This window comes from Lygodium microphyllum, chromosome 11, assembly GCF_053477565.2.
Source record: "Lygodium microphyllum isolate KBCC chromosome 11, Lygodium_microphyllum_v1.1.10, whole genome shotgun sequence".
NCBI classification, from domain to species: Eukaryota; Viridiplantae; Streptophyta; class Polypodiopsida; order Schizaeales; family Lygodiaceae; genus Lygodium; species Lygodium microphyllum.
In genome coordinates this window covers 33023888-33095976 of record NC_141145.1, presented here as the reverse complement: position 1 = coordinate 33095976, position 72089 = coordinate 33023888, and the positions used below count along the sequence as shown (strand labels likewise).

The following is a 72089-nucleotide window of genomic DNA, read 5'->3' as shown; positions in this document are numbered from 1 at the left end:
AAAGCATCAAGAGAAGAAGTTGCAAGTATGTAGTCATCATTAGAATCAATCTGTACGATATTAATCTCTTCAATCTTGACACGACTTACTAGGGATAATGATGCGATCATCATTCTCCTCATGCACTAAATTTATCCTTTCCCTTTTCTTTGCCATTGTCATCATGAATTTTATGGCATTGTAGTCGAATATAACCCTTCTTCCCACAATAGTGACAAGTCAACGTATACTTACAGGCATGGGACTTATTGCAAGAGTGTCTAGATGACTAAGAATGGGACTTCTAAGAATCTCTCCCGTAGCGGTCATTATCACTCCTACCATTATTGCCTCTGATTTTCAAAGCATGAGAGGTGTGGGAAGCATCGACATTCTTTCTATTAACCTCTTCATTCAAGAGTGCACCCTCCACATCTTGCAATTTCAGCCCATGAGTAAGTATATTTGTGCACATAACAGTATGAAATGTATCCCATGACTCGAGCAATGTAACTAGCAAGAACAAGGGAAGAAGATTATCATTAGTGATAATTCCATATAAAGATAAGTGTCCAAAAATAGAATGAAATGCATTCAAGTGGGTGGATATGGAAGTTCCCGTCTTCATACAAAGGTTCATGAGTTGATTCAACCCAATACATCTAAGAGGCAAGGCTCTACTTGTCATAGACATTATGAATCTTATCCCATAACTCCCATGCACTCTGCTCGAAAGAGATGACATTATAGTAGACCTACTTAGAGAGTGACAAAATGATTATAGATTTACATAACTCATCTAATTCAACACAATCCTCCACATTAAAGAATTTGGGCTTTACATTCTCATGTCTCAATGGCTTAATCTATAATTTCTACATTAGAACCTGCCAGATTTATGCCTTTCAGTAATTGTAATTTATGCCATCCAACTTATCAATGTTAAAAATAGCATTGTCATTTGACCCACCAGCCATAGTGCAAGAGATAAAAGAACAATCCAAGATAAATGAGCTACTGCAATGATAGCAAAACATCCCCAAAATCACAATTTGAGCAAGCAAAACTGCTAGAAGGATGAGTTGTCCACTAATTGCAATCAAGTAAGTGTCAAATCCAAGTGGTTGCCCTCACATAGAATACATAAAACTGAAATGACAAATTATTGTAATAAACTATAGCAATATGCCAACAACTAGGTATGAGCACCAACAGAGAAAGACCAGGAACAACCAGCACTAAAGGCTATCACAACTACAGTGTGACAATAACCATACATGTGGTAGGCATGAACATTTTGCACATAGGAGATCTCAAGGTAAAGAGAGGAGAGCTATCAAATACATAACCCACTAAGCAAAGCTCAATACATAACCCAAAGTATATAAATATCACTGACAACACACTATCAGACATAAGTGTTAGGTCCAAAGTGATCAAATCAACCCAGTGTAGAGTAACTACATCTAACACATATCAAGAGAGCATACACATGAAGTAAGTGTCCAATTATCTTAGTGAAACTAAGATCAAGCTCAATTGCATAAATCCAAAGCTCTATGTAACATCCAAAGTAGCATAGGTAACTTCCACAAGAACAAAATTGAATGTGAAATGAGCAAATCAAATACGTGACATCCAAGTATCCAAGATACATAAAGCATAAGTTGAGAGCATAAAACCTGATAGATTCTTTAAGCTCATAACTGTGTAAGCCATTGAAGTAGCCAAGCCATGTAACACAACCAAGATCAATGTAACAAAGCCCAAATCTTAGCTCAAAGACATGCTACTGTATATTGGGATGTATATATAATAATCGAAGTAGCGGCACATCCACTGAGTATCTTGTAAGCATCAATCAGCATTGGGCATAAGATTTTTACTAATAAATATTACAACCCTATTATTATGGCACTAAAATGATAGTAAAATCTAAGCTGTTTCAAGCTCAAATCAGTCCCAAAAGCATAACTATATCATTCAAGCACCAAAATAGCATCCTCGAAGTATCAAACATGCATTATGGAATTTATGTTTGTTTTCCAAACCAATACTATTTTGTTTTGTGTGAAACAAAGAACAAAAACTACACAAAATCAACTTTTTGAGTACTCAGATCTGTAGCTCTCATTGCACTCTTCATTTCTAGCTATAGAATGCCTAAATCCAATACTGTATGCAAAAGTTTGGCCAAAATATGACAGTCCTATTAAGTTACCATAGTTGTTCCATGACTTCTACAACATGCTCTATATCCACTCAAAATGGATAAAACAATTGCTCCTCATCTCAATAAGCACTCAAAAAGGCTTAGCTAAGCCTTGGGAAGCTCCTCAACAAGCATGAAGCAAGGTAAAACAAGCCGGAAGAAGGACACACTAAATGCATACCTCAAGAAGAAGAAACAATGGCTACCATGAAACCTTGAGTTGAAGCTTTGAATCTAAGCTAAAGCAGACACCGCATGTGGAAACTCTAGTAGTCATAATGTGTGACAGGCCTTGCATTATTCAAATGTCACTAAAAGAATAAAGAATGAAGTGACAGTGGTGAGCATATGCCACCTACACTATACGTGTGTGTGGGTATTGTCAATGTAATGAATACACAGACAGTTAGGTACAGGGGCCTTTACCCCCAACATTCCCTTCCTATATTCTTGCAATGGTACCTTCAGTGTTGCAAGAGCTTCCACACTAGGTCTCTAACAAAAAAAAAAAGATTCAAAGCAAGAGCTTCCACCCCAAGCCTCTAACAAAAAAATTCAAAAAAATAGCTTCCAAGGAACAAGTCCTAGGTTTGCAACAATGCATATATTCCTAATTTGGATATAATTCACATTATATATAAGTTTTCAAACCGATATATGTCTTGCAATCCAAGTTTACATTTATGTTGGATGTGTGTATTATACTTCCGATGCCCACATTTCATAGTTGTTAGCATGATTTATTTGAGCATCACTTCTACTATCTCTTCACCCATGATTGCTTGAATAGAAATGTCCAAACCTAGACTTTAAGGCACACTAGGACCAAATCTCACATTGTCATATTGCCCACTCAAGACTATAAGGTCTACATGTCATTGTAATTGTCTTTAGCTCACTTTTTTTGTGCAACTTGAATCTCAATCTCAATCCACACACTCATTTATTCAATGCAATGGCAATTGTAAGGCTTACAACAAAGAAGGTTCTCAAGGTACCAACTAAGAGAGATGCACCAAGCACTAGCAATCAACAACATCAAGACCCACATCAAGGGGAGAAGGCATAGGAAACTCAGAAGTGACACCCACCAATCAAAGTAGGCCCTGGAAGAGAGCAACCAAGCCATGATCAAAGGGTGCAAACCAAAGAGACCCAACAACCAAAGGAGAAACCCAAAAATCTAGATGCTCCAAGGTCAAAATATCAAAGGAGATAGAGAAAACTCATGGATCTTCTATTATGGAATCAAATGCTCCAAGTTCAAGCATGTTCACATCAAAGGTCAAGTCCCAAGGAGATAGCAACTTTGACAAGGAAAAACAAGGGGCATTTGCCCATGCATTGTCTCACTCTACAAAAGTAAGAGCACAAATGTCTGTGAGGGGGATGGTAAAGTAGTAAGAAAATACATTGAGGGAAATTAGAAAGGCCCAAAAATCCTTTGAATCTTGGTTTCCAAGGCTCCATTTCTAAGGCTTATCAAAGATACTTGTGGCACGTATGGTCTCGATCTCAAATGGCAAAGTAGTACAATGGCTTGCCTACAAGACTTTGTAGAAGTCTTCTTGGTGGATTTCCTTGAGGATAGCTATGTATGTGATGCCCATGTACACAAAATAACTATGATGGACATCGACATGTACACTACAAAACTTATAAGGTACAAGTTGTTTGACGAGATGTTAGTCCCCACACATACACGAGATAGAAAAACCTATGAGATAGTGAATATTCTCTCAAGATGAAGGTCAAGGGAATCCAAGGGGTCCAAGGATTATGTGCACATTGAAGAGCTTATTAAGAACAAATCCAAAATAAACATAGAGAAGACAAAAGTGAACGAGCCTAAGGGGAAAGAAAAGGTAAATGATGGAGAAAGTGAAAATTATATGAAAGTGTAACATCTTGTTCCCCCCCCCCTTCACCACATGTGACAAGGGGCTTAGGGGGGAGAATTTAATAAAAATAACAAATAAACCTTGTAACCTTACCTTTTTGCCTATCATCTTGTCAATTGGTCATTGTCAAAATCCCCATCATTGCCACCACATCAAACCCACCACCATGCACACTGTTACACTAGTGCTCCACCACATGTCAACTACACTTCAACACACAGATCAGATCAACCTCCTCCACCCCTCCTGCCATGCAATCACACAATCAACTAGTTGTGACAAAATGAGGGAGAAGCCTCAATAATGATGAATAGAGTGAGGGCACCCTCGCCCCCCAAAGGCTATCAAATCCATGAGCATTATGACCATTGGAATTGGTTTTCAAAGGCTGAGATGTTTTGTGTGTGTGTGCGTGTGTGCGTGCATGCGTGTGTGTGTGTGTGTGGAGAGACATACATACATACATACATACATACATACATACATACATACATACATACATATATATATATATAGAGAGAGAGAGAGAGAGAGAGGGAATTTGAAGGGAGAAAGGAGATTGTGAAGGCTTCCAAGCTCCCATCAAAGGAGCCTTCCCCCTTTCCCTCAGCAAAGGTTCAATGTCTTTTCCTTCTTCCCATACTTGACAAAGAAAGCTCTTGAAGCCACATCATATCCATCATCTCGACTTCCATCCATGATTCTCTTCAAGACCACCAAAGCTGAGGAACCATTGCACGAAGTTGAGCAGCGTCACCAAGAGAAGAAGCATAAGAACTACAAGTGTGGGCACAAGTTATGTAGTATTAAGTGTTCGCAACACATCAACTCCGCCAACAAGTTCTTCTGTTGCATACAAATCCTTGTAAAAAGAAATGTTTTGATGCTCATTTCATGAGATGGTCTTCTTGGAAGCCCCTTCTTGGAAGCCCCTATTAGTAGTTAAGACCAAGAACTTGGTGGATTCTACTTTGGATTCATCCTTATGGATGGGAAAGAGATTGTATCAAGGAAAAACTTGAAAATGAATTTAAAAATGTTCAACAAGGATCACTTTACTTGCCTAAATTTTGTGATTTAAATTGTATGAATGAATCCAATGTCTAAAGATAATCAAAGAAGTTACTTTTATATGTTCACATAATTGTGGTAAGTAATTAGAAGACTAAAGAATTCTCAAAAAGGAAAGTGGAAGCACAGAATCTGCAACAAGGTCTCTAGTTTCGATTAGCCGAGAGCTTTCTCCAATGTTATATTAATTAGAAAATCTAATAGAACTCTAAATTTTTGTCATTGACCCAATTAGGAAATCTAGGAGAACCTTGACTTCATGTCATTTAAGGGGGACTAAAGTGAGACTATGTCTTAGGTTGACGTGGTGCATGCCCCCTCATTTCTCACTTTCTTTGAACCAAGTTTGACACAAGTCCACTTCAATTCAAGTGGATTTGTGCAAAGGAGACACTCAAATACTAATGTTAGAAGACTGTTAAGTGATATTAGCCTATCTAGGGACCCGAATTCAAGTTGATCCTTGTAGGAATGGCTAGAACCTTCCCTAACAAGGTAGAATCAATCGAGTTTAGGTGTCAAAATCCGTGATATTCCAATGAGTTTTGGATGGTATCGCTCAAAAATATCTCTTAATGGGACACCAAAAATCAAACCATTATAGGCTCTTCGATCAAGTACATCTGTTAACCCTCAAACGAACAAAGTGGAAAATCTGAAAAATCTAAAGCAGAAGACAAAGGCCAATGCAAAAGTAAATGGAAGACAAAGGCGCACCAAGAAAAATATGAAAACACAAGAAGTGCAGAAAATTCCTAAATAAAGGAAAAAGGCACACAAGAAAAAGCGCAAGTCAATACTTTTGTAAAAGAACGCAAGCGCATCATGATTTAATTTAAAGAGCGTCGGGCTCTCACCCGTGCAATTTGTAAATGTAGATGGGCAGTGGAAAGGTAGCTAGGAAGATAGGAGGACAATGGGAAAAAGGGCCTAGGCCATGGCTAGCCACATAAAAAAGGGGATAAGGGGATGACCGCCCAAAAGGGATTTAAGGTTTTGTATATAAAGTTGAAAAATGAATGAGAAGCTCATTATTCTATGTGGCAAAAAGTGTCTCTCCTCTTCTCCTTCTTCTTCTTATTCTTGCTAGCTTGAGCTTGTGCTTGAGAGAGGGAGTGTGAGAGTGTGAGGGAGTGAGTGTGTGAGGGTGAGGGTAACGGACCGGGGAGGAGAAGCTCTCCATCTTCTCTTCTCTTCTCTTGATCGTGGCAATGGAGATTGGAGCGTGGAGCTTAAGGATGGAGCTTTCTTGAAGCTTGCACTTGGATCGTGGAGCTACCGAAGTGCGTGGGAGAGGAGGTAACTCAATCGGCATGGAGGTAAGCTCACTACACTCATGAATAGGTATTGCTTCGGCTATGTAAGAGGTAGCCATTAGTTTTTCTAACTAGTCATGTGCCTTAGATGTTCTTAGAACCCTAGGAACTACATAATGAAAAAAATGTATGAAAATTTATATCTTGACCCCACAACACACCAGGAGGGATTTCGACACTACCAAAATCCATCCTTGCATGCTATGGGATTTGGATCATATTTTGCACACTTTCTAATGCTTTTTTTTATTGTTTCTCCTTCCTATAAGCAAAGTAAAATGACTCCAAATGAGAGTTACAAGTCTTGAGTCCCACCTAATGTAACTTTTATATTTTTTATGGTGTCTTTTCCATGGAGATGTGAGATTGTAAGTATAGTTTTATCTATGGTTTTGAATTTTTTGCAAAATTTTGACAAAGATAGAATTTTTAAGATTTAACATATTTTCAAACTGAGTTTATGCTAATAATGAGGAGAAGTTCTCCTCATTGAAAAGAGACAATGAAATTTTTTCTACAGTCTTCAAGTCCCTCACAAGCCCAAACACTTCTTCTTGTGGATGGAGGGTTATTTGCAAATTTTATAGATTCCTTCAAGCAAAGTTTGTTCTTGAAGACAAGAGAATTACACATGAGTGATTCACATGTTTAAAGCATATTTTTAACATTCTTGCTATAATCTTTACAATTTATATGCTACAAAGATGAGTATGTATGGATAGTAAGGGCTCAAGCAATCAAAGTTCTTCTTGACAAGCATGTTGAGCTTCCTCTAGGCCCTCAGTCTCCCCAAGGATTCAAAGAGTTGCTACAACTAAGAAGCTAGCTATAACTAAGAATCCTATTGCAACTAAGAAGCCACCTCCAACCAAGAAGCCACATGCATCTAAGATGACTAGTGCAGCTAAGAAGCATTATGTATGCAAGAAACTTATTGCAAGAAAGAAGCATTCTAAAAGCAAGAAGACAAGTTCATGCAGGATAGCTCCAAAAGGTATGGGAAAGAGGACCACTGATGAAAGGGGGTGTGAAAATCAAGAAAAAACAAATAGAAAACAATAGTCAGATGAAAAATATAGCTCAAAAGGTCCACAAGACAAGGGTACAAAACTCTACATGAGAAAGCCCACAAGAGAATCCCAAGGAAGAGACCAATGAAGACTCCTCAAAAAGACTAAGAAAACACCTCGCATAGGCCTTAGAGGATACATCATAGCAAGCCCTAGATAAGACACCACAACAAGCCCAAAATAAGACTCCATATAGCAAGCTGAATGGACCCCACAATAGAAGGTGCCATGAGAGACCCCACAAAAGGAGAGTGAGCCCCATTCTTACCCTAGAATGACTCCCATGAGGACAACAAGGAAGAAGGTAGAGATTGGGGGATCATCTCCTAGGACACCAAGGAACATCCCAACTAGGAATGTTTGAGGGAAAATTTGTAAAAAGGCCCTTATATATGTACATCACCTTACGTTTCTAACAAATATCTGAACAAGCTCAATGATCTTTGGTAATTTATTCATTTGTTCTCTTACTTCCTTGTCAATTCTTAGTTTTCAGAATCATATATCTATCTTTTAGAGTATGAGTCTAATGATGCACAATGGAATTTATCTCATTCCACACAAGAATCTTTAATTAATTGAAGCAATAAAAAACCACATGGAAAAAATCTCACAAAAAATGGTAAGTTTAAGCCTTTGAGAATCTTTTAATGCCCTCTTAGGGTATCTCATTAAATGTATAAGCCTTTTCTCGCCTTCTTACAATCAATTCGCCATTAATCTTGAATTGGGATCTCATATACATGGTTGCAAAGACTTTTGAGAGCTTCTCTTATATCTACCAATGTCCATTTTTAATCTATTGATGAACACTTTGAATCCTCATCCTCCAAGTAGATAGTCATACTAAAGTGATCTTGTTGTTTCCCTCAAAGTCCAAAGGTACCCAAGCACCCTTAAGTTTCTTCCATCTTTTGTACTAGAAAGCAAGATGTAATGTTTGCCTTGAAATATTGTATGACAAGAAAATGAGATCCTCTAAATGTTTCTAGAGAAATATCATCGTTGTTACTTTCTCCATTGACTTCCAATATGCTCCAAAGGTTTTAACTAATATGCTCATTACTAGAGGAGATTTTCCTACCCAACCACATTGTTTTTATTCTTTACAAACTTGTGCCTTAAAAGTTGATCCAAAAACACAAATTGGAATGCACCAAGATAAAGTGATTCTCCTTTATATTCTCCCAATCTTCATAGAGCTTTGAATATCTTTGATAGCATTTAACTTGAAGTTCTAGATGGTTGCATCATTAAGTTTATCCCAATTTGTTGGTCCATTGACATCATCAAGCTTATCCCAAAATGTCATTCCATTGAGGTCAAGTGAAGGAGATTTTTCCAATCTTCCAAATACATGTGTGATTATTAAATTAACGTAAGTTGCAAGTAAAAAGTATAAATTATTTTCAATGAAGAAGGGTGGGGGATAATAGGGTAGATAAGGCTGTCGATTTCAACATGCATGACATTGAATATACTCGTGAGTGACTCTAATGGTTACCGTATCATGCTTATTGATAAAAACACATCTACACAAAGTACTCAAACTTAGTCTACAAGGTTGGTGGAAATACAACTAGAATAAATAGACACATAAAAAGTTAATGTTGCTTGGAAGATAAATTTTATATTCTTACAGTGAGGTGAAAAGTGTTGCTACATGGAAGGCACCAATGAAAGCTCCTTTGTAATATACACATGTTGAATGTTTACATATCATTTTTTATCCTGTAACTTAAATCCTAGAAATCCTCCCTCCTAGTGCAAGCTCACATTTTGTCTTTTCCATTTGTTGACCTTGTGACGACCTTTACAAGATGGAAGTACTATAATCCAATCATGGAGCTTGTAGGTTGATGGATACCACATATCATCCCCTCTTGTATCATACGATATGCACGCCTATATAGAGTTTGATGCCCACCTAGAAGAAACCATGGAAGAAGTTTGAGGTCTTAACAAGAAATGAGATTGAGAGTAAAGATAATGCAAAAAGAAGTTTAAAGGAGATGAGGTACCAAAATAGAGTAAAGGTAATGCAAAAAGAAGTTTAAAGGAGATGAGGTACCAAAATAATGAGAACTATGAAAAGAATACATACAAAATGGGCACAAACTACAAAAACTTTTAAATTATCCCTTACTGAAAGTATCTTAGTTTTTTATTTTTGAGACAACTTTAAAGGACCCCACTTTTCAAAACATCACATCAAGGCGACAAAAGTAAGAAAGAGGAGTCGAAAAAATGACATTATCAAGGACAAGTCCTTTAGTTGGAATTGCCTTGTGATGAGGATCAAATTGAAGGCCCATTTTCATCTTTTTACTAGTATTAACAAAAGATTGGCCAAATTAGTAGAGGATCAAATGTTACATTGAACCACACATGGCAATGTTCCATTTTCCTATTTATTAATCTAGTCACACTAACTAAAAAGGTCGGTTTTTCCTCAAATTTGGCACCCTAATGCAATCATCTCATCTAGACCAATATTTATTATTTCAAACTTGATAAATGAAAGGTGAGAAGATCGAAGTTTGCTTGGAAGTGAGCTATGGTGGAGAGTAAGAGCAATAAGAGAGAGAGAGAGACACAAATGAGAACTCCAACAGTCACAATGTGTGACCGGGCCTTACTTTATTCAAATTGTCACTAAAAGAATAAAGAATAAAGGGACGGTGACGGGCACCCACCACCTGCAATGTGTAGTGGTACGTACTGTCAGTGTAGTAATACACGGGTGGCTAGGCAGAGGCGCCTTTACCCCCAACAACCTCCCACTTAAAGGTGAATCTACCCCAGTGAGGAGTGAAAAGAAAAAGAAAAGACAGTACAATGTACACATGTACAATAGGATGAGGAAAAAACGCCATCTCATCCAATGCCTATCAATCTCCTGAGGAAGGCAAAGCGCTCAGTAGTGAGGCTTTTCGTGAGAAAATCTGTAGGATTTTTGTCAATGGAGATCTTAACAAGGTCAACAAACTTGTCCTCCATGACCCCACATATGAAGTGATACCTCACCTCAATGTATCTTTTCTTCGCATGGAAGACCGAATTCTTGGCTAGCTGAATAGCACTCATAGAATCTGAATGCAACGTAGGTATAGTATTAGTCCCAAGGTCATGAACCAAACGGCCCAACCATATGGTCTCCTTGCAAGCCTCAATGGCCGCAACATACTCGGCCTTACTGGGAGAGAGAGTCATACACTTCTGAACCCTGGACATCCAAGAAACAGCACCTCTAGCATAGGTAAAGACATAGCCGAAAGTGGACTTCCTACTATCTGCATGTCTTGCATAATCGGAGTCTGTGTAGCCCACAACTCATGTATCGACTGCCATAGCAAATACACATATCTGTTATGCCCTTCAGGTATCTCATGATACCCTTTACGACATCCCAATGCTTTTTGCCAGGTGTAGCCATATAGCATACCACAACACCAACTACAAAGGCAATATGTGGATGAGTGGCTATCATGGCATACATCAAACTGCCCACGGTTGATGCATAAGGGATCTTGGCTATCTCGGCCCTCTGCTCATCTGTCTGAGGACAATCGGCCTGTGAAACCTTCACATAAGAAGGTAATGGACAGCTAATAGGCTTTATGTCCTACATGCAGAAATGCTCAAGGACTTCATGAATGTACTCCCTCTGTGATAAGTAGAGGTGTCCCTAATGCCTATCCCGCTTAATGCGCATACCAAGAATGTGAGAGGCATGTCCCAAATCCTTCATCTCAAAGCTATTCTTTAGCTGAGATTTAAGAGCATCCATCTCATCATGAGCTTTCCCCTACTATCAGCATATCATCCACATAAAGTATCAAAATAAGCAAGGAGCCATCACAGGCTTTCTTCGTGTAAAGACACGGATCCATAGCACTCCTCCTGTAGCCCTGTGACTACATAAAGGCATCAAACTTATGATACCACTCCCTAGGTTCCTGCTTCAAGCCATAAAGACTTTTCTTCAACTTGCACACTAGGTGCTCTCTACCAGGTTCTGTAAAGCCCTTAGGTTGCTCCATGTATATCTCATCATGCAAATCCCCATGCAAGAATGCAGTCTTGACATCAATCCAAATCAAGCTGTGCGATTAAGGCCAAAACCAAGCGTAGGGTGGTCATCTTGACCACAAGAGAAAAGACTTCATCAAGGTCGACTCCATGCTCCTATTTAAAACCCTTAGCGGCAAGTCTTGTCTTTTGAGCTGGCTTGGGGTTTCCAAGGGTACTTTTCAGCTTGTATACCCATTTGCATGGCAAAGTTTTCTTGCCCTGAGGCAAGGTAACCAAATCCCAAGTCATATTCTTGTGCAAGGAGTCTATCTCAAACTGCATACCCTCTCCTAGGAGTGATTGTCACCCTTGCGTATAACCTCATCATAGGTGAGAGGTTCTCCTACATCTATAACTAAGACATAATGCATTAAGGGCTCAAATCTATCAGGGGAACATCTATCTCTAGTAGACCATCTCACTACAATAGACTCTATTGCCTGTCTAACACCCTGGCCATGTGTACCAACTGCTGCGGCAGGCTAACCATCTAGCTGTCTGCAGGCTGTACTACAGCGCGGGGCTCCTTCTAGAATATAACCCTGCGTATCTCTATCACCTTCTCAGGCTGCCTATGCATCTTGTCTTCATGGAAGACTACATCATGGTTGCAGATTACTTTCCGTGCTTGCGGATCCCAAAGGCAGTAACCCATCTCGCCTGCATCCCCATAGCCAAGGAAAATGCATTTGACACTCTTAGTATCCAACTTAGTACGCTTGTCTTTGGGCACATGGCAGAATGCCTCACATCCAAAGACACGTAGATGCACATAAGACGGTGGTTTCCCAGTCCATACCTCCTCTGTAACCTAGAAATCCAAACCAGTAGAAGGTAATCTATTTATGACATGCACAACTGTATTGACTGCCTTAGCCCAAAAGCTCTGTGGTAAGCCTGCATGGCTAAGCATACTGCGTACACACTCTTGGATGGTTCTATTCATCCGCTCAGCCAAACCATTCTGGGGTGGGGTATAGGGGGCGGTCAACTAATGCTTTATACCCCTCTCGTCACATAATTGCTCAAAATCACGTGACACATATTCTCCCCCATTATCAGTCCTAAGGCATTTCAGCCTATGCCCAATCTAGTTCTCAACCAATACAAGCCATCTCTGAAACATAGCCAAGACTTCGGACTTAAGCTTAATGGGGTAAGCCCAGACTTTACGTGAAAAATCGTCAATGAACGTCACAAAATACTTTGCACCACCCATAGACTGACAGGGCATGGGTCCATAGACATCTGAATGTGCCAATGCCAGGGGCTCACTCATGCGTGTCTTACCAAACTTCTTATGTGTATTCCTAGTTTGTTTGCCATAAAGACAATGCTCACATGAATCAAAACATGCGTAGTCAAGGGGCGGTAAGTACTACAAACCAGAAAGCATTTTCATTCCCTTCAAGGACATATGGCCCAAATGGGCATGCCAAAGAGATACATGTGGGATGGAACCCACTGACAAAAAATGGTCAACAGAGGACCCATCAACTACAAGAGGATAGAGGCTGCCAGCTTTGGCACCTCTAGCAACCACAAGTCTACCACGGGTGATCTTCCAGGCAGAATCCCCAAATGAAACATGAAACCTAGCATCATCAAGCTGCCCTACAGACATAAGACTGCATGTAAGCGCAGGTACATGATGTACATCATGTAACAAAAAGTACTGCTAGTAGAGAACTGTAGTTATACATCCCCAATGCTAACAATAGCAAGTGACCTGTCATCACCCAAGCGAACTGAACCAAAGATAGTACGGTAGGAGTGAAACCTCTCACGGCATGGTGTAATATGAAATGAAGCACCAAAATCCAAAAGCCAGCACTGCGCATACATAGAGTGAACATCGGTCAATGATGTAGCATCACAAGAACTAGCTACAAGTATGTACTCCCCATTGGAGTCATCAGTCTTCTACATGACATTTATCTCCTCGATTTTCACACTAGATTTTGCAAGCATAATGCTGCGATCAAGGGACTTTTCCTATACTTTGTCTTTCCCCTTCTCTTTGCACTTCTCATTGCACAACTCATGACACTGTGGGCATATATGACCCTTCTTGCCACAATGATGACATGTCACATTAGCATTTCTCCCACAAGACTTGCTGCGCGACTTACCACGTGACTTAGACCTAGACTTTTGCGAGTCTCTGCGACGGCCATTCCCACGATCATTCTTTCCATTACCATCTCTGCCTCTAACAGTCAAAGCATGTGACACACGAGAGTCCAAGTTCTTACGGTTGATCTCTTCCTACAGAAGAGCACTCTCTACATCAAGCAAGTTCAAAATAGTAGCAGGAGTACATAAGGCAGTGCGGAATACATCCCATGACTCACTTAGAGTCCCAACCAAAAATAATGGAGTAACCTCATCATTAAAGGCAATACCCTGCGAAGTCAAGTTCTTGAGAATAGCATGGAACTAGATCAAATGAGCAGGCATTGTCATATTCTCCTTCATGCGCAGGTCCATAAGCTACTTCAGCCAATACATCTAACTTGCTGAACTTTTCTTGTCGTAGAGGTTCTTAGTTTTATCCCAAAGCTGCCAAGTACTCTGTGCTTCCTCAACCACATTGTAATGCACCTGTTCAGTGAGAGACAAGATGAGGGTGCACTTGCATAACTCATCAAGCTCATCCCATTTGTCTCATTAGTCATAGTTTCAAGCTGCTCAACATGCATCCTTAGTGGCTTTATCTGCGATTTTTGCACCAATACATGCCAAACTTGGCTCTTCCAATAGGCATAATTCATACCATCAAGCTTAGTGATGTTGAAGATAGCACTGTCAATAGAAGAACAACCCATAATGCAATCCAAATAGTGCAGACAGTTCAAAACTGCTTGTTATTTTCTACTGTAAACAGCCAAAATACCACCAAAACCAAGGCAAAATGACCACGAACTGATAGCTGATGATGTTGCCCACCAAGTACCATCAAAAGTACATAAAATCGGGATGATTCACCATGAAAACTCCACATTAGTCCATACATCACTGCTTGTTGTAATAAATTATAGCCAGGTACAATAAGAGCAAATTGTAGGAAAAATCAATGCACCAAGTCAACCACGGACTATCAAAGCATAACCAGCATCAAACGGGCATAAATCAGCATATGACAATCATACGGACATTGAGCAAACACCCAAGCATGTCAAACGTATCCATTAGTAAGCCAGCACACCCCATGTGTAATAGGGCAAAGTGTACACAACACTAGCAAGATCTGACACAAAGAGATGTATGCTCAGGGAGTGCGAAGCCCAAATCAGCCCAAGTACATGATACAGACCACGGCATATCAACCATGCAACATCCAACTGAAGAAGATCCTAGTCTCGGAAGACTCAAAGCTCAATAGCATAAACCACCTGCTCAATGTCTGTCAAACATCCAATGATGCTCCCACTTGCACAAAAGTTGTATGGATTGAGCCAAGAAGCTCAAGAAAGACATATGAGACCACCAGTGATGAAAGATCCAAGACCAGACATCAATAAGACATCATGCATATAGGCTTTATAGCCTCCAAGTAGAGCATCCATAGACATCAACTGTATCCCAAATACAACTCTGGCAAGCCAAGAAATATCCCAATTAAGTTCCGGGAAGCCAGATGCAAGCCAAGACAAGGCACTGGTAGCAATCGGCTCCAAACAATGTAACTAGCATGTAGTAGTGGCATAGGCCAAGCATGTCAAGATCGGTCAGACATAGGTAATATACACGACATATGTACATCCAAGAGGGAGCATCAAATGCATTCCAAAGCAGAGCTCAAGTGCAAATAAAGACCCAGAACCAAAGACAAGCTCGATGTCGTACCCCAAAGGTCAATACTTCATTGCATATCCCAAAGACATAGCCCAAAACCAATAGGCATAACCAAACATGAGATAATAGGCTTCAGCCCACTATGGTACATCAGTGATTTACTATTCAAAACTGAGTATTTTTAGCAAGAAAATTAGTCCAAAATGATGGCATAACATGTGTCTTGCATCCCCCAAACAATCAGGCATCAATAGGTACCAAACCAATTAAGTAGAAGTACCCAAACAAGCATAGCATTAGATGCCAATGTTACTTCTACATAACATGACTGTGGGACTATTGTAAATAGTCATGGGAATGTACAGATTAGAACCAAAACTGATGCCAATGATCAAGGAGGCTTCAACCGAAGTTAGAGATCATTGCCAAGTGCATTGCCAAGCCCGAAGAAGCATGACATAGCCATCAATGAGGAGTAGGTGAGCTGTTGTAGTGGGCAGTCCAGAACAACCAAAAAAATGGCACAAATTTGCTGATCCCTTCTTCTGCTCATGTGCATCCATGTGGCCTCAATGGTAGTGGTTGGAGGCTCCGAGGGGTGCCTAGGGAGGCCCACAACAAGCCTCAAGTGCCCGAATGCAAGAGGGAGCAAGATCCAAGCTCCAAGGGTTTGGCTGCCCTATTTGACTGCAACCTAAGAATTGAAGGAAAAACACTAAAATAACACTTCAACACCTCTGTAGCAATGCCCTGAGGGTGCCTCAATAGGTCGAAAAGGTGCTCGAGAAGCCGAGGAGTGACGGGAGCTCGGGGAGGTCGATTATGGCTGCCGGGAAGGAGACCCAATGCTGTAGGTATTTGAATGGAAGCTAAGAATGTCACGAACCAAGCTCGGGAAGTCTGAAAGCCTTGCTCTGATACCAGTTGAAAGGTGAGAAGGATCGAAGCTTTCTTGGAAGTGAGCTATGGCGAAGAGCAAGAGCAAGAAGAGAGAGAGACACAAATGGAAACTCCAACAGTCACAATGTGTGACCGGGCCTTCCTTTATTCAAACTGTCACTAAAAGAATAAAGAATAAAGTGACAGTGACGGGCGCCAGCCACCTGCAGTGTGCAGTGGCGGGTACTATCAGTGTAGTAATACACGGGCGGCTAGGCAAAGGCACCTTTACCCCCAACAATAAAGCCATTCATGGGTGAAATATATGTGTATAGTCATTGAACTAGTGCAATGCTCGATCATGAATTTTTTGTGGCTTTGAAATGTATTATCTAGATATGTGGAAAATGTGAGAAGTTTATGGACGTGAGCTTTTGGCTGTGCTTTTTTTCTTTACAAATATTAAAGCATTGAAACTTTTGTAATCATTTTCTTCTTTAAATTTATCAATAAAATACAATGTAATGCAAGAAACACTTGTCAAATGGAAGAAGTCATATCTATGTTTCATTATTTAATTATGCATACTTAATGCAAAGCATAATGTGGGGTATCTTAAAGCTCAACCAACATATTGGCTCATCATGAAGACCTTCAATACAATTATTTTTTAGCAAAAATGTTAATTTTAAACAATTTGTGCAAATCTATAGTTGCAAAACATCAAAGTTATCCAACATTTAAGAAGGGCCAATATACTCTATTGAAACTTCACAAAAGCAAATTAAAACAAGATCTTGGCCAAACCTCATACTTTTCACAGTTCTTAAAAGAATAGTTTAGACCTTGTTGGGTGTTTTCTGCTTCCATTCACATACAAGACCGTTCACAGATATTCCTACATTGTGGTTAACTCTCACCTCGCATGTGGGACCATTCATAGATATTTCTACTTGTTGGTTAGCTACCCTTCATGCATGGGACCGTTCATCGAAATTAATGTGTGCTAGTTAGTTGCTTTTAACATGTGGATTTCCTTTAGATCTTTTTTGTGTCCATCCATGTACGTTCATGCACATTTTTTGGTGTTCGGGCCCGTGTGCTTAATATGACTATTCCCACACAATCTTCCATGTCCCAATACCCCCTATATTTAACTTGTAATTCTACAAGTGTCAAACACGTATATATTTTTTACAAGATGGAGCTTCCAATTGGCCTAGATTTGCATACTATGTTTTATGTAAGCTTTAATTAAGCCATGAATTAAAACAACCCATTATCAAAAATTCGCTAGAAATGAAAGAGAGTGTTTGATCTAGCATCCCATTCTTTCCCATTGTGCTGTGAAGTAAACCAATGCTGCAAGGATTAGAGTTGGTGTCTGTGCAAGACAATCAAGGTTGGCAAATTCATTAGGTGTTGTCTCAATATAACTATGTTTAAAGGAGGTGATCAATCTTTATTTCAAGGCCTACTCTCGTGAAACCTAAGCTACAATGAGCTTATCAATGATTGAGACAGTCTTAATGAAGATGAATTCATATTTATTTCATAAGCATGGTAAAGATCTCACATCATTTGCGGTATTTTCATGGAGGAGCCCTAGATCAAGTCATTTGTAGCTGTGTGCAAATAGAGTGAAGGTATTATTTAGCCAACCCTTAAGTATTAGGAAATACATAGCAGATAACGAGTAGACTTTCGATCTCGATAGTCAATAAGATTTGACATTTTCCTAATAATGCATAAGGAGATCCTACATATGGATCTGTTTGTTGTCATATGGTTGGATCTGCGTGCATGTGTAGTGTGATTTACCCTGCATCTATTGGGCATTTGAAGCCCATTGCATGAGCTTCCTCCTAACAAATTTTGAGCCCAAATGCTTCACTATAGCTACTGCAATCAAGAAAAACCCAATTGACCTATTGAAACCCTAAAGGAAACCATAGCTCATTTTCACTAAAGCTCATAAAACACTACATTTTCCCACTCCTACCACTTGAACCAAGTTCTTGCCTCTCTAATCAGCTGATTTAGTAAGTTTCCAACAAGATTTTCCCATCAAACCAACAAGGAGGGGAAGATCTATGAAGATTTCTAATCTATGTCATCATGAACATTGTCTTTGTGTTCCATCTGCCATAGCCATGCTCTAGATCCATGCATTTCAACAACTATCAACTTATTGTCCCAATCACTTTGAGAGGCAAAGATGGTCTTAGTCAATGCATTAAATAGGATCTTATTTGTAGCTTCATCTTGACCACTTTCTTGTGGATAATATGCAGAGGATTTTCAATGTATGGAAAGGATTTTTGTGTATGATCATGAATGTGGATAGCAAGTGTGAAATCACTTCATTAAGGAAGTGTGTATCTTGGTCACTCACAATCTCAATGAGGCAACCAAATCGTGACATCACCTACTTCTATAAGAACTTTGCTATTCTCTCATCATTTTTCCTCATGGACCTAGTGTCAATCCACTTTATCAAGTAATTAGTAGTAACAATAATGTATCTAGCTTGAGAATATTGAGCTATAGGACTTATAGGTCCTACAAAGTCTATCCCCCATTTTTTAAATGGTTGTCATGCAATTACTAGTGCTAGCTCCATCTTCTCCTTCTTGACTAGAACCTTAATACATTGCCATTTGTCATAACGCTTGATGAACCTTGTAGCATTGCAAAATAGAGTTGGCCACCAAAGCTATGACTGCAAGATTTTTTGAGATGTGGAATCTTCATCAAAGTGACACCCTATAATTCATTATGTGCTCTTTAGCCAAAACTTCATGCATCTCATGCTCACAAATACAACACCTCAAGAGACCATCTTGGCCTAGCTGATACAACTGTCCACCAACAATTGTTGATAAGGTTGTGTTTTGATTATAAGTCAGAGAAGTCCAGCCTTTTCTATTGGTCGATCAGATATTCTATTTTTCAACTCCTCAATAATTTCATCAGCCTAATGGGACATGAGGTCAACTTTAGAGAGGTCTTTGGCTTTAGACATTTTGAATAAATGTGCATCTAGTAAGTCATCCATGATGTGTTTTCTATTAGTTCTCCATTGGGTATTCAAGATAAATGGTCAATCATGTAATGTTGCTTTCCCTTTTGTACCACGACTGAGAAGTCAAATAAGTAGAAGCAACAACCATCAGGTTGTGTGATCGATAGTGCATGGCTTATTAACAAGATACAATAGAGCTTGGTGGTCTACGAAGAAAGTGAAGGGTGTCGCTAGCAAATTATGTCAAAATTTCTTTATAACAAACATCATTACCGATCCTTCTCTTTTAGTGGTGGAATAGTTCATCTTGATGTTCTGAGTAGGCGACTGGCAAAACACACTAGATAGTCGAGTATATGTTCTATAGGTTGTTGGCACAACACTAGTCCCACCACAAACTTTGAGGCATCGATATGTACATGTAAGGTTATGTTCCAAACTAAGGCTCATTGAATTGGTGCTATGGTTAGATACTTTTTCAATGTTTCATAAGTGTGTTGACATTCTTCAATCCATTAAAAATTAATCCATAGCTTATATAGAGGTTAAGAAATTAGTGTGTAGTTTAGCATGAATCATTGGTAATATCCTAAGTGGCCAAGGAAGAATTGAACTCCCTTTGTAGTTTAATACAACTATCGATAATACCCTATGTGGCTAAGGAAGCATTGAACTCCCTTGTAGTTTGTCGATGTTGGCAATTTGATAATGACTCTGAATTTTGAGATGGGTTTAAGAAAAGATCATATTGCCTACATTGTTCAAAGACTACTCGAAGTTTTTCAAGATAATCTTCCCAATTGGTGTACATAGAGGGAATCTACAAATACTTTCAAACCATTTTTGGAGCATATCTTCGAAAATTATGCACATTAGTCGTTGGAAACTAGCAAGCGTGTTGGTAAGGTCGAAGGGCATTACAACATATGTAAACATGCCACATTTGGTGGCAAAAAGGATTTTGTGTCTCTCATTTAGATGCACTTGATTGTATTCTAAGAATCCATCAAGAAAGTTGTGGGCTTCTTCTCTTGCAACTCTTCCAACATGTGCTCAATAAAAGGCAACAAATAGTTCTCTTTTTATGGCTACATTGGCTTTCTTCTAATTTATGCACACTCTAATCTTTTTATTTTTCTTAAAGACAATGACAATGGGTGAAATCCAATCTATATGCTCAATTTTGTAGATAAATCCAACATTTAGGAGCTTTTTGATTGCCATCAGTAGCTAAGTTGATCTCTTTGACTTTGGCTAGGGCCATCAATAGGTCCTTGTCCTTGGTGTTTGACTCCCAGCAATGATACTATTTGCTCTCTTTTTTTGAATTTAGTGAATTGCATAAGGAGCTCTTACATCTTATTTTTTAGCACTGGTGTCTACTGTTTTCTTTCTCCTCTCCTCCTTTAACCATTTGCAACATAGATGGACTAGAAGATCCCCCTTGGTACATTTGGTTTCAAGCAAAGGAGAAGTTTCTAGGTCGTTATCTAAGCTAACCTTTGATTCGGAGTTAAAATCATAGCCCTCATTGGACGAGCGTGTTTCTCCTAGTGATTGCAACTCACAAAAGCAGTTTCAACTTCATACAATGCTATTGAATTGGCCTAGCCACTTATGTATAATCTAATACTTCCAAATATTCTTGCCAAGTTTGGTCACAAACCATCTTGAGTACTCCATCAACAAGCAACGTGTGTATTTCCTTAGGTTTGGAATCAGTATTGATGTGCTCAATTGCATGCATGTTAGTGTCATAGTCTAAGATTTCATGTTCAATGGTTGAGGCATCTTCTTCTGATTCATTGTTTGTATATGTGCTTTTTGTGTCTTCTACGTTAGTGTACTCATCATCCGTAACTACTTATTGCCATCCCTCGTCTCTTTCAAGGACAACCTAGTTATATAGTAGATTCAAGTCATGGACCTTGATCCACTTCCAATGTCCAACCTCCAAAAGCTCTTCGACTAGTTCTAAGTTTGCACTAGGATCATCATGTAACTTCTCTTTCAAAGAGTCTAAGATCTTTATTAATTCTAACTTGGTTGTAGGCCCATGGTAGAACATGCCAAGGGTTGTCTTGATGTGTGGTGCCATCATGCATATCTAAACTAAAGGTGGTGTTTGGTCCAAGTCATTCCTCAATTCTCCTTGTTTCTCCATATTACTAACTACATTGGCTACTAACCTGATAATCATTCTCATCATCTAAAAAGGGCAAGTCAATGGTAGTAAGGATATGCATCCAATCTTACTTATCCTCAAGACAAGGAACGTATTTCATGAGCGATTGGTGTGGATTCAATGTTGCCCTTCAACAAGGCAAAGATGGCATCTAGGTTGACGAGTGAAGTCCTCCAAGTGTCCATCTCTCAATCCTAATAACTTTCATGAAATTTTTAAAAAACATCAAGTTGTTACCCCAATCCTTGATCACTCGATCGCTTCTCATCCAAGGCCAATCCTACAAAATGTCGTAGTTGACTCCCTTCATGATAATAAAGTTCACTGAAAATCTGACACATGAAATTTTTATAGACCAGTCCTTCAATACATCAAATGGTTGGACCTTTGTTCCATTAGCTAATGTAACATTAAATTGTATGGTTTCCATAGATGGGTTGTCCTAAGTTTACAATATTGCATGGTTGAGGATGCTAACCCTCGCTCCTATGTGTACAATTCCCTTTTTGGTGGAGTCTCCCAATGCAATAATTACAATATTCTCCCATAATGATGCAAACTCATTATATGAAACATCCACAAATGGTTATGTAAAAAGCCTTGGGTCATATCCCAAAGGTGATGCCTAAGGGTTAAACACTTTGCATTCGTAATTGTGAGGTTATAGGGTACAAGTCTCATTAGATACATCACTTGATTGGACACGTATGCTCATATGGTGTGCTCACATAGGCTCAAGCTCTTACCCACAAAAACACTTGATTGGTCCTCTTTGTTAGGCTCACAAGCAAGGTCTAAGTGCAATCAAGTTCTAATGTTCATTTGACTTGCCAAGATGACTCTTTCCCACTCTCTTAACTAATTTGTGAACAGAGGGTACTACTACAACCATTCATGTATCTCATATCTCCCTGTGTGTGTGTGTGTGTGTGTGTGTGTGTGTGTGTGTGTGATCATTTAAAGAAAGTTTATATGATAAACATCATTTGAAACTACTACATTTGGTTACTTTAATCCTTAACAATTTTTAGCCCAAAAGGAAAAAACATTCTAGAATACACTCATGGTATGCAAGCTTCCAAGTTACCCTCGTGTATTTTATCAACTTTGTTTGCATTGATCCTCCATATAGATAATCCCAAAAACTCATTATAACCATAATTCACCGTATACCTCATAAAATTTCCCAACTCTACTGTTCCCTCACTTTTGTTTTTGACAAACACAAAACCTATAGATACAACCTCTAAACCTTTAAACATGTAAATCGCTTTCACTTGCAAATAATAAGAAATCGATTGATTTGCTACAAATGACTTATGCACATGTACACATGCATATAAACATCTTGCATCATCTATAAGAGTGGTATGTTTTTTCACTCAAATTGGTTGTAACTAAGCTCAACTCTAAATAACTCAAGTTACACAAAACTACATTTATGTATTGATGGATGTAGTTACTTTCTCAATATTGGTATATTAACCTCCCAATGTTGTTCTTTCAATTTTCCTAAACTATCTTGACATGTAAATAAGTCAACATTTAATTGGTAAGGGTATACTACATTATTCCAAGTTATAATATCCATAACAATTATATAAAGGAAATTCATGGCAAGAGATTATACGGAAAGAGTAGTGTGCCTATCACAAGGCAATGGGCCAATTCATGCTAGCAAGGCCAAAGAGCTTCAAGTCTAAAACCAAAGACGTGTCATCTGTGCTTGCAACCTCAACCAAATAAGAAGATGAAGTCAATACAATGACAAGGTACCTGCATAAACTTTAGTGAAGGCAAAGAAGCATCAATACACCATACCAAGGGTATAAGAAAGAGGCTCACAATGTTGTGCATGAATAAGCTCTATGTGTGTATGCATGCACACACCCGCATGTGCCGTGTGCATATATATTATCATTTACACTAACCATTTATTTATGTATTTACATGTATATGTAACATGTATACATGTATATGTATGGTTATATATATGAATATATAAATCTATGTAGTGCATACTTTTATATATGCAATTGTGTACTCCACACACCTGCACATGTTAAGAGAGATGAACCAAGATACATACACACATGCATACATCTAGGAATGACTGCATGCATGCATGCACACATGCACACATTATATATACATGCACATATACATGCACATCAGTATTAAAATTACAAACAGCACTGAGAGAAGGGCCTTTTTGGGCTTGGGCCATCTAATTGCAAAGGCTATCAAAAAGTCTCAAGGTGTTTCTTTGTATAATTCTAGACTTCCCTACAAACTACTACTCTTACTCCGTATCTGAAACTCATAACATATCCACCACCTTTCTTTTTACAGCATCAAGACTCACACAGAAAACATGAGGAAGAATATAAAATTTCATTCTGGGATTGGAGTTTGTGGCACCACTTTTGGTTTAGCTGCTGCTAACTTTTGCTTGATTTCTGGCCGACACCTTTCGCTTGCTTAACAAATCTTCAAGCATGTTTTTGGCTTCTTCATAGTCCTCCGATCCTTCCACAGCATCCACTATTTGCTTTTGACACTCTATCGCCTGATCAAACCTGCAATAGATCACAACTAGGTCAATGCAAGTCCATTTAAAGATATCTCATCATCAAAACAACACTTCTAGTTTATCTAGGTGGCTACCAGTCAATCAAATTATTTATACTGAAAAGTTGGAATCAGGTAATGATCAAGCTAATTACATGTTTTTTGCCCAAGGATGGTGGACCTCTGCTTTGTGAAAACAAAGCACCAAACTCAACGTAATAGATAATCCATGTAACAGATGTCCTTATGGTACTAAGTGAAAAAAACCTGCTGTAACATACAGTACACCCCAATCTCTGGTGGCTGTATGCATAAGATGCTGCAGCAAATGTTTGAAATAAAGGCTGAATTGAAAATTGTAGTGACTACAATCTGGCACTGTCATGTCTTCTATGCTGGATCCCATTGATCAAGTACACTGCTAATGAGAGCTGCACATGGATCACCACTACTTCTAAAAGGCTCAAGACTGCTGCTTGTCTAGATGACTTGGTTTATTCCAATACTGCATCAGCAAGGCTTGAATCTAAATGAAAAGACATTTCTGATTCGCTCCTGATCTGTCAAATCACGCTCTACTGAACATCTCTATAATGTACTACCGCCTGGTCATGTCAGCTGTCGCCTATTTGTCACCTAGTCAAGGAGTTGTTGCACTGATTTAGGGTTTCGGACCTATCGCCTATCTGTCAAATACACACATGTGCCTGAGTAAAGTGACGACCTGATATTTCTTCGCGTAGACAAGCTTGAGCTGACCCACACGAACTTCAAGAAGCGTGCACACATTAGCCGCAGCTCTGATACCACTTTGAAGGGAAGAGTGTGCAAATGGAAGTGCGAGATAGAAGCGAGAGCAACAGTGTTTAGAGTGAGAGAGAGTGAACGCAGAGAGAGAAGTGTACCAAATTGTGATGGTACACAAAAAATAAAGAATGTATTTATATGTTAAGGTACAATAAGGGTGTGTTCACACCCATATAACTTTATACATGGAGACGATGGGACTTTACACCCAACATGTCTTCCTGCATCACACTGGGGAGTCCTTCACCCTAGGCACGCGGCACACCTTTTAGGACCTCGTCTTTTCCACAACTGGGCGGTGTCTCCATGATGGAGGTTCATCCTCTCATCCCGACACTTTCAGGCTTTTCATGGCTTGGGAATGTCACCTAGCCACCACCAAGTGTGGATCAGTTGGTACCACAGTTTGTCTCCCCATGGCATTACCTAGTAGGCCTTCAAGTCATTTTTTTGTGCCTTGGACAACCGTTGGACACAGACTATTTCAGCATTTGGTTTTCTCTTTTCATTTCTACCTAGTAGGCCTTCAAGTCTTTTTTTTGTGCCCTAGCCAGACTATTTCAGCATTTGGTTTTCTCTATTCATTTCTATCATTCATTTACCTTTTCAATCTTCAAGTTTTGAGGACAAAACTTGTGGGCAGGGTTGGATTGTAATAAAATAAATTTTGCGTCCTTTAGCTTAGGGGAATTAGCTTAATCGGGGCTGGAGTATAAAAGGTAAGAGTGTGCCATTGTAAGGATCTTTTTAGAACATTTGTATACTTCTCCATTTTCTTAGAGCTTGAGGGTTCTTGCCTTCCACACCAACATTGAGGGTGAATACTCAAATGCCCACCATAGCAAGAGGTGGATTTCTTACAACAACCTCTTATCCATTATTCTCATTATACTTTAATTCAAACTAGATATGGCTTCATTGTGCTGTAGATTTAATACATATTCAGCTATGATATGGCTATGGCTGATTGTGTCAAAAAGTACTTGTGCTTGCATAGGTGGCAAAATGTACTGAAGAAAAATCAGTATTGTCAACATTGTCAAAAGGTTGGCCACTTTGGCCATGAGTGTCGATCAAAGGCAACAGCCACAACACCAAAAGCAAAGACTCAAACCCCCGCCCCTTAATCGAGCAACCCCCAATAGGGGAGATAAGTAGTGGCAACCCCTAGCAGGGGCAATGGTGAGTTGCTAGCACCGGTTAGCTATTACACTCGACAACATTCTCAACGCCAAAGGGCTTATCTGACTAGTCTGTAGAGGCCTACATCATCTCCATAGGGACATTTGAGGATACAAGTCTCATCCATATCTGCGAGTTACCTTCTAATGAGATGATGACTATAGAGACCCACTCATCATAACCGAGTACTTCAGCTACTCCTTGGATTGTGGACAATGGTGCTACCCATCATATGACTACCATCAAGGATATTTTCTTTTCCTAAGCCCCTACAACCGGGCACGTCCGAGTTGGGAACAACTTAACCACGATTCAAACTTATGGTCGCGTCAATTTTGCCACTAACCAAGGCCCAAATCACGCTACGTTGGATGGTGTATACAATATCCCCCAGCCAGGGATGAACTTGTTATCTGTTCAGTAACTTTGCCAATTGGGTCGAGCAATCTTCTTCACGATAACCACAACCGGGGTCCTTGACTCTTAGACTAGTTTAGTGATTGCTTGCAATGAGGCACAACCTAGTGCCCTATGTCACATGACGATTTCTTTTTGAGCTGACAATGGAGGGCTCTAAGTTCTATCACTTCCAAGCTTTAGCCGCTACGCCGAAGCCTATGAGCACTAAGCATCTTTAGCATTTTCGCTCAAGACATCTCGAATACGACTCTTTATGAGTTGTCGCGTTGGCAAATGGTTGATAGCTTGCCCTACCTGAAGCTATTATCGGATGTGTCTATAAAGCTTATCAACTTAAGAAATAACACCGTACCCCATTCCCTCAGCAATCTACACATCGAGCTAAGGTGCCTCTTTGATTGATTCATGTTGATCTTTGTGGGCCGAAATCCACCACCACCTTAAGCGGTGCATTGTACTCCTTTTTATTGCAAATAATCACTCTCGTCACATGTGGGTATACTTTCTCAAGCATAAATCCGATGCTTTCACATATTTTTCTGTTTGGGTGTTGTTGGTGCATAACCAGACTAGTTGTCATGCAGAATGCATAAGGAGTGACAACGAGGGCAAGTTAACCTCCCACGAGTTTTCCGAGTTTCTACAAGAGCATGGTATTTCATGTCAGCTTACCTCTCCTGACTTCCCCCTCCTAGAATGGAGTCATAGAGCATAGAAACCAGACCATCATGAACATGGTACACTCTATGATGTTCGCAAAAAAGCTCCCTAAGCGCCTTTCGGTCGAGCTATAAATGCTTCAGTATATATCCTCAACCAGTGCCCGACTACGGTTGCTCCTCAAGGGACTTCGCATGAGATATCCTTCAACTCTTGGCATGTTGTTTCCCAATTTAGAGTCTTTGGGAGTCGTGCTTACACGAACACCCCTGGGCCCTAATGACAAAATAAGCAAGCTTACTCCCCGAGCTAATCTCCTGATTTTCTCCTCCGAAGTAAAAGTGTTACATTAATAAATGTAACTTATTGGGAAACAAGCGCGAGAGATGACCGTCCGGGGGCTTTGGGCGCCCGTACGGGTTTAAGGGGAGCTTAAGAAATAAGTGAGTCATAAAAATAGTAAAACTCACCAGGTAATGACAGCTGGCACAGGGAGTCACGACGGGGTTCCACTCTAGCATCTTCCTGAGCGTGGTTGAGAGGAGGATAGATTTTTCTCGTGCTAGTTTTCCCAGAGCTCAGTGGGGTACCGGCAGAAGACAGAAGACGCGTAATACTGGTATCAGAGCCACTTCGATCAGGTCCTATGTTGGCGACTGCAATCGGGCCACGCCAATTGCCACTTCCTGTATTGGCGACTGTAGTCGGGCCACGCCAATAGAACCATTGATGCCGCATTGCTTTCAAGTCAGGCGCCGAAACGATCATGCCCCGTCTCTAGTCGTTTCGGCCACGTCCTGCATCAATACGGGCCATATTAATCATAATTCTAGCCATGGCCTTGTTCCCACGCCACCTGGTTGTGGTGTTTAATCACAAGCTAACCCAGCGCTCCTGCCGACAGGCTTTATTCCCACGCAACCTGCACACAACTACTACAGATCAGAGGAAAGCTGCACTGTTCCTCGCTTTCTTTCTACCACTGAGCTATAAAGGCCGTCGACATCTATCCTACCTTTGTAATCAGGGAAGTACCCCACCTTTGTCTGCAAATTTCTTATATTTTCTTTCCAATTCCAGTGTATACATGGGGGAAAAAAGAGAGAGAGGGGGAAACGGAAGGCTCTAGTTCCAGGGACCATCCTATGGTGGATCCCCATGAAACTGAAATGCAAAAAGAACACTGGGAAGAATTTTTTGCTACACGAGAACAATTTAATGATTTAATTGCTTGTGTGCAAGCACAGGGGTTTCAAATGGAGTTGCTAACTCAAGCACTCACCAAAATAAAATCCCAATTAACCTTATTACTAGAAAGGGATAAAGGTAAGTTAGAGACCTCAGATATTCCATCTTCATCAAAAGATGTAGATGTGACTATGCGAGATCCTAGGAAACCCCACCAAAAGTTGAGGTATAACCCAGAGTTAAAATATATGAAACCCCCTCAGTTTCATGGGGAGAAAAAAGATAGAAATAAAGATACTATCTTTAACTTCCTCCAAAAATGGGAGGATTTGCACAAACTTAAGAATACTCCACCACATCTCCAAGCGCTGGAGGCCAGTCTAACCTTGCGGCCAAAAGCATATAAATGGTGAAGAACTTTGGAGGCAAATAAAATACCTGAAACTTGGGCTCAATTTGAATCGGTCTTTTTGAAAGAATTCCTTCCCACCATTTACCAAGAGTTGATTTTGTTGAAGTAATTGTAGAACAATCTCCAAGTGCTGATGATGCTCCTCTTCATTCTTGCTAAAGACAAGAATATCATCAAAGAAAGTACCGACATATTGTCGATGCTCTCTAAAGATGCGCTCCATCATTCGATTAAAGGTGGCTAGTGCATTGGTTAATCCGAAAGGAACCACCAAGAATTCATAAAGACTGTATGAAGTGCGGAAAGCAGTTTTGTATACATCTTGTGGTATTACCCTAATTTGATGATAACCACTCTTTAGATCAATGCGGCTGAAAACCTTTGAGCCTCCTAGACGATCCAAAATGTCGTCAATTCTGGGAATAGAAAACCGACTCTTCACAGTGATTTTGTTGAGAGCTCGATAATCAATGCACATCCTAAATGTGCCATCTTTCTTTTGAACAAGAAGAACCGGTGAACAAAATGGTAAGCTACTTGGTCTAATTAGCCCACGGTTGAGTAGGTCTTCAACTTGCTTTCTGATTTCTTCTTGTTGAGGATGGCTCACACGGTATGGTGCTATATTAGGAGGAGAACTGCCCGGAATAATATCAATATGATGGTCTTCTGGCCTTTCTGGGGGAAGCTGATAAGGAAGATCTTTCGAAAAACAATCTTTATACTTTTCCAAGAGCTGAAGTCGCTCTTGGTTATCAGCATTCATATTATCTTTTACATTAGTGACATAAAGCAAACAACATTGAACACAATCCTTAATTGCTCTAGAGACTTACATATGGCTTACCATAGGTATGGTGTCTCCAGAAACTCCAGCTTGGATCTCGTACTTCTTACCTTTGTTGGTGAGTTCTACCTTCTTTTTCTGAGAGAAGATGGTTGAATCTACTCTATGATTCCAGGGCATGCCAAGAATCACATCGCAACCATCAAGGTCTCCGATACAGAAGGTATCTTCATCACTGTAGCCTTGAATTTGAAACTTAAGCTTGCCAATGTAGGGCGTCACAGTCTTCACTGTGTCACCTTCATCGGCATTTAAAGCTTGGCAAACTTCTACCGGAGTGTCTATCTCTTCATTCTTTAATCCAAGCTCTTTAGCTAATTGCAAGGAAATGACATTTTCATTCGCCCCAAGATCTATTAAGAATAGTGCTTGCTTACCTTGCAACTGTCCCCAAGCTTTTAATAATTTGCGCATCTCTGGAGTGTGAGTTGTGTTTGTAACTATATCACTGATAGTATTGATTTTCACTGGCGACTTAGGCTTGTTGTCAGAAACCTTACTTTGTCCTTTGTTTGGACATTGCTTAGCTATGTGGCCTATTTGTCCACATTTAAAGCACTTCCCTTCTTTCATGAAGCGGTGCTTTTCTTCTTCGGAAAGTTGCTTTGCTTGTGGGTATAGATTGGAGCAAAATTGAGAAGCATTAGGAGGTGCATAGGGCTTCATCTTCTTTTGATTTGATGGTTGCTTTTGCCGTTGTTTTTGTCCTTCATTTGGGGCTGAATACTCCTCATCATCAGCTACTCTCTTCTTATCATTCTTTTGGAATGATTTGTTGCCATTGTGCTCCATTTCCCATGTCTCAGCATGGTCAATGAGTTCCCTGAGACTAGAACAATGATAATGATTAAGAGTAGTACGAAGTTTAAAATGCAAACCTCCTTGAAACTTCCTAAGCTTTTCCGAACTGCTGATCTTCTTGAAATGTTGGACCTTCAAAAGTAGCTCCCAAAATCTCTTGGTATAGTCACCAAGTGACTCATTTTTCCTTTGTCAAAGCCGATCCCATTCCATTTTTACATCTCTTTTGAAATGAACAGGAAGAAATTGGCTTTGTATCATGCGAACAAAGGACCACCATGATTTTGGAGCAGCATGATCATATTTCAACCTCGTCCACCAAGTATGGACTAAGTCGGTCAAATGTAAAGCTGCAAACTTAATCTTTTCTTTTCTTTATACTTGTTACGACCATACAAAATTTGAAATTGACGAATAAACTTCAAAAGAATATCACGATTTTGGAAACCATCATACATACTGAACTTGATCTTCTTTTCAAGTTGAGATAGTAACTTAGTCTTCTTCTTCTTCTTATGCCTTCATCCATGCCCGAATCTTGAGGTTGAAGATGATGAAGTGCTTGATGGGGATGAAGATGGAGACAAGGGTGAAGAATGTCGACGCCTCTGACGATGATGAGGCCTTCCACGAGAAGGGTGTGACTCTTCGTCACTAGAAGAGGGTCCATCAGAGTAGGCGCCAGATGACTTTGAAGAAGAGGATGAGCTTCGACACGATCTCTTTCTTTGTCTTGAAGTAGAATGGGACTGCCTCTTAGAAGTAGTTGGACTTCTTGATCGGCTCCTTTCATTGGTATGGCTTTGTCTCCTTCAAATAGATGGGCTTCTTTCCTTGAATTCTTTGGGATTCTCAACTTTTTCTAGTTTGAGAAGTTGCTCACGAATTTGCTGATTCTCCTCTCTAAGACTTTGAATGGCAGTGTTGGGGTGAGGACCAAGCCAAAGCTCTGATACCACTGTAAACGCCCCGAACAACGTAGTATGCTTAACAATTATGATATTCGCTTGTTTTCGAGATTTAATATAAAAGAGAATGAACACTTAAAGCTGAAAATGAAAATTACTCACAAAATTACAGCCATGAAAATGTAAAAAGTAATGGGACAAGATTGAGGGTTGAAGATGGGCAAACCCCCCCCCCCCCCCCCCCCGAAGGAATGTATTTCTGCTCAACCCAAGTCCAGGGAAGAGCTCAGTTACAATCAACCTGAGAGTGAGGAGAAGTAATTCTCACTCTCACAAGATCATGCAAAGATGTACAAACACATATGCATTATCTATTATGCAATGATAAGAATTGATTTCTTTACAGTATGAGAGAATAAAGAGGGGAAATCAGCCTTTCTCCATCGTTGATCAGCAATACATGGATAGGGCTTGCTTCTTGTTGCTAAAATGGAAGAAAGAGCTCGAGAAGGAGGTGCTGTAATGAATTTACAGGCTTGCTGTCCTGTAAAACAGCAGTGATAGAAGAGGGAATATGGAGGAATTTGATAATGGAGAAGTGGGGGATGATGATGGGGATGGTCTTAGCAGTCATGTTTATCATGCCTTGTCATCTCCTGCCTGTGAGCCTCAGTCTGAGTCAAATGAGGACATTAGGAGCCCTGACATGTCTGTCATGTGTTATGATGGGGGAGGCTAGTCACTCTTGACTGGCTATCTTAGGATGTGTATTTCCTTTTGGCCTCTTTTAGTGGGCAGCCACTGGCTGCCCGGCCACTTTTTGGTCACTGTTGTGGGGTGCCCATGTTAGGGCATTTTTAGGGTTTGCACCCATTTTAGGGTTAGGGTTAGGGTTTGTCCGTTGCCTATTTATTGGCAGCCCCCCTCCCCACTTGATCACTTGTCTTCTTGCAGATTCCGACACTCCTCCCCCGTGGTGGTGTTGCCATCATCATCAGCCTGATCTGGTACCCTCACTGACGCTGTGGGCTGCGTGCAGGGACTGATCAATCCATTTCAGTGTATTCAGCATTCATTTCAGTCAGTGCAGATTTCTCTTCCTTATTTTCTGCTTTCTCTCTCTCTCTCCCTCCGTGTTCGTATTTCCTCTTCCGCAGCGCACTCTCACAGATGGATGGGGCCAATTTTTGGCTATCTGTGGGTGTTGTACATGAGTTTACGGCAAAGAAAAAAGATGCTGAATGAAGAAAAACGAGCTCTTATTTATAGGAGAGGAAAGAGCTAGTACAAAAGGGGAAAGTGGAGTAGCACAAGACAAGTGTCCAGCCATATGACATGAGATGTAACAAGTGGTGGGACTCTTGAAAACTTGTGTGACAAGTGTCTTGACACTTGTCTCTTCTCTATGGCCTTCCTTTTTGGGCTGAATACTGTCAAGAATAGAAGCAACCAAATTTAGTAAGCACAGTCAGAGTACAGAATTTACTATTTTTAGAATGATATCCCTATTTTTTAGAACTAGCATTTTTAGGCTAATTCGAGGCTCCTAAAATTTAGAGACCCCCCAATATAGGTGTCATATGAAAGCTTTTTCCGTGTACATCGCAAAAACGGTATCAGAATCTTCATGTGACTTTCCTATGCAAAGAAATGTACATTTCAAGCTTTCAGCCCACACATGCACATTGTACAAGCATTTCATGATCATGCCATCTTGTTGATTGTAACTGTCTGTTCTGGCGGATCTAGCCCACACTTCAAGGCATCAATCCTTTTTGTGTGCGAGTCTAACCCTGATATGCGTGAGTTCTGGTCCGCGCCCAATCGGGCCATATAGGTGGAAGTGTGAACTATCTTTTCTCTAACCCACCGCGTGGGTCCACCATAACCTGTGACCACTCATCAGTGGCCAGCTCCAATGCACTTTTCTTTATATCTAATTAGTGCAAAGGAAACAAATTTAATAAATCATTATATAGACAAATTAATGAAAAAGGATACAAATTTTGTTTCTATAGAGTTGTGACATGTTCGACATCCAAAGATTGCCTTGCTACATTTCAAGATCCGTTCAAAGTACGACACACTCTCTAGCTCATTACTCCTGCCCTAATCTTCAAGATACAGAAGTTTGTGGTAGAGTATTCACTCTCTACATAGTATGTTTGTTGCATAAGCATTGTATATTCAGCAGTCATTCATTTCTCTATGTTCATGGTCTTTGAGTTACCCTTGTCAAAGAAAAACAGGTATGCTTTGATACCATGTAAAAAAATAAGCAACAGTGGAGAGAGACACTAGGGTTTGTAGGGAGTAACACAGAGTGTGTACGACAAATACTCAGAGAAAAGAGAAACTCAGAAACACAAGAACAGTATGATGATATACTAAATCATGCTACGAGAAGAAAAGTTGATACAACGAAGCCAAAGCTCAAAAGCTAACTGCAATGTCCTGTCTGAATCAAGCAGTAACACCTGTGGAAAATTTACACAATGAAGGGAGCGAAACGCAACCCTTGTGACAAACGAGTAACGTCAAGTGATGGAGAAGAAGCCAAGCTGCAAAAATGCAAGTCCCAATAGCCCCTATGATAGACGAGTGATGAAATCACTAACTCTCGGTTATGGAGAGTGTCGCCAAAGGCTAGGATGCTGACACCAAGCTGAAGATGATGACACCAAGCAAGGAGAAGATCTCGACACTTAAAAACGCAGTGAAGGTGGAGCTCAATGGAAAAGGGTGTTGACGCGAAGCACATGATGATGACACCAATTGGAAGATGCTCCAAATGCAAGGTCTAATGATGGAATAGGGTGCCTGAAGCAAAAGAGGAAGGATGAAGGCAGTCAATAGTCACGAACCGCAATGTCCTCCTGAAGGGGTGTGAGGGCAATAGAATGGGCTGATGAGAGAAGACAAGGGTGTTTGATGACAGAGGAAGATGGGTGAAGAATGACTAAAGAGTGGTCGGAGTGGTAGAAGTGAAGAATGACTAAAGAGTGGTCGGAGTGGTAGAAGTGAAGAATGAATGAAGTGACTGCCTATCTATAGGGATAAGCTGTCTAGAGTGGCGCACCACTGTGTGGGCACCCACTAAAAAAGTGGCCAAAACGTGGACACCAACCCTCTTTGGGATTTGTCAATGAGAAGCCCTAAATGAAGTGTATGAACTGAAGAAGTGGTTTCTCAACACCTCCCCTTAGGCCCAAAAAGGGATGAAGAAATAGGAGCGAATAGAGATACGATAAAGAAAAAGAGGATCCCAGAGATTCAAGATTTCCACCTAAAAGGTAACTTGTAGTAAGGAATAAAAGATGAGATGATCTGTAGAACCTGACTCCACCTCTGGAGAGAAGCCAAAAGCTCCATAATGCCATGTTGGAAGGAATTCAAAGGTCTCATCACCACATCATGGCTGGACCTCCACGGACCCAATCTAGATGGTCTTTGAAGCTCTTGCATATCAATAGGAGAAATGATTGCTCAAGGACAGCCATCCCAAAATCGTAAATGATGGTGACAAACTTCATGATGAGGAAGTGCCCCCCCTAGGGTGGAGATGTAGGAGCCCCCTTTAAGGCCAAACAAGTAGAAGCCCCCTCAAAGGACAAAGAGTATAGCCCCCTCTAAATCCCCCTCTATGAGAGGGAATCTAAAAACACATGGATCACGGACTCCAAATCATCTGATAGTGAAGAAAGTGCCGCCGATCGAGCCAAAGAAGGTATCCGGAGTGTCGATGATATCAAAGAACTCCCAGAGATGGCCTCTCGAACTTGAGTAGTTGAGGGTGGAGAAAAGAGAGGCTCGTGCTGAGCCAAGGGTGGGCAACAGTCATCGTCTGTCAATGGAGCATATTGTGGAGCCGAAGTAATAGAAGGGGTCAAACCGCCACTGTCTCTCAAAGGAGCGGACTGTCGAGATGACAATATCCAACAATCACTATCTATCAGGGGAGCAAAGTGCAGAATAGTGGGTTGTTGAGGTGGCATTCCTAAAACCGTAGAAGAAGCAGAAGCAACCTCCATAACACATTGCAGCAGTCGCAAGGAGACCATGGTACCAGTCGATCCTCTTGGGGCTCGAAAGGGCTAAGTGCACATCAGATGCGCCTTATTGCCTTAAGCATAAAAATCTGAAAGCCGGTGTAGAATAAACTCTGTGGCCCAAAAGGGGGAGGTGGCACAGCGAGTACCTAGGGATAGACACATGTACTCCAATGGGGCAAGGAGCAAAGGTCCATGTCGGCAAGCATCGGTGGGGTTTCTTGTAGTGACTGGGAACACGAAGATCGAGACAGTGAGTGATTGTTAGCACAGGGAGAGTCAGAGAGTAGAGAGTGAGCACGTTTTGTGTGGGTACAATGACGAGTATACCACTTTAGGTTTTTAGATAGATATATATGTGTCAGTACAAGTGCTAAGGGTGTGTTCACACCCAAGCACATTAAAAAGCACAAGGGCCTTTATTCCCAACAACCTACAACCTAAAGGCAATGTGTCTTCAGAGGAGAAAAAGACGTGAGAGTGCGCAGCGGAAGAAGAACACGAACACAGAGGAGAGGAGAGAGAAAGCAGAGAATGAAGGAAGAAAGTCTGCACTCACTGAGATGAATGCTGAATACACTGGAATGGACAGAACAGTCCCTGCACGCAGCCCGGAGCGTCAGTGAGGGAACCAGGACAGACTGGAAGCAGTGGCAGCACCAATGCTGGAGACAGAGACGGAGGGAGCAGTGCTGTACCTGCAGAGAGCAATGCTGGACTGACTGGGGGGGCTGATATAAATAGCCCTCAGTCCAGCAAACTGGCCGACCAGCCAAACTGGCCGACCTGGCCAGATTTGGCCGACCAGCCAGATCTGGCCGACTTTGGCCAGATCTGGCCGACTGCCCAGAAAATGGGCAGTCTGGACAAAAACCAGCCCAGTTTGGGCTGGAACAAACCCAGGGCTGCATGCTGACTAGAGCAGCCACAAAAATGTCCTGACAGAGCTCCTCTGTCTCCTGTCAGACTCTGATAGGAGCTCACAACCAGGAGATGACAGACTGAGACTGATAAAGAGCAGGCTAACACCCCCTCTCAACTCCTGGGAGAGTCTGAAGACCCAAGAACCGCATGTGATGAAGCAAAGAAGCCTGAGGCAACGGCTTCGTAAAGAGATCAGCTCCATTGGCCGCCGTAGGACAATAGACCACCACCAGCTCCGAATCCACGATCCGCTCTCGAACATAGTGATACTGAACCTCAATGTGCTTCGTACGAGCATGAAACACCGGGTTCTTGGCCAGAGCAAGAGCACTCTGGTTATCCACGCGCAGCTCCGTAGGTCCGGTCTGGGAAAAGCCAATCTCCGCGAGTAAGCAACGGAGCCAAACTGCCTCCATAGCGGTCGAACATAGGGCCCGATACTCAGCCTCTGTAGAAGAAAGTGCCACAGTAGGCTGCTTCTTGCTGCTCCAAGAGACAGCACCAGATCCAAGGGTGAAAGCATAACCTGTAGCGGATCGTCTCGAATCCACATCACCTGCCCAATCAGAATCACTCCATCCAGAAAGGGTAATCCCATCTCCATACATGATCCCAAAGGATCGAGTCCCCTGTAAATAGCGAAGAACCCGCAAGGCCGCCTGCCAGTGATCCTGGGTAGGAGTCTGCATAAAAGAAGACAATAAAGCCACCACAAAAGAGATATCCGGCCAAGTGTGAAGCAGCCAGATAAGAGAGCCGACAAGGCACCTGTAACGGGTGGGATCGGTAAGAGGAACTCCAGCTGTCAAAAGCTTGGACTCGGGGTCCATGGGGCATGAGATAGGCCGACACTCAGCCATATCAAACTCCGAAAGAAGCTCGAAGAGGTACCTGTGCTGTGAGATAAAAATGCCCTGTGCCATCTGATAGATCTCCAGACCTAGAAAGAAGTGAAGGATCCCTAGATCCGTCATGTCAAACTCCTGCTGTAGAATGGACCGTGTATGCTCCACCTGCTGAGTGTCGCTCCCTGTAATGATAAGATCATCCACATACAAGATGAGGAACACCGAAAGAGAATCCACAACCCGTAAGTAGAGGTTGGGATCATAAGCGGAGCGCACAAAGCCACTCTGTAGAAAGAAGCAGTCAATCCACTGGTACCAAGCACGAGGAGCCTGCTTTAGGCCATAAAGAGCCTTCCGCAGCCTGTAGACATGATCCTCCTTCCCCTGCACAAGAAAACCAGGAGGCTGTGAAACATAAATCTCCTCCTCAAGAACGCCATTCAGAAAAGCAGACTTGACATCCACCTGATAGACAAGCCAACGGTGGTGAGCAGCAAGAGCGAAAAGAACTCGGATGGTAGACATCCTAGCTGTAGGAGCAAAAGTCTCAAAGTAGTCCAACCCTGCACGCTGAGCAAAACCCTTGGCAACAAGCCTAGCTTTATGCTTGTCCAAGGAGCCATCTGCAAGATATTTGGTCTTAAAGACCCACTTCACACCAATCACCTTCCGTTTCGCGGGATGCGGTACAAGCTCCCACGTATGGTTTCGCTCGATGGAGTCGAGCTCGGCCTGCATAGCCTGTCTCCAAATATCCTGTGCAAGAGCCTCCTCTACAGTGGAAGGCTCGGAATCCTGAAGAATCTGTGACATAAGAGCATAGTTCACACATAGTGAACTGTCCCGCTGGGCCTGTAAACGTGCTGATCGACGGGGACCTGTAGAAGAAGCAGGAAAGTGAGTAACACCTGAATCCTGCATGAGCCGGCGATACCATAAAGGAATCCTGAGAGACTCCTGCGGCTATGAGGGAGACCGGGGGGCCTCTGGAACCTGTAAAGCACCCAAATCGGAGAGGGACTCCCCCTCACCGAGTGAAGGTAGATCCTCCGCATCTGAAGAAGGCTGTATATCCCGTGAAGATCCCGAAGTGGCGGTAGAAGAGCTCGTAGTAGACGAAGGCACATCCACCAAGGGGGAAAGGGAAGCCGAAGGAGGAGGAATAGGGGGGGTGCTAAGAGGCATCCTGGAAGGAAGTGAAGGGAGAGAAGGTGGGGGGGTCCATCGATGATGAAGAAACATCTGTAATAGAACCATCAATCGGATCCTCAGAGGCCGAAGCCTCATCAAAGATCACATCCCTGCTCACCTCAACCGTCCGCGTCGTCAGGTCATAGAGCCGATATCCCTTCGTGGTCGTGCTATAACCAGCGAAGATAAGCTTTCGCGACTTAGAGTCAAACTTCGTCTTCCTCTTCTTCTTGTCCACATGGACAAAAGCATCGCACCCAAAGATGCGAAAGTGGGACACGGAAGGCTTCTTGCCAAAGAAAGCCTCATACGGAGTCATGTCCTGTAATGCCGAAGTCGGAGAGCGATTGCGAATATGCACCGCTGTAGCCACCGCCTCACCCCAAAGGAAAGGAGGAAGACTCCTATGCTCCAGCATAGATCGGGCCATCTCAATCATGGTCCGATTCGCACGCTCCACCACACCATTCTCTGATGGTGTGTTCGGATGGGAATACTCCACCCGAATACCATGATCCCTGCAAAACTGAGAGAAAAGGTGAGAAGTGAACTCTCCACCGTGATCAGCTCGAACACCACGAACCTTGGAAGTGGTTTGGGTCTCCACAAACATCTGCCACTCACAGAAACGGGAGTACGCCTCGCTCTTGTACTCCAAGAAATAAGGCCACACATAACGACTAAAGTCGTCCACAATCAGCATCAAATACTTGGCCTTCCCAAGGGAGGCCGTGCCCATAGGTCCGCAAAGGTCGGTATGAACCAACTCAAGCGGAGAAGTAGCCCGCCTAGAAGCAACCTGCGGGTGAGGCTACCGGTGCTGCTTGCCCCTCAAGCAGCTAGGGCACAAAGTGTGAAGAGGAGGGAAATCAGGAAGTCCCTCCACCATCTTCCTCCGAGAAGCCCGACGAAGAGAATCGAGGTTCAAATGACCATACCGAGCATGCCAAAGCAGCCCAAGCTCATGGGAAGTCCGCACAGCCAAGGCTGTGAGCGTATAAAGCCCACCCTCCTGTGTACCTGTCCAAAGAGCATCACCTGTAGAAGCATCCTCCACTGTGACTGCATCCTGTGTAAAAATGACTCGGGTACCCAACTGAGTAAGACCATGCACAGATAATAGGTTAAAACCCAAATCAGGGACATAGAGAACTTTGGCGGAGGAAGACCGCCTGTCAGAAAACATAGGTAAAGTCCCCACTCCTCGAACAGGAACTGTAGAATTGTCACCAATGGTGACTGTACCCCCTCTGGAACGAAGATCCTGAAGCCAATCCTGACGGAAGGTCATATGTGAAGATGCGCCACTGTCGACGAGCCAAGGCTTCTCCTGTGTGGTAGAAGCTAGGGCAGTGTCTTCCTCAACAAAGAGATGCACAAACGCAGATTCTGTTGTGGCTGGGGCCGCCTTCGAGTCCTTCTCCTTAGGCTTCAAATGGGGATACTTCTGCCAACACTTCTCCTCGGGATGAGTGCCCTTCCCACAATGGGGACACTTGGGCTTCTTCTCCTTCGCATCCTTCTTGTCCTCCTCCTTCTTGTCCTTTGCCTTCTCCTTCTTTTGTTTCTTCTTCTTGCCGCCACCTGTGCCGGCCGTAAATGCCTTGGTGGAGCCACTGGCTCCCACCTCTTTGAGTCGCTCGTCATGCTCCAAGACAAGCGGGGAAAGCTCCTCCCATAGGAGTGTCTCACGGGTCCTCGAAGTGATGAGGCTGGTGTAGAAGACATCATAACGGGGTGATGGCAGCTGAGTCAACAGAATCATCGCCATATCCTCAGACGATATCAGACGACCAAGAGAGGCTAGCTCGCCTCGCATATCCTCCATCTTCGTGATGTGCTCCTTCATAGAAGAAGAACCATCAAGACTAAGCATCCGCAACTTCTTCTCCAAGGAAATCTTGTGAGCAAATGTCTTGTGCTGATACAAAGACGCAAGCTTTGTCCACACTTCCGCCGCGGTCTGTAACCTGTGAACATGTACAAGAACAGAATCATGGAGACTCATAAAAAGAAAGGAACGGGCTCGAGAGTTGAGCCTATCCCATAAGGCTGCACGGTCCATAGAGGTGCCATCGGACGAATCCACGGGGGGTCGGTCGATGGGCGAAGAAACAAGCTCCCAAAGGTCAAAGGTATCAAGGATCCAAGCCACCTTGCATGACCATAGGGAGTAGTTGGAACCATCCAACTTATCGTCCTTCGGAAAGGAAGGGAGAATCGGCACCTGTATAGAGGGAATCAAGGAAGGCATCCGCACATCTGAAGCAGTCTTTACTGAAGAAACCTTCGCAGTAGATGGAACCCTCTGAGATGCATGGACTGAAGAAGGACGAGTGCGAGGAGGGTCTTCCCGATGTCGAACTTCACGATAATCCCGCCTCCGCTCAGAGGAATGATGAGAGAGAAGCTCATCCTCTAAGTCTTCAAAGCCTGAAAACTGGTAAGACATCTTCCAATCTGCAAAATACCAAAGAAAGTTGTGCCGCTGTCGAAATAGGACCAGCAATGTGGTCACCAACCACCAAGACGCAGGCAGAGAGTGCCTACAAACACCTGGATCTGCAAAACGCAAGGAGATCTGATGTCTAACAGCAGAAAAGAGACCACCAGCACCAGGAAACAGCCCGGACAGAGGTCGCCAGCAAGAAAGGAGCCGCCTGGGGGGGAAGCGACCTGCAGAGCAGCAAAACGCAGCCTGTAGGGAGGTCGCCCAGCAGCAGGAGAGGCCGCCTGGCTGCAAACGCAGGGTTGCTGCGTCGCTGAATGACGTGGCAGCCTCTGCAGGCAGCGTGGACAGCAAACGCAGGCTGAACAGCCTCCTGATGCAGTCGCCTGGCTAAGATGGATCTGTTGGCAGCCTCCTGAAGCAGTCGCCTGGCTGTTGTGGATCTGTTGGCAGCAGCAGCCGGGTATCTCACTCCTGAGGGTCGTCCTCCGTGCTCTCAATCAGGCGATGATACCATGTGAGAGTGCGCAGCGGAAGAACACCAACACAGAGGAGAGGAAAGAGAAAGCAGAGAATGAAGGAAGAAAGTCTGCACTGACTGAGATGAATGCTGAATACACTGGAATGGACAGAACAGTCCCTGCACGCAGCCCGGAGCGTCAGTGAGGGAACCAGGATAGACTGGAAGCAGTGGCAGCACCAATGCCGGAGACGGAGACGGAGGGAGCAGTGCTGTACCTGCAGAGAGCAATGCTGGACTGACTGGGGGGGCTGATATAAATAGCCCTCAGTCCAGCAAACTGGCCGACCAGCCAAACTGGCCGACCTGGCCAGATTTGGCCGACCAGCCAGATCTGGCCGACTTTGGCCAGATCTGGCCGACTGCCCAGAAAATGGGCAGTCTGGACAAAAACCAGCCCAGTTTGGGCTGGAACAAACCCAGGGCTGCATGCTGACTAGAGCAGCCACAAAAATGTCCTGACAGAGCTCCTCTGTCTCCTGTCAGACTCTGACAGGAGCTCACAACCAGGAGATGACAGACTGAGACTGATAAAGAGCAGGCTAACAAAAGAATCACCTAAGTCTAGGTATGTACAAAGCTGAAATATATATATCTATCCAACTCCCATCATCTGTCGGCAATGGGCAAACCGCTCTGCTGGAAGACCCTTCGTGAGAAGGCCTGCAAGATTATCATCTGTATGCACTTTGACAAGCTCAATGCTCTTGCTATCAAGTACATCTCTAATGAAGTGATACTTCACATGTATGTGCTTCGTCTTTGCATGAAAGACGAGATTCCGTGCTAGCATAATAGCACTTTGACTATCACAATGGAGAATAGGTAACTCTGTAATGCCAATCTCTCCCACCAAACGTGAAAGCCATAAAGCCTCCTCGCATGCCTCAGTGGCAACCACATACTCTGCCTCTGTAGTAGACAATGCAACACACTTTTATAGTCTGGAGATCCAAGAGACTGCTCCTCCTATGAAGGTAAACACATACCAGAAGTGGACTTTCTGCAACCCACATGACCAGCATGGTCTGCATCCGTAAAGCCAACGACAAATGCCTTCTGCTTTCCAGAGCAGATGCACAACTCCTTTGTGCCTTTGAGGTATCTCATAATACCTTTCACTGCTTCCCAATGCTTTTTGCCAGGATTTTCCATGTATCTGCTAACCACTCCCACTGCAAAGGCAATGTTAGGACATGTAGCAACCATAGCATACATCAAACTGCCAACAACTGAAGCATATGGTATCTTGGTCATTTCAGCCTTTTCATCATCAGATGTAGGGCTGTCCTCTACACTGAGATTCACATATGGAGGCAATGGAAACTCAATTGTTTCCCCCTCCCCCTCCATATTCAAAAGCTGCAAAACCTTGGAGATATACTCCTGCTGAGATAGATAGAGTAGTGTATAAGCAGTGATCCACTTGACTTCTATGAAAACCTTGAGACTGCATAAATGTATCTAGCTTATGATACCAATCTCTTGGTGCTTGTTTCAACCCATATAAACTCCTTTTAAGTTTACATACTATCTTCTCTTTCCCTTTTTCCACAAACCCTTCACGCTGCTGCATATATATGTCTTCATACAGATCACCATGTGAGAATGCAGTCTTTGCATCCATCTGTATGAGCTCCATATCTTCAGCTACAACCAAGCCCAAAATGGTTCTCAATGTAGTCATCTTGACTACAGGAGAGAAGATCTCATCAAAGTCAATTCCATGTTCCTGCTTGTACCCCTTCGCAACCAATCTTGCTTTGTACTTTGGCGAGGAACCAAAAGTGACCTTCATCTTGTAAACCCATTTACATGGAAGGATTTTCTGCCCTTTAGGCAACTACACCAAGTCCCAAGTGTCATTCTTCTCAAGAGATTCCATCTTTAAGAGTATGGCTTTATGCCATTTCTTGTTGTCCTGTCTATCCATTACCTCCTTGAAGCAAGACGGTTCACCACAATCTGTCAAGATGACATAATCAGCCACATTGTTTGCACCAGGAATGAATCTATCAGGTTGTCTAGTAGCTCTAGATGATCTCCTAACCCAATGATCATTGTTTGCTGGCTGTTGAGCATTTTCAGCTTGCTGTCCTGGCATTTCAGCCTGCAAATCAACATTAACAGCTTGCTGTCCTGGCTGTTCCTGCACATGTAGTAGCTCATTATCATGGGCAATAGCTGGCTGATCATTTCCAGCATTATTTTATGCATTTACAGGTATACTTACAGCAGGTATTTGCTGCTCTACAACGGGCACACTTTGTTGTCCAAAAGGTATTTCTTCCCAGAATACAACCCTCAGACCTCCTCAGTTTTTTACAACTGTTTATACATGCGATCTTCCCGGAAGATAAGATCATTGTTGCGTACTACTTTCCTTTTCTCGTGATCCCATCACCATATCCTAGGAAAATGCATTTACAAGACTTTAGCTCAAGTTTGCTGCGTTTTTCTTTACGAATGTGCACAAAAGTCTCGCAGCCAAACACTTTCAGGTGATCATATAAAGGTGGCTTGCCCAAACACGCTTCTTGGGAAACTCCCCCCCAAAGACCTATTTGGTAACCGATTAATTAAGTGTATGACTGTCATAACAGCCTCTACCCAAAAACCATAGGGTAATGCAGCATGAGACAACATTGTACGGACCTTATCCTATATAGTCCTAATCATACACTCTGCAACTCCATTTTGGGGTGGATTATGAGGAGCAATGAGCTCCCTCTTTATCCCTTTGCTATCACAAAATGCCTGAAAAGCCTTGGACACATATTCCCCAACATTGTCAAAGCGAAGACACTTGAATGTCTTATCAATCTAATTTTCAACCAATGCTAAGAATTTTTTAAATTTGTCAAGCACTTCATCCTTGCTACGAATAGAATAAGCCCATACCTTTCGTGTAGCATCATCGACAAAGGTGACAAAATATTTCTTTCCCCTAAAGATAATCCTGGCATTTGGCATACATCTGAATGTACTAACTCTAGAGGAGAAGATTTTAGCAAAAGAGACTTTTTATGAGACGTCTGTACATGTTTACCAAAACACAATGATCACAATGCTCAAAATCAACATAACGAAGACAAGGCAAGTAACCCAAACAAAAGAGCACTTTCATTCCAGTTTGACTCGTGTATCCCAACCGGCCGCCATGCCACAAAGAAACACTTGGCTGCTCGGTCACAGCAACAATATGATCACTCACACTAGATCTATGGAGAGGATACAAGGTATCACTTTTACAACCTCCGGCAATCACTCTAGATCCCTTACAAATCTTCCATTTCCCATCGCCAAAGGTAGTTTGAAATCCATCATCATCTACTTGCCCTGTGCTAATCAAGCTCTTCTTGAGCCGACGTACATGCCATACATGCTAAAGTATGAAGACAAATCCATGCTAAAACTGCAACTGCACACTGTCAATACCTACAATGTCACATGCATAATTGTCCCCAAGATGAACAACACCATGTTGACCCCCTGTATAGGCAAAGAACCACTCACGACGAGGGGTGACATGAAAGGAAGCACCTGAATTGAGAATCCAGGTATGCATGTCATCATCTATATCTGCAAGTAAAGCATGTGCACCAAAGTGTGAAGAGACAAAGAGTACGTCATTCCTGCTGTCATTGTCATGAGTGACTACATTTACCTCTTCAATTTTGACACTGATCTTCTTAGGTTGACCCTCTTTCTTCTCTTCCTTGCTATCATCTGTCTTCTTGCCCTTTCCTTTCTCTTTCTTCCATTTATAGCAATCACGTTTAAAGTGACCCTTCTTGCCACAATGATGGCATTCAACATCTTTGCCACGTGATTTACTGCGTCCCTTGCTATCAGATTTGCCTTTCTGCTGTGATCTGTCCCTAGTATGCAAAGCACTAGAAGACTTACTCGATGCATTGTTCTGCCAATTCATTTATTCCATGAGTAGAGCACTCTCTACATCAGCATACAAAAGAATCGCATTAGAATTGCTCATGGCAGTCTTGAATGTATCCCAACTCTCTGGAAGAGTGCAAAGTAAGAATGTAGCCTTAAATTCTTCATCAATCAAGAACTTCAAGGCAACCAGTTGGCTAAAAATGGAGTTAAACTCACTCAAGTGAGTAGACATTGCTGTACCCTCTTTCATACACAAATCCATAAGCTTTTTCAGTCAATACACTTTGCTTGCGACACTCTTCTGTGCATACAATTCTTCTAGTCGAGTCCAAATAGCATATGCAAAATCCAAACCTTAAATGTTAAACAACAAGGCATCAGAAATCAATAGCTCGATGGTTGAGCATGCAAGCTCATTTAACTCATCCCAATCGTCCTGTTCCATATCTGTGGGTTTTGCTTCTTTTGTCTTAATCAGCTTTGCCTACTTCTTTTGCAACAGGATATTGTAGAATTGTTTTTGCCAATCTGCAAAGTTACGTGCTCCTTCAAGCTTCTTTATGTGCATGAGATTACTGCTGTCACTACTGCTAGCCATAATTTTCAACCCAAATGTGCCAAAAATTCAGCAAATGCAAGCCCAAACTGTCACACAAGTAACCAAGGTACAAACAAATACCAATCAGCAATAAATGACCACGTAGAAGCAGAAATTTCAGATCTGTAAGTACATTTTCAGAAGCACCAAACCATGTGCTACAGCATTCCACAACTGATTACAGCTGTTCCAAGGGCAAATGCATCACATTACATGAGAAGTCCCAAATGTTAACTGCAATTTCTGTTGTACATATACCCACAAGCATAAAATTTGACACGCACAGTCAAAAGCCCCAAAATATTTTGTGCTCAAAGCATTAACTATACATCTGAACTGTCTCTGACATGCATAGAATAGGCCAATTTTGCCAAAATAGAGCAATTTCAGCAAAACCCCCAAATTTTACTGACCAATCTGTCCCAATTGCATTAATACATGTTCTCGAAAGCATAAAGCGGGCAAAATTAGCAAAATTTCACAAAATTTTGCAAAAGCCTCAAATTTCTCGGGTCCAAATGTGCACCAATGTCAGCCAATCTGACTCAGCTGAACAAATTTTCACCAATACGGTAAAAGCCCCAAATTTCATGGGTCCAATGTTGAGAAATTTCACTCAGATGAGCAAAATTTTAATAATTTTGGCGAAATCCCCAATTGAAATGCACACAATGTCTGCAATTTCCGACACAGATGCCTCAATTTTGCATGAACAATGCTCACTCTGGAGAAGCCCCAAATTTCTAGGCTTAGATTGCACGAAAATTTGAAGCTGTGCCTCCACGCGTGAACCCTTGGTAGGGGAAGAGGAATTTCAAAAAGGTTTTGAAAAAAAAGAAATGGATGACGGGTGACGGGTCCGTTGACCCATCAGTTGGTGCCTGTGAGCCCCGTTGGTCCCGTCCTTGGCACGTCCCACTGGTCCCCTCCGTCACGCACTGGTCCCATCCGTGAGCCCTACTACTGCCCATCGCGCCTACTGTTGTCCATCACGCCTGCTGGACCATGCCACGTCCGTCATCTGGTCCACACTGCCTTCATCTAACAATCAACACTTCCATCAACTATCAGTCTGCTCCCGCCAAGAGTTCGCCTGTCAGTTGCCCTGTCACGCCTGCAACAACCGTCGCCCACGAACTCACAACCTGCTCGCCTTCTGCAGCCCGGATGTCCCGAGAAGCGTGCACTCCTTGCCCGCTCTGATACCAATTTGTAGTGACCAGGAGCACAAAGATCGAGACAGTGAGTGGTTGTTAGCACGGGGAGAGTCAAAGAGTAGAGAGTGAGCACGTTTTGTATGGGTACAGTGACGAGTGTACCACTTTAGGTTTTTAGATAGATATATGTGTAAGTACAAGTGCTAAGGATATGTTCACACCCGAGCACATTAAAAGGTACGAGGGCCTTTATTCCCAACATTTCCGATGATGCCAGAAAAGAAGCACCTAGTGGTTTGTCCATCTACCTCTAGAGAAGTCATAGCACCGAAGTATCAACTTGTAAAAGGGTGGGTGGATGGGAGAGGAAGAGAAGGGTATCTCTGTCTCCTGATGATGCAACGAAAATGAAGGGGAAAATTAGCAGATGATGCCGAACTTGCAACCTGTCTTTGCCTTCTCTAATGAACAGCGTCTTTAGCTCTCTAAGCTCTTGCCCTCTGATACCATGTCAGAAAATAACAAGTATGCTCTAATACCATGTCAAAAATAAGCGACGTTGCAGAGAGAGTAGGGTTGGCAAGGAGTAACACCGAGTGTATATGGCAAACACTAAGAGAGAATAAAAACTCAAAACCACAAGAAGAACACGGTGATGATGCATTGAATCATGCTATGAGAAGAAAAGTTGATACACCAGGGCCGAAGCTCAAAAGATAACTACACTCGCTTGCCAAAATTAGGCAACAACACCTATGGGAAATTTAGACAATGAAGGGAGTGAAACGCAATCCTCCGAGCAGTGGGCTATCGAATTAATGACTGGAAGATGAAGGACAGCAGTTGAGGGAGCAAACCACAATTCTCTAATGGCGTCGAAGATGTGGAAGATAATCACCAGATGTCAAGGGAGTGAACCGCAATCCTCTGATGCCGGGGAGTGCCCTGGGTAGCAAAACGCAAATCCCAAACTGTTGGAGCTGTCAAACGCATAGAGAGCATCCCAAAGCTGACGTCGGGTGGATAATGATGATGCCAAATGATGGAAGATGAGCTGGGCTGCAAAAGCACACATCCCAACAGCCTCTGTGTTGACAGAAGAGCAACACCAAGTGATAGAGGAGAAGCCAAGTTGCAAAAACACAAGTCTCAGCAGCCCCTATGACAAAGAGTGACGCTAGGTGATGGAGGAGACACCAAGCTGCAAAAACGCACGTCCCAGCAGCCCCTATGATAGATGAGCAACACCACATGATGGAGGAGAAGCCAAGCTGCAAAAATGTAAATCCCAACAACCCCTGTGATAGACGGGGTTATAAAATCACTAACGCTTGGTAATGGAGATAGTCGCCAGAGGCTAGGATACTAACGCCAAGCACACGATGGTGACACCAATTGGAAGATGCTCCAAACGCAAGGCCTAATGATGGAATAGGGTGCCTCAAGCAGAAGAGGAAGGGTGAAGGCAGCCAAGAGCCACAAACCGCAATGTTCTGAAGGGGTATGCGGGCAAATAGAAGGGGCTGATGAGAGAAGAGAAGGGTATTTAATGACGAAGGAAGAGGGGTGAAGAATGACTAAAGAGTGGTAGGAGTGGTAGAAGTGAAGAATGAGTGAAGTGACTGCCTATCTATAGGCATAAGCTATCTAGGGTGGCGCACAATTGTGTGGGCGCCCACTAAAAAATGTCCAAAATTTGGACACCAACCCTTTTTGGGGCTATTGGTGCGAAACCCTAAATGAACTGTGTGAACTGAAGAAGTGGTTTCTCAACGACCCCAACCCTAATCCTAACCCTAACTGTGTCTGTGTTATCAGTTTGTGCTTTGTCGTACGATTGGTATTGTGTTTTTGTGTTTAGAGCATCTCAACACAATTGCCATCTCTCCCACTAGGCGACAGCTACAGTACGTGCATTTTTGCTATCCAGCAAGCCATCTATATCAGCAAACACCTCTCTTGTTGTCGCCTCAGTTCCCTAACACTCTAATGATCAACGTTTGGTGTTTCCAACACTCCGACTAGTGGTCACAACACTTGGGATCCATCTTCGGTGGACATCACTCTCCAACACTGCATTGCTCTACCCTTGGGCATTCTGTACACTCTTACATTCATTTACAGCATTCATTCACTTCAAAGTTTCTTCTCTCTATGAGTTTTGAGTTTTTGCATTTTCCGTTTTGCGTTTAGGGTTTGAGTCTTGCTTCTCTGTCTGAGTCTTGTATTTTAGTCTCGGTCAAGTGTTTCTTAAGAGCAAACCCTAGCATATCTTCACACACACTATACCAGGGGTTCACAAAACATAGGCACGTCCTTTAAAACCTCTTTCTTTTCACATCCAATGGTGCGAATGCACATTTGGGGGAGGTTAGACCTCCTGTACACACACTTTTGGAATATTCCCCACATGGGATACCCTCCAAGGCCTTCCTAAGTGTGGATCAACTCTAGTACCACAGTTTACTTTTGTGGCTTTATCTAGTGGACCTACTAGCCATTCTATTGTACCCCAACCAACATTTGGATAGGGCTTTTGTGTTTCAACCCCTCCACCGCCATTGACACCTTATGGAAACACTTATGTTCTAGTGCCTCCACCATTGGCACCATATATGGAAACCCACAACCTATTTTTACCTACCCACCTCCTCATTATTGCCCTCCACCTCCTTCCTACCCTTCCTTATCCTTATTATTCAACACCTCATGGTCCATCTTCCTCATCAGCCGAGCATGTTTTTCTGACAACACTCTTTTTAGCAGGTCTAACTACACCACTTGGTCAAATTTAATAAGACATGTTCTCAACTCTCAGAACTTATCAAACCCTACTCAAGGGTTGAAACCCCAACCCGATCCCTCACTTATTCCATATGAGATTGTTCACTCGTGGAGAAGGCTAGGAATGCCTCCACCATAGTCGAGTTTATGCAAGGTCTTCTCCCTGAGTTTCACTCCTAGTTACAGCACTTTGACCTAGCATCCAAGTGATAGGCATAGTTGACTAACCGCTATCCAGCTTTGGATAGAACTCGTTATATCACATTCAACCATGAGCTTCAAAACTTCAAAATCTCTAACCAAGATTATCTCAAGGTCAAGTTGGCTGAGTATCAACAACTTCTCGCTGAATACACTACCACAGGGGCTCCTAAGTCCTCTAATGACCAAATCACGTTGTTTCTAAATAAGCTGCCAAAAAAAAAACTTCCTCACAACCTACCAGGTCTACTTCTATGAATTTGAGTGTTACTACTTTATGCTCCGTTATTCAATCAGGGCCCTTGTTGCATCTTCTCAGAGGGGCACCAAGGGCAAACAAAACTAAAATCAAAATCAAAACCAAAACCAAAATCAAGCTAGTGTAACATTTAAGGCCACATGCAACATCTAAATACTGCTCTCATTCTTGTCAAGAAAAAACACACTTGGTTACTATCACTTCAATATGGTCACATTCTACAATCTCTATATATTGCATCATCAAGTATTAATTTGTGACAAACTAGTATTATGTCTATGTGATACTAGCACCTAAAATGTTTTTCTTATTTACATCTGAAAGAGACCAAGCAAAACAAAAAGAGTTACCTGCTAACAGCAGTGTATGTACTAGCAAGATTTTTGAATATTGCAATGGTATCTGGATCATTTGGTCCATGATTCTCAACTGATATTTTCTTTGCCATTTCAAACTTAGCTATTGCCTCATCAAGCTTTCCAATTTCTAGGTTAGCAATTGCGATGTGGTTGTATACAGGTAGTAACTCCTCATCCTCCAGGCCATATATACTTTCTAGTTTTGCAGCAGACTTCTCAAGATATGGCAAACCCTGCATAGGTTTGTGCATAAGCAGAAATAGCAACCCTATTTGACCTTCAACATCTGCTATAGCAGCTCGTTGTTCAGGATGTTTCTCAAAAACCCCCAAAGCTCTGTTTAGAATTTCCATTGATTGGTCTAATTCATTTAATTTGCGATAAACCGCAGCTAACTCCACCATTCTTGCTCCAACCTCAATCTTAGTCTCATGGCTTTTTAGAGCATTGTAAGCTTTTTTGCAATACTTTTCAGCATCCTTAGCTTCTTCCAGAATAGCATAGGCTTTTGCAATGAGAACCAATGCATGCTGAGAACTGTAGCTTGTTTCTCCAGTCTCATTCACAACAGTTTTCAGTTTTGCAATCGCCTTCTCATATTCTTCAAGAGCAATTAAAGCTTCAGCTGATGCCACATCAAGGGATGCTACTTCCTTAGATTTTCCTAAGCTCTTTAAAATGGGTCTGACCATCTTATTTTCTGAGAGAACCTTCTCATACTCCTCAAGCTGATTGTATACGGCTGACATTAGACTCCTCAAAGTGGCAACCTGGGATGATTTTGAGCCATAATAGTTTGTAAAGACAGGCAATGCTTTCTTTAACAAGATCAGAGCTTCTTCAGGTTCCCCCGCTTCCATGTATGCCTCTGCTGCTTGTTGATAGGACATCCCAAGATCGGGATTTCCTGGTTCCAGAACTTTTTCATTAACAGCAAGACCTTGCCGAAAATTGAGTAATGCCTCATCATGTCTCCCAAGAGACATTTTTATATGCCCTAAAAGAAAATTAACAGCATATTTCAAAGCCCCAACTTCCATTTCCTTTGATGGCCCCAACTTTTCAATTATCATGGCAGAACGCTCAAGTTCATCGATTGCCTTTTCCTGCTCATCCATTTTGTGATAGGCACACCCAATTACGTGGTGGCACATTGCAGATTCTGATGACACTTCAGGAGACCCCAAAATTTGCAATGCCCTCTGTCCATATGATAAAACTTTAGTAGGGTCTTCATTTAAGGAATCACATAGTTGAGCAAGCCTCAGACATATACCACCTATTCTCAGGTCTTGAGCATCAGTACTTTGTTCCAAATGCCGTAGAGAAGCCTCGAGAGCCTCCACATTCTCCCCCATCAGAACAGATGGTGAGAAAAGCTCAGCCTTGTCATGCTCAAAGTCAGTGTCTGAATCACTTAAACTTGATAGTTCACTCGCACTATCAGATGATTCTGATGAGGGCCAAGCTTGCACATTTGGACTTGGAGGTTCAATCACCATAGCAGCATCTTTGCATGATTGAGCTTCTTCCAAGGCTGCCGCCTGCTTCTGCAAAGCACAAGCAGAGCCTGCCAATTGATCATCTAATGCATTCGGAACAATCGGTTGCTGTTCGAGGCTCTGGGAAACTAGTGTACGGAAACTTCCACCGTTCTTCATCTTACGAGACAGGCCCACTGCCAAGTCCCGTAAGCCTGTGTGAAGGAATGGCACAATCTGCGACGTGCACAAAGTCCCCCTGCCATGCGTGCCAGGGATGGGTAGCTCAAGTCTACCAGACGGATTGGAGCTGCAGCTGCCATGGTCGAGTTCCAACGTCAGCTGATTGGTAGGAAAGTAAGCATAACTTGATGCGATCCCGCGTGAGAGAAGCCTATTTTCTCTGAGCCCTGTCAGACCTCGGCCAACAAGCTGATGGCCTCCCCCCTTAATATTCAGTAGGTGGCTGAGCTTAATAGAAACTCTCTCGGCCATCGCCCTGCCTGCGGCCATGCTCGACACGGGAGAACCTAAGAACATTGCATATTTTTGTCATGCCTGTCGCCACCCAGGAGACCCTTTGATGCACACATACACGCAGCTAGTTTCATCGTCGGCCGACTAATTTTGTTTCTGCGTACAAGTATGTATACTACCGCTAGCCATTTATCAGTGATGAAGCCTAGTGCCATGAGTCGGCCTCACAATTTTGAAAGAATGTTCAAAGTGCTCTCACATTGGCAAAAGTACCAAGCTATATGTACTTGAATTCGTTTGAATCCCCTTCAGCTTGTTTCACCACATCTAGTGGTTCCCAACTAGTTCGAGCACCAGTTACGATATCGCAAAAACTCATTGCATGGGAGTAGTTAAATTTGTCTCAATCCCTTCAACTTGTTTCACCACATCCAATGGTTTGTAACATGTTTAAGCACTGGTCGGGATATTGCAAAAACTTGTTGCATGGCCAAACTTAGTTCCTACTTTATGATCATGTGCATTAATGTTTAAAATGTCATTTCATGAACATCGACTATCGTGCAATATTAGGCAAAAGTCAAATCATCTTATTTTAAGTTGTTCATTTAGCATGTTGGTTGCAAACTACTCTAGACCATGCCCTCACATAGGGCTGATCATCATGATTTTTGAGTTTTAAACCAATTGCAAAACATGACACCACGGATGCCTGACAAATCCACCATCAATCCCCACCCCAATAGTCAAGACATCGGTTCCTTGACACACAAGTACTAGTTACTTTTTTAGATAAATGTGTTTTCTTAACTATGAATTGGAAGTTTTACTTTAAACGAGGTAAAAGCATGGCAATAAATTTGTTTCATTACTTTTTGTGTCTTAGAGTAAATGGCAAACTAATATGTAGCCCATTGTATATATCTAAACTATTAAATGCTTGTGAACAACCTTTGAAGGTTCACCATGATGGTTGTTAAATTGTGATGTGAGTATTTATTTCCACTACCACTTTGTTTATATATGCCTACAAAGTTAGAATAATGGCCAAATGGATAAAAAACAAGCATGTCTCAAATGACATGTGTGACACATGGCAACCAAATAGGTGAACAAGCTTCAAATGTTACCATGATCATTGTTCAACTACAATCAGAGTTGTCAAATGACATATGTGCCACGTGATATGTGGGAAGAGTTGGCACAACTCTCTCCAAACACAAAGATTTGCTTTCCCCCATTGACAAGGTAGATGTATATCTTTGTGCAAGGGCTTCAGTGTTGTGTACTAATGCATTAATGTAGTAGGTATCAACTTCTACAATCAACTTACATGGTTGCATGTTAGCTTTAATGTAGTATGTGATGGTAGAGCTTTTGGGCGAACCTATTTGAATCCACAGCCATCAAGCTATTTAAGCATTACTTACATATTTAGTGTGGTATTAAGAAGCAAAAAGTGGAGGTGCCCCGCACTTCAAATCAAAAACTTGAGTTGAGTAGAAAGTCTAAGCTCAAAGCTTTAAAGACCCATGTAAAAGATTGTATTTTTTTGTGTCTTAATGGCTTAGTTTTAATGTGATACGAGGCGCTCCGCGCCTAAACTCGCCCCGCGCTTCGCGCCGGGGCGGGCGCGATTTTTGCGGGCAAAGGCGGGTGCTAGACGCGTGGCACCCACCCCTACGTTCTCTTTTTTTTCTTATGGGGGAGGTGGGGGCTGCCATGTGGCACACGCCCCCCACCTCTCGTTAACTAATAGTATAGATGTGGTGTGATGAGAGTCTAGAGGCAATATATCAGGGCATTTAACCAAGTAAAAAATTATGACCACGTTCAATATGTTAATGGATCTTATCAATGGTTGCCACACACACCCAAAACACCAAGACACATCAAACATTACAATCATAATGAAGAAGAGGCAAGGACATCACCATAAACAAATCTTATACATGGACTTGAAGGCTCACATTTGTGGATCTTCAACACTGAAATTTTAGTTATGTAAGGTGACAATAAAGCCTACATCAATAGATGAAATTCATGAAGAATCAATTTCCCAAAAGATACATGCATGAAACATGGAAGTGAATATGCAAATATAGCATGTCCCAAGGGCAAAAATACAAAGTGATATCCTCCAGAGACAAGCTATCAAAAAAGAATGAAAGGTTGCTAGCTCAAGAGCCTTAGGCTCTAAAAACTCAACACCACTTCATGCATCTAAAAGAACTATTAATGTTACCTCTCCTCCATTCAAAACTTCACCTTACACAAAGCTTGCAAAGGCTTCTTGTTGAAAAAAAGTGTGCCATCTCTCCCAAGACAAAACAAGCTTGCAACCCTTACTCATGTGGACTCGAGGCTTCTTGTTGAAAAAGGAAAGTGTCTTGTTGAAAAAAAAGTGTGCCATCTCTCATAAGACAAAACAAGCTTGCATTCCTTGCTCGTGTGGATTTCAATCCAAATCTCCAAACCAATACCCCTCCTAGCCGCTTGTCAACCCTCCAATGAGTAGCCCCTCAAGTTCAAGCCTCCTAAATATATTAGGGTGGTCCTCCATAATAACAACCCTCCATGACTTAGCCAAGAACCCCACTCCAAAAGGCCATAGGCACCTTTTAAAAAGGTTGCAATATGTAATAAAGAAACAAAACCAACACACCTAGCTCACTGATCCTTCAATTATTGTAAGGAACATTAATACACCCTTGTGTGGCTAGAAGATCCTTATGTCCTCATTAAAACATAGCCCTCCACATCACACAAGTGCCCCATGTTGCCTCCCATGCAAATCCATAATCAATTTCGACTACCTAAAAAGCATCTAGAAAGCTCCACTAAATGCCTACAATCCTCCCTACAAGCTCTAGCAACAATCCAATTCAAAGCAAGAATAATGATTATAACAATCTTTTGGTAATGCACTCACCTTTCTACCTTGCAAGTTTTTTGCCTATGAACAAGGTTCTAAATTGATAATATATACAAATTTTGAAAACCTTTTTTTTATATCAATAGAAATTCTTGATGGTAATATAGAGTAAGTTCAAAATTAGAGAATATAAGGAATAGGAACATAGAGCTTATCGCCACAATTTCAACACTTCAATCAATTCAGAGTTCTTAGTTTAGGATCAACATTATGGGTATGTAAAGTTTTGCATGGAGTATGATATATACATGCAAATGTGAATGAGTGAGTTCTTTGCTTTTTTAGGTTGTTTGAAAAGCCACACCTTAACTTTCCTCCCTCTCAAATCGCATAAGCTTTTGTAAACCTTAGAGAAATTCCTCTAAAACTATATAAAGGGCCCTTAGGATTAGTTACAACACATATTCCCTAGCCAAGCACCTTATAAGTGTTGCTAAGACCTAGACTCAAGCACCTTAAGGAATAAGCCCTTTAGTGCGAGGTATGGAAGCCCTTTTTTTAAAAAAATTGTGTTTCTCATGTTCACTTATCTTGCAAAAGCTCAATCAAAAGTCTAATGGAATATTTTATTTCCAAATTGATCTAAGCAAGTTCAAGGCCATACATGGAAAACCACCACCACCACTTAGGTATTATTGCACTGAGCATGACAATGAACAAGGGTGTGGTAAATGCCAATATGGAGACCACTAACATTGCCCCTATGAATGGAATGATCAATAGGCTAAATAACCTAATTATCACGACTCGGGTTAAGAACTACTGTTGTGTGGCACTAGCCGCGAACCACAGGCAAGATTGAGTATTTTTTAGAAAAAAGAGTGTTTTCATGCAATAAGGAAAAGTACATTTTTTATTTCTTTTTGCAATATGCAAAGTTTATAATGGATCTGTTTTTTCTTTATATTGACTCTTCCACTATCTTGGTAAAGCCAAGGAGGATCATCATTAAGGATTGGTTGTGATGTACTCAAGGCATCCCTCTAGCCTTAGAGTAGGACCACCTCTAAGGGTGGACTATACAATCACTAGGATAAAGCTATGGACCATGCAATCCCTTTGGCCTTAGAGCAAGGCAACCATTAAGGGTAGACCATGTAATCACTAGGAATGAGCTATGGACCATGCAATCCCTTTGGCCTTAGAGCAAGGAAACCATTAAGGGTAGACCATGTAGTCACAGCGAGTGAGTTGTGCTTAGCATTGTCTGTGCAAGATAAGTGGTGAATAAAGCCCAATCCTAATGTGTGGTACATGCAAAGGAGCAGAATATTGAGTATTGGGTTTGGGAAGTGTTACCAACTAGCTTAATGCCTTACCAACTACCTAGGATAGAGGTGTGTAATCCCTTCACCCATAGACTAGAAGGCTAGATCCTAGACACCAATTGATTGTTTTGCCAATTGTGGGATTAGCAATTTTTATGCAAAGTTATATGTTATAATGTCTATGCATTGATTGATTGATCTATTGTGCTTAAAGAAATCATGGAACAAACCATGCTTAGTAAATTAAATAATGAAGGTGTTTGCATACGTTAAAAGCATGTGATAGCATGAGCTATTTAGAAAACGACATATTGCTAGGTGAGTGGGTGAGGTTTTGATAATCCCATCATAAGGACAGTTGGATATAATTATGGATTTTTGCTATTGTTAGCATTAGAACCAAGCATTTGTGGTCATCTATCTAGAGGGATTAAGTTGAGCTAGCATTATTTATAAGGAACAATGTTGTAGAGTGTTGGTCTTGAAGGCCAAGGAACAATTACTATTGTCTATGAACCAAGTGTAGTATTAGCCAGTCTCCTCTCTAATGGGTTGCAAAGTGATCATCTTAGATGGGCATTAGATTATTATTAAGGTATCATTTTGATATTTCCCATATGAAGTAGAATGGGAACTCCCACATTTGCCTAAGTCCATCATTTCTAGAAGGGAACATGGCAATGTTGCTTATAGAACCAAAAGTTTTGATTGACTACTCAATAACCCCTCTAAGGTTTCAATGAGGGGATGGAGTACCCTTCTACAATATGAAAACTTGAAACATTTCCCCAATGTACATCTATAAGTCCGTGTGGACCAAAAGGTAATAATGCATCATAGAAACATCCCTATAACATCTAGACATGCCCAATAGTTGTGAAGCAAAAGGTGCCAAAAGATTTTGTATATTTAAATATAGCACCATAAAGCCTCCATATAGTTATGCTATATCATTACACTTACAATATCCGACAATTTTAAAACTTTCACTATCTGCCTAGAAATGAAATATAAATCAATATTTGGAGATGCTAGATTTGCATATTCAACAATTTTCAACGTCATATCTGGACATTGTGATTGATGAGATGCTTAAAAGAGTGAGAAAGAGTGTCAAAATCTTGCACTCTTAATATACACACACCTCATAATCTAGCAACTATCTTTGAGGAGACTTGCCTACATGATGCACACATAGTTGATTATCCTCTAAGATTTTGATACTTAATCCACTCTTTGATGTTTGTGTGATGCATTCAATGTGGTGAAGTTCAAGATATGATAGAATAGATAAAGAGAAAGAAGGAGAGCATAGAGAAGCACTTCATACACACTACCTCAAGTACTAAGAGCTAGGCGAGATGATGTTAGTGGTTGACTTTAATGGAGAGGTAGCAAACCATCATTCCTTGAGCAAGATGACCCCATGTATAGAGAGATGGGACACATAGAGACAAAGCTCGTCTAAGCTTCCTAGGGTATAATATCTTGCACAATTTATGGAGAGATATCCTATCTCTACAAGGGGATCATGGCCAATAGCCCATTCTAGGGTATTCATTGTGCTTCTAGCTTAGTTGAAGAGGGTCCAACACATTGGAACATGCTCTTAGATCTCCTTCATTGATACGAACATCTATGACCTCTTTGTCTCAGCTTACCTCATTGATCTCACCTCAAACCATGTATACCTTACATTTATGATTACTAGATGACCTTTTTCTCATCATACTCTATCTCAAATACCTTGTTACCCTCTCTAACTTTCCAGTCAAGAGACATCATGTTTCTACTTAGTAGAGGTATATCACCATGTGACAGAAGCAGATCTAGACATGCCCTTAGATACCCTCACACACTTTGCTAGCTCTGTCCATGTACAAATTAGAGATACCTTCACCCTTATATCCCCTTGCACCAAACCACCACCCCGTGGCACTCTACCTTGTCAACAAACAAGAGAAGAGAGAGGTAAAGCAATCAAGAGTGCACACATAATGGAGACTTGAGCACATAGAGAAGTAGAGTTGAAATCTTATTCTTCTTCTCCCATACAAAAAGACTTAGTCTACAACATGATAAAAGACTAATATGGAAGTAATTAAACATATATACATGCGATTACTAAGTGCAAACTCACTAAGGATAGAAGAGGTGGAACAATGAATGTGCCATAACCAAGAGTGGACTACATGGGTGGAGTTTAGCTCTCTAATGCATGAGTGAGTAAAATCATGTCACATCACTAAGGCATGTAGTGGACTTTGGGAGTTTAGTCATAAATATATGTATGTATCATGTGGGTTCAATATAATGAATTTTTAAAATACTATTTTTACACAAATTTTTACATATAGAAGGGTCCTATATAAAAGGGTTACTTACATATTGAATAAAAAAGTGCTATGTTTTATTAAGGGAAAATTCATAGATAAGGATATTTACAAATAGGCCTTAAACGCACGTGATATAGAGAGTATACCTATAGTGAATTCCCTGAGTCTTTAATGCACCAATGAGTAAAATCATGCCACGTCACTAAGGCATGTAGTGGATGCTAGCTCATATGGAGCTTGATATTTCAACACTCCCCCTCAAGCTAAGTAGCATGAGCTCATGTACTCCATCTTGAAGTAGTGGACCTTCTCAACTCCCAAGGCCTTGGTCAAAATATCTATAGCTCGATCCTCTATATTGACATAAACCAAGTTAATGTCATGTGATAAAACCTGCTCTTGAATGAAATGGTAATGGACCTCGATTGTTTGGTCCATGTATGAATTCTTGGCTAGTTGAATGCTGCTAAGATTATCATAGTAGATATTGACCTTCTTATCGACTTGCAACCCCAAATCACTACCTCACATGTTGTAATTGCCACACTGCTATACTCTATCTCAATACTAGATAGTGAAAATATAGGCTATTTCTTGCTACTTCAAGTAACAACACACTCCTAAAGGAAAACATAAATCCACTTGTAGATCTCCTGTCTTGTTTACTGCAACACCAGCAATAGGAAAAAACAAGAAAATAGAAAAACATGAGAAGCAGGAAAAGGCATAGGGCAGGCATGGAGAAGGCACCAGAAGAATAATAAGTCTGGAAAAAATCCAAAAGCATGGAAACAATCGCCAAAATTCCTAGGCGCAGTAGTCGAAGTCTGGAGGAGTTCAAAGCAAGAAAGCGCACATTTAAATGCAAAGGTGATCTCAAATCCTTGTAAAAGAGCTCCAGGCTCCCTCCTGTGCAATTTGTAAACTTAAAAGGGTGATAGGACTAGCTAGGAAGTGAAAGAATGGAGAAAAGGGCCTAGGCCATGTAAAATTGAGTATGACCGCCCGTGGGAAGTAGGGCATGTATATAAACTTGAAAAGTGAATGAGAAGCTCATTCTTGTGTGTGGCAAAAAGCTTCTTCTTCTTCTTCTCTTCTTCTTGCCTTCTTGCTTGTGCTTGAGAGAGGGAGTGAGTGAGTGTGAGGAAGTGAGGGAGTGAGTGTGTGGGAGTGAGGGATCAAGGAGAAGAAGCTCCCCATATCCTCTCTTCATATTCTTCTCTTCTCTACTCTTCTCTGTCTCGCACGGCTATGGAGGATAGAGCTTGTTGGAGAGAGATTGAGGTTGCTTGAGCTTGCCTCAAGGATCGTGGAGCTATCGGTGTGCACGTGAGAGGAGGATACTCGATTGAGCATCAAGGTAAGCTCACTACACCCCATAGGTAGGGAGGGTGCGTAGGCTATGTGAGAGGTAGCTATGACCGCTCGACTTGAAACGCTTGACCAATAAGCGGTCCATAGGTCTCGAGGGTTGAGCTTGTAGCTCCCTTCATTTTGGTTCCATTGCCGAGACCGACGGAATCGAGCCTTGAGCGCCGCGCGCTTCAAATCGAGCATAGAAGTAGGGTTTTCAGCCTGAACTGGTGCTTGAGATAGATAGGAGATTTAGGTGGTTTGATCTTCAGAACAAGTAAGTATTTTGGTTTGTTGTTGAGTAGGCAAGTAGATAAATCAACCTCATCCACTGTTTTTTATTTTTGTTGCTCTAGGATAGGATTAGGACCAATGAAACAGGAAAAATAGAAGGATTTGCTGTTGCTGAAAACAGGCTGAAAACTAGGAGAAAGAGGCATAAAATCTAAATCTTGAGTAGATGGGTGCAAGAGGGGCAACCATAAGGTTGAAGGAAACTTGAGCAGGGCAGTAAGAGGCTCAAAAGGTCAAGGGAAGCCTCATTTTGCAGTCAGACATTGAGAGAGAGAGCTTGAGAGAGAGAATGTGAGTGCAGATACAAAAGGGATTCAATCCGGTCATTTTGCTGTCACCCAGCCATTCCAGGTATTCCTTGACCTTCTATGAGTTGTGCTTGTTTGATCTAAAAAGTTGGAGCTTGTACTAGGACCCCCGCACGTAGCATTCGTCATTCGCGCCCTCGCAACTGTGCCGTGGCAAATGCAGTTGGACCAAGCTTCAGGTGTCCGAGTCCCAGAATTGGATACTCGGATTGTCTAACTCTCGAAGTCGGATCGTCTATTAGTCGGACCACTCTACCAGTCGGACCGTCTACTAGTCGGACCGTTCGACTCGAACACTCCACCTTAGAGTTGGACCACCCGGTTCGATCGGACCAACTACGCGATCGGACCGTCCGACTCTGCCAGTCAGACCCTGCCACGTAGCATTAGGACCCATTTTGAGACTCAAACCACCTGGTCTGATCGGATAGTCCAACTCTACCAGTCACACCAATTCCAGTCGGACCACCCAGACTCCGAGAACGGTCCGACTCCCAGAATCGGACCACCACGGCAGAACATTTTAAACTGGAAAGTGAGCCACCTCCTCAGGCCAAGGCCACTCCGAACACATCCCCAAACATCCCTGAGTACCTGACCCATGGCTCTCAGAAGCCAGAAATTGGAGAAGCCACACATGGGCAGCCTAGAGTCAATCTCTAGTAGCAGGCCATAGAATAGACAAGACTTAGAGCTAAAACTGACCCTCAGATTCTGATCCGGCTTAGACAATACGAGAGGATAGCTAAGAAATGTGCTAGAGACATATTAGGCTACGAACAAAAGGGGAAAAAGCGAGAACTGCATTGTTCATTTTGCATTCGCACCCCATGCTGATTTCATCATTTAAAGTGCACTAAAAGGGAGAAAGCCTGATTTGGCGCACTGTGCACTGGAAAGCACTAAGCACAAGTGTGAATAAAATTGACAGCTACTTTCAATAACAAGGAACTCACATAGAATCATAATAATTCAAAGAACCCACCAGTAAGAGCAGACCTTGCGACGTAGCTGGGTGCCACAGAGCCCCATTCATAGGACCCTGAAGACCCCGAAGAGTTCGAAGTCAACAGGATTGAGGGCAAGTCACTACCTGAGCTGATTGGACTGATCAACAACTTGGTGGAGGGAGAGGCTGTGGAAATATCAAGAGTAGACGCGGACTGAGATGACTAGTTGGACTTGGGCGAGTTCCCAATCGAATGGCAACATATGGTCGGCCAATACGACCAACTTACAAGGACCGTGATCCATGATAGACCAATCAAGGAAGTAGTTACGAGCCTTGAGGAAGAGAGGAAGGTAGCTAGGAAAGCGCTACAGAGCATCACAGCGTATAACCACGAGGAAAGGACGAGGAAATTGTGGCAAGACTTAGAGGTGCACGAGACATGATGCATTCTAGCCTTAGTTGGTAAGGCCATGACAAGGTCGAATGCAGAGAGGGAGAGGGAGCTAGAGGCAGACCTGACATTGAGCAAGCTTGTCTAGCTCACAGACAATACAACCGCAGAACAACAGAGTACAACTGCGCTAGCCAACTCTTTGCTCACAGGCTTAGGAGTCACATAGGGGGCAAGGAGCCACAACAAGATCCCTGCAGTGCCCAAGCAGTTGAACAAGTATCAGCCTAGTAACGACCCCTATAGCTTCGTGGAGTAGTTCGAGTAGGTTTGCAAAGCCAACGGTCTCACAGACCTCGCCCAACACTCGCAAGCTTTCGGGCTTTGCTTGGGTGATAAGGGAAGGATGTGGTACACCAGCCTAGACGCAGCAGAGCAAACAAACTTCAATCACCTGAAGGATCTCTTCATCAAGAGATTTTCAAAGATAGGGTATTCGGATAACCTCATAGTTTGACTGATGAATGTCAGTTAAAAGGACAAAGAGGACATTAGAGACTACGCCACTCATGTACGTAGCCTGTTTAAGAGAATCCCTACCAACGAACGACCAAACGAGAGAGTGGTCTCTACCATTTTTATAAACGGAATCCGCAGCGAGGAACTTTACAAGGCACTGGCAAGCAACTCGAGCTTGTAGAGAGATGTGCTCGCTAGGGTTTTCAATGAGGCAATAAGGGCATATGACCAGCTTAGGGAGAGAAGCGCTAGAAGCTCGAATCGAGATGGCTCTAGCCAAAGAACCACATAGAAAGCCACAACCTATAGCGAGATATCAGCCCCTGACATGTAGGATAAGGGCAAGAGCACGGCATAAGACCAAGAGCTAGCCGAATTCGGGATGGAGCTAGCACGGTTGCAGGAGTTGGTAAAGAGACCCACTAGACCGCATGTCTAGTGTGTTCATTGTGGAGCCAACCACATCCTTGTCGACTGCAAGGATCCAAGATCCAGGCCTTGTGCAATTTGCGGAAGGTTTGGCCACAACACAATGCATTATCGATTGCCAAGAAAGTTTCCTTACACACAACATTACAACTCACCATACTACGGGAATAGGCCACCTAACTTCTTCGGAAGAGGAGCCCCATTGGCCCTTCTAGCACCTAATGATGCAAAACCGGCTGTTCTTAGATTAGAGATCAGTCCCACGAGCATACCCAGACCGCCTAGACCCGTTGTGACACATCCACCGAGTGACGCTCCCATCCACTACGTGGAAGATCCCAATGATGAGGAGTCATATGTGAACCCTTACATCTCGTATGATGAAGAGGGTAATCCGGTCCTCATGAACTATCAATCAGTGCCGGTGATGGCGTTAGGAAGGGGAAGAGGCAGAGGTTTTTCAGGGCCAAACCAGGACCTAGTCACGTGCTGGATTTGTGGTCACCCTAGTCACATATCGGCAAGATGCCCAGAAAAAGAGCATGCTAATAGGGAGAGAGCTGATCTCAGGTGTGCCGAGTGCAACATCCCCCATCTCTTTAGGGAATGCCCTAGACAAAAGCCATCCTCAAGCTCATGCAATGTACCATCAGTACTTTTGGGACTGTTTGGCATTGAGACATTCGATAGCAAGGATACATCCATCCCGTTGCATGTCAAGACACGTGCACAAACATGGCAAGCCGGCATATCATTGCATGGGCCTAGTAACCTTGATACTGTCTCAATAGGGAAGAAGAGTCATAGGCGGAGGAAGAAGAAAACCGACACTAAGATCACTCTCAAAACTGGCGGAGAGACGACGCTAGTGAGTGGCAGGAAGGTAGCTGATGCTGAGGCTGAAACCACTGCTCCGAAAATAGCAGAGAAGGGAAGTGTTAAGGTAGGGGAGTACTTGCCCGAAGCGCCAATTGGAAGCGATTGAAAAGGTCAAGGAGTGGGTAAAGGAAGCCCAAGAGAACCTGAAGGATGTTGAGGCCATCATAGAAAATGGAACTAAGGAATTCTCTAGTGTGAGCACCCCAATCTCACCCTCTCGACCAAGGTCAAGAGATGCACCTATGCCACGGGCAGCACCACCCAGGAGAAGCTTAGGAGCCACGGGCCAGCAGAACACCCAAGGCCAATGGCCTAGAGGTGTGGTAATGGAGGAGAGACAAATGACGAGTAACCTCCTCACGACATTAGTGACCACTCCAGTGACCCTGAGCCTAGGAGACTTGCTTAGGTAGCATCTATCGTTTTAGCTGGAAGTGAAGCACTGGGTGGAGGAACCAACTTAGTAGATTGCTGCTGACCTGTATGAGCACGATGCAGTCACATAGATATTGAGCTTGATGCTGCACTCAGTGCCTAAATCTCTATATGTAAATGCTTTTTGGTAGGGCACTGAGATGCACATTGTGCTACCTATCCTGGCCCTAGGGGACATGACGCGAAAAGGAATCGTAGACACTAGCACAGGGGTTAGTGTCTTGAGCCACACAGTCTTGCAGGCCTAGGGAAACCCTCCCATCAAGACTACTAGGTTCAATGTCACACTAGCAAATGGAATGAAGGTAAGGTCGTTCAGAGTTTTAAAGAATTGGCCAGTGAAGATTGCATGTGTCTAGTTCTATGTACACTTCATTGTTATGAAGTGAGTGGACTTTGACATCCTGCTAGGCCGCCGATCCTAGATGAGGAATGCATGAGTCATCGAGGACTGGGGCAATAGTCTAATCTTCTTAGGGAATCAGAAGGAAGCAGTAAGGGTGGAGATGGATACCTGGAAGACAACTCCTGTTGATCTAGATACCATCTCAGCCACATTGAGGGGTGACACGCAACCAACCACATCATATGGGCCGTTGACCAAGTATATCCCCTGCCCTGAGGATGAGCAAGATTGGATGCATGTCCTTGCAACCATTGATCTCCCATTCTCAGATGATTAGGAGGAGTATAAGCAACCCGCACAAGCCATGTGCACATCAGATGAGGAACACTCAGTAACACTCTGCATGATGGCAAGGAGTGCATGTGGTCGGCCCAAACCTGTCATTTTCCATGTCCCAAATAATAAGCTAAAACTCCAAGAGACCCTAGAGTATTTGACATGCAGATTGGAGGGCAATCCTTCCGCTAATCTCTTGCCTCTCAGAGACCTCCTGGGTGAGCACAAGTGGAAGTGGACCAAAGTTCACGACCTGAACTTGTTATGCAATTGGGCTCTAGTCACCAACGAGAAAGAGGCTAGAAAGGATGACCCATGAGATGACGAGTAGTCAGGGAGTGATGGTTCTGACAATGAATATGAGGATTGTTCCTCCATCAGTGAGAAGAGCGAGGACGAAATGGATACCGTGGAGTAAGATACTGATGGAAGGGTGATAGAGTAGATAAGAGCAGACTCCAGGCCCCAAGGAAGGACAAAATGGAATTGACCCTTGTAATAGCACGACAACCTTTCAAGAAATGGGGCATTGACTTCATCGGACCCATTAGTCCGGCGGCCCAGTATTCACAGGCTCGATATATCATCGTAGCAATTGACTATTTGACAAAATGGGTTGAAGCAAGAGCCACAAGGAAGAACGACGCAAGGACCATAGCGAAGTTCTTATGGGAGCAGGTCATCTCGAGATTTGGTTGCCCTATTGAGATAGTGAGTGACTAGGGCACCCACTTCATTAATGAGGTGATTGCCCACTTGCTCTCAACCTTCTTGATCATCCATAGGAAGTCTTCGCCATACTATCCCCAAGCCAATGGCCAAGCAGAATCAACAAATAAGATCCTGGTCAATGTGCTCACAAAGGTGGTTTCCACTTCTTAGAGCGACTGGGATAACAAGCTCATGGCAGCTTTATGGGCCTATCGAATAGCCTATAAAACGACTATGGGACAAACGCCCTTTAGGCTGATGTACAGAACTGAGGCTATCATGCCTTTAGAATTTTTTATCCCTAGATTGAGGATAGCGGTGCAGGAGCATTGGGAAGGGAAAGAGGCTTGGACTAACTGTCTTATCGAGTTGGAATGCCTCACTGAAGCTAGACTCATAGCCACCCATGCTCTAATTTGTGAAAAGGCACGAAGAAAGATGTGGTTTGACAAGCATGTCAAACAACGTGATTTTGACCAGGGCGACCTTGTGTTGTTGTACTCTGTGAAGGGCCATAAGCAAAAAATGAAGTTCCAAGGGTTAGGACCTTTTAGAGTGCGGGCCATCAGTAGGATGGACAATGCCGAACTTGAAACACTGGAAGGCGAGGGCATAGGCTTTTTCGATGGCAGGTGCATGAAGAAGTACTATCCTCCCACACATCCTTTACATGAGGCCCCTATGATAGAGGCCCCTGTCAATGTCTGCATCGCAACCATCATTGAGATAGAGGACGATGAGGAAGCTGTTGCTCCATCTTATTTACGAATCACGACCACAGCCCAAAAGACACATTCTTTTGATGCTTTGATCGATGAGGGACCTGACTTCAATATCCTAACCCATGCTCATTGGACCCTCATTGGTTAACCCTAGTTGTAGCCAACTAACGCTAAACTTAGCCCATTTGGGGGAAAATCCTACGCACTCCTTGGGAAGTGTCAAGTTGTTGTCTCTATTGAGTTTGAAAGTTTGCCAATCATCTTATGTGTTGCCCAACACGAAAGAGGCAGGCAAGGCGTTGCTGCTAGGGCGCACTTTCAAAAAACAAACCCTTTGTTATATCGATTACGACATGCAGCGTATCCACCTCGCCATAGGAAATGTGCGCATCATGACAACCTTCAGCAAGGGCAGTGCGGGTCCCTCCAAGACTGCCACTCCACCAATAGAGAAGACCATGCCTAAGGCTAAGGAGGGGGGTCATGATGTGTTACACCCCACTTAGCTCACAAAACACCACCCCACCAAGCCCACTCCTAAGGTTAAGCAACTTACATTTCAATGGGTACCTAAACATCAAGGCAAGCCTTCCCACAATAAGCAAAAGCGACCCCGTAGCTCTAGGAATTCTCATGCAAAGCCTAGAAAGCAACCTAAATGCCAAAGCCGTAAATGCACCCTTAAGCCGCGATGGGTCCCATAACCCTATTACGTGCTCAAGGATACTATGAGGGCAACAGCTAGATCTGGGTGCCCAAGACATCAGTCCTTAAGAACAAAACCCTTACATAGCTTGCGGCCACACCTGCTTCAAGCAGCGTGTTCACTAATCAACCAGCCATACCTAAAACCCAAGCTATCAAAACTATGACAACCACAAAGGCCAAAGCCCCAAAACCTAAGCCCATCTATTGGCCAAAGCCGCAACCTGCTGGCTCTAAACTAGCCACTACTGATGCCAGAGCAAAGTCTCTAGAGACTCGACCAATCAGTCCCCATGTAGCCTGAACCCATTATGTCTCTCGAGATCTCACAAACCCATCAACTTATGCAGTAGCTAGATGTCCTGCAATCATCTAATGCGACTGACTCTTGCATGCTCAAAGCAGTTCACGATGAAGATTGCACGTCTTCCAAGTCACAGGACACACAACTAACTTTCTAGGCGAACGCTCATCCCAAGGAGCAATCTAGCAGAACATCATCGCTAATGCATCCACCGCAGCCACCAACAAGTCTTAGGCCTTCATATGAGCAACACTCATTTATTGCTATGGCCAAGCACCTTGCTGTCAATTCAGGTGATGACTTGGTTACTTGCATTAAAATGTTGGATAGCATATTCACGACCTTCGCCCAAAGTTATGAGCAGCTAGATCTTGGCCTTCTTGATGAGCCACTTGCTTTTGAAGTCATGCTTTACCATGTACCTGGGAAGAGTACGAGCTCGTGACCATCAAATTCCCCAAGGTTGCAGTTGAGCTTATCACTAGTGGTGAAGTCTCAAAGGAGCAAGCAATCATTGGCAAGATGCTGACCTCATACAGAAAGCCTGCCAGCTCTGCACCAATCCAAGAGCTTGAAGAGCTCATGAGTCTTGCAAACTCTACCTCTTCATTATTGCAGCAATGGTACATCTTATGCCTCTAATGGGAGCGAAAAGGTTGCCAAATTATGACGAATGCCGAGCAGAGACGTGCAATCAAGGCTGCGGAATATGACCCCAGGTACGTAGCTCCTACTTTTTTTAGAGTTATGGCCATCCTGCGTAATAAGCTGCTTGTTGACTATTTATTGGCCCATCCTTACATCAACCAAGTCCTTACAAAAGAAGTGCTACACGTTGCTAGCGGCCTCAAATCTGGCGATGTGCTACACGATGTCGTAACGTATATCACGCAAGCATCCATTAGACCACACGAACTTGATTGTCATGCCCGATTGGAATACAACCCAAATTTCTACCAGTGGCTGGTGTCAAATTAAACACACCACGCTGTGCTTTAACCCCCTTGCCTCGTTCTATTCAATCCTAGGAAGGATTTTCATATTTTCATGAGGGGGAGGGGGTAAGGTGATTAGGAAAGCATAACACAAAGGAAAAACATAATGAAGAGTTGAACTACGCATAAAAACTTAAGAGCAAAGCGCACTTAAGAGCAAAGCTACTAACTGAAATACGCCTCGCAATCCAGGCAGAATGAACATCATCACGGGGGTCATCCCTCTACAACAAACACTGCATGTCCCACTACACCCCTCATCATAAGCACTTGATAATCCACTGTTTAATCCGTATTATGAAAATAATTATGTCTAGCCTTAGGACCTAACCCTTGGTTCACATTTTTCAGGTTCCCCACCAGTAGTAGCTGCCATGGAGCACATAGTGCAGCTAGCCTGCAATGAAGCTCTCCACCGCGTCAGAGGGAGCATAAGGCACTAGCTCCTCCACTAGAATGCTACGTGTCTACTCTAAAGAGGTACGTGCCAAAAAGAGGCCCCAAGAAACACTGCCCAAGACGTAGGCCGAAAACTCCCCAAGCCAAGAGGACAAAGGCTCAAGGGAGTACCCGGGGTGTAGCAATACCGGTCCTACAGGCCCCCACTAGATGCTCGGGCATCAGGTGCTCGAAATAGGAGAAGGCAGCTAGAAACAAGTGGGAATTTGATGAATTGTTTAAAAGCATTCCTGAAACAGCTGCGGCTAGGGACTACACCATTCGGGTCCTGACCGATATCTTCCCCGCCCAGCCTGCTGATGACAGGAGTCCACCACCGGCACAGCCCCAGTCGCCCGACCACCCGAACTCACCCCGCCTCATACAAATAGAATAGCCCCCATGTTGTATAAGCTTCTTAACAAAGGCCATCTTGCCATAACTTTTTGTCCTTAAGTGGTTAAAGGGGCAAGCTCCCTAATTGTACAAACCTCCCTTACCTACTCTAATACGTGCCACGTCTTTAACAAGCACCAATTATATGCATTGCAGTCACCACCATAGGATTTTGATAAAGTAATATCTTTTTGTGTTGCATCTGCTCATTATAACTCATACGTGTGACTTGTATATACTCTCATGAAGTATCAAGTGGATGCAGGATGACACAGGTCTTTGTACGAGTGTTCAATGCCCAAGTCACCGCAAGACCACCAACCTCACAAAGGGCCATGACGAAGCCACACCGCCGAAAGTCAATTCAACCAACATCGCATGTTTCAAAGAGGTTTTGCAAAATCTCTAGTGTATCTCTCCACCTCAACAACTGTTCCTCTAGCAAAAAGGCTAGGACACAATCATCGTTGTAATATCCAATTTCACAGCCTTTGAATCTCGATATTTCCCAATGTTAACCCCAACACGAAGAAAGCAAAAGGAAATAAAAAAGATGCAGGGCAAAGGTGGAAAAAAGGTAGCCCAATTGAAGAAAGAAGAGGAGAAAATGCCAAAAGCGCAAGGGCAACCTTAAAATTCCAAGGCAAATGCAAAAGGGGAAAGGTGCATTTTAAAATAAAAAGGCGCACCCTGAAATCTTGTAAAAGAGTGCCAGGCTCTCTCCTGTGCGAATTGTAAAGATAGACGGGCGGTGGAGAAGAAGCAAGAAGGATAGGAAGGAAATAGGAAAAAAGGGCCTAGGCTACGGCCGACCATGTAAAAAAGGCGAAAAGGGGATGACCGCCCAAAAGGGATTTAGGGTTTTGTATATAAAGTTGAAAAGTGAATGAGAAGCTCATTCTTGTGTGTGGCAAAAAGTGGCTCTCATCTTCTTCTCCTTCTTCTTGTTCTTGCTTGCTTGAGCTTGAGAGAGGGAGTGTGAGAGCGTGAGGGAATGAGTGTGTGAGGGTGAGGGACCGTGGGGTGGAGAAGCTCTCCATCTCCTCCTCTCTTCTTCTCTTCTTTTCTCTTCTCTTCCCTTGCTCGCGGTGATGGAGCTTGGAGCTTGGAGCGGGAGGATGGAGCTTGCTTGAAGCTTGCACTTGGATCGTGGGGCTACCGGAGTGCGCGGGAGAGGAGATAACTCGAACGGTATGGAGGTAAGCTCACTACACCCATAGAAATGGATGGCGTGTCGGCTATGTGAGAGGTAGCCATTAGTGCTCGGCTTGGAACGCTTGAAACAATAAGCGGTCCGTGGGTCTTGGCGGTTGAGCGAGAGCTCCCACAATTTGGTTCTGTTGTCGGGACCTATGGATTCAAGCCTTGAGCACTTGCGCGCTTCGAATCGAGCATCGAAGTAAGGGCTTTCCTCGAACCGGTGCTTGAGATAGGTAGGAAGTGAGGGGGTTGAAGATGGTATTCAATCTCCTTGGCAAGTAGGTTTTTTGCTTTTTTGAGATTTATGTTGTGAGATGGAGTAGTGTAGGTATTTACTTTGTGATTTGGGTGCATTATGGTAGGAAAAAACAAAGAAAAAGAAGAAAAACAAGCATCAGGGTTTCTGTTGTCATAACAGGGCATGAGGGTTTGATTCGTTTTCCGATTTGCATTTTGGAGTTTATTGGCTATTCCAGGTATATGCAACTCTTCCCCTCCATCCATAGCTTTGATCTGGAGGTGTGTATGACAGGCCGTGACCTGAATCGTGTGATTCGGACGATTTATTGTTGCACCAGAAAAAACGTGCCATGCTCGGTGTGTCTAAGTGACGGTGATTCTGGGCCGAGTCCCAAAATCGGCCCTCAGCCCACTACCACTCGGACCACTTGACTCCGCCCACCTAACTCAGCCCTCGGCCCAAAAACTCATTCGGCCCTTGGCATGGACAACTCGGCCTTAACATCGACTCGGCCCGTCCGAGCGATCCACTCGACCTGGCCGACTCGGCCCACTCGGCCCTCGGCCCACTCGGCTCTCGGCCCACACCCATTCGGCCCTCGGCCCTCGGTCGGCCGAATCTGGGACTTGGCCCAAAAATTGCAATTTTTCCAGAATTCCATTTTGGCTAGAAACTAAGTTGCCACCACCAAAATAGACTCCAGAAATCATATAGAGCCAAAGGCACATCATAGATCTATCACTAGGCTAAAATCCACTACAAATAGTTCAAAAATTAGCTACCAGAGGTCCTCCCAATCATGCATGGTATTTACCGTAACGGCTCTTCGGGTCGGGGGGGATTGCCCCCCCCGGACCCCTGCAGAGGGGGCTCTGCCCCCTCCGCACCTCCCCCAATAGGCTGGAGAGAAAACACGTGCCACAACAAGTTCTCCAGATTAGGCTCTAGTGTAGTAATGGCTCTACACAAGCATAGATCTTCACTTGCAAAGCAGCAAACAGAAGCCCATACCCAAACAAAGACAAACAAAGACCCTAGAACCTCAACGGGCCAAGCTAGCCATCAAGGGCAAAAAGGCCACACCACAAGAACA

General features: G+C 42.8%; 1 protein-coding gene across 1 annotated transcript; it reads right to left on the bottom strand.

Annotated features, from left to right (window-relative positions):
• Window positions 1-23564: 23564 nt before the first annotated feature.
• LOC148028684 (protein KINESIN LIGHT CHAIN-RELATED 3-like) lies at window positions 23565-52740 on the bottom strand. The gene is made up of 2 exons (XM_087687472.1): window positions 50537-52740; window positions 23565-24089 (listed from the first exon to the last, which is right to left on the bottom strand). Exons 1-2 carry the CDS (start codon window positions 52564-52566, stop codon window positions 23942-23944), a joined length of 2178 nt encoding a protein of 725 aa, XP_087543598.1. The 5' UTR covers window positions 52567-52740; the 3' UTR covers window positions 23565-23941.
• Between the last annotated feature and the right edge of the window lie 19349 nt (window positions 52741-72089).

What these genes read in the sequence shown, in the direction of transcription:
- LOC148028684 (XM_087687472.1), bottom strand. Translation starts at nt 52,566, where the DNA reads ATGTTCTTAGGTTCTCCCGTGTCGAGCATGGCCGCAGGCAGGGCGATG. An exon ending in ACATACACTGCTGTTAGCAG is followed by an intron (nt 24,090 to 50,536) that starts GTAACTCTTTTT and finishes GATCTATTGCAG; the next exon opens with GTTTGATCAGGCGATAGAGT.